A 66,206-nucleotide genomic window follows, 5' to 3' on the forward strand; every position below is an offset into this window, starting at 1 on the left:
GTTTTTGTGCCTTTCTGCCCTGTTTCCCTCGTTTTTCGTGCCCTTCTGCCCTCTGTTTCCGTCGTTTTTTGTGGCCTTCTGTCTTCTGTTGCACACGTTTTCCCCTTGTTTTCTGTACCCTTCTGCCTTCTGTTTCCCTCTTTTTATGTGACCTTCTGCCCTGTTTCACTTGTTTTCCCCTTGTTGTTTGTGCCCTTCTGCCCTCTGTTTCCCTAGTTTTTTGTGCCTTCCTGCCCTCTGTTTCACTCGTTTCCCCTTGTTTTTTGTGCCCTTCTGCCCTATTTCCCTTGTTTTCTGTGGCCTGCTCTCTGTTTCACTCGTTTTCCCCTCGTTTTGTGCCCTTCTGCCCTCTGTTTCCCTCGTTTTTTGTGGCCATCTGCCCTGTTTCACTCGTGTTACACTTGTTTTTCGTGCCTTTCTGCCCTCTGTTTCGCTTGTATTTTGTGGCCTTCTGCTCTCTGTTTCACTCTTTTTCCCCTTGTTTTGTGCCCTTCTGCCCTCTGTTTCCCTCGTTTTTTGTTTGTGCCCTTCTGCACTCTGTTTCCATCGTTTTTCGTGCCCTTCTGCCCTCTGTTTCCTTCGTGTTCCGTGCCCTTCGGCCCTGTTTCCCTCGTTTTTGTGCCTTTCTGCCCTCTGTTCCACCCTTTTTCCCCTTGTTTTTGTGGCCTTCTGCCCTGTTTCACTCGTTTTCCCCTTGTTTTTTGTGCCCTTCTGCCCTGTTTCCCTTGTTTTCTGTGGCTGCTCTCTGTTTCACTCGTTTTCCCCTGGTTTTGTGCCCTTTTGCCCTCTGTTTGCCTCATTTTTTGTGGCCTTCTGCCCTCTGTTTCACTCGTTTTCCCCCTTGTTTTTTGTGCCCTTCTGCCCTCTGTTTCCCTCGTTTTTTTGTGGCCTTCTGCTCTCTGTTTCACTTGTTTTTGGCCTTCTGCTCTCCGTTTCACTCGTTTTCCCCTTGTTTTTTGTGCCCTTCAGCCCTCTGTTTCATCATTTTCCTCTTGTTTTTTGTGCCCTTCTGCCCTCTGGTTCCCTCGTTTTTTGTGCCTTTCTGCCCTCTGTTCTACTGGTTTCCCCCTTGTTTTTGTGCCCTTCTGCCCTCTGTTTCACTCGTTTTTCCCTTGTTTTTTGTGCCCTTCTGCCCTCTGTTTCCCTAGTTTTTTGTGCCTTTCTGCCCTCTGTTCCACCCATTGTCTCCTTGTTTTTGTGACCTTCTGCCCTCTGTTTCACTCGTTTTCCCCTTGTTTTTTGTGCCCTTCTGCCCTTTTCCCTTGTTTTCTGTGGCCTTCTGCTCTCTGTTTCACTCGTTTTCCCCTTGTTTTGTGCCCTTCTGCCCTCGGTTTTCCCTCGTTTTTCGTGCCCTTCTGCCTCTGTTTCCCTCGTTTTTTGTGGCCTTCTGCTCTCTGTTTCACTCGTTTTCCCCTTGTTTTTTGTGCCCTTCTGCCCTCTGTTTCCCTCGTTTTTTGTGCCCTTCTGCCCCGTTTCCCCCATTTTTCGTGCCCTTCTGCCCTCTTGTGTCCCTCGTTTTTTGTGCCCTTCTGCCCTCTGTTGCACTCGTGTTTCGTGCCCTTCTGCCCTGTTTCCCTCGTTTTTGTTCCTTTCTGCCCTCTGTTCCACCCATTTTCCCCTTGTTTTTGTGGCCTTCCGCCCTCTGTTTCACTCATTTTCCCCTTGTTCTTGTGCCCTTCTGCCCTGTTTCCCTTGTTTTCTGTGGCCTGCTCTCTGTTTCACTCGTTTTCCACTGGTTTTGTGCCCTTTTGCCCTCTGTTTCCCTCGTTTTTTGTGCCCTTCTGCCCCGTTTCCCCCGTTTTTCGTGCCCTTCTGCCCTCTTGTGTCCCTCGTTTTTTGTGGCCTTCTGCCCTCTGTTGCACTCGTTTTCCCCCTGCTTTCCGTGCCCTTCTGCCTTCTGTTTCCCTCTTTTTATGTGGCCTTCCGCCCTCTGTTTCACTCATTTTCCCCTTGTTTTTGTGCCCTTCTGCCCTGTTTCCCTTGTTTTCTGTGGCCTGCTCTCTGTTTCACTCGTTTTCCACTGGTTTTGTGCCCTTTTGCCCTCTGTTTCCCGCGTTTTTCGTGCCCTTCTGCCCTCGGTTTCCCTTGTTTTTTGTGCCCTTCTGCCCTCTGTTTCCCTCGTTTTTTGTGTCCTTCCGCTCTGTTTCACTTGTTTTTTTGGCCTTCTGCTCTGTTTCACTCATTTTCCCCTTGTTTTTTGTGCCCTTCTGCCCTCTGTTTCACTCGTTTTCCCTTTGTTTTTTGTGCCATTCTGCCCTCTGTTTCCCTCGTTATTTGTGCCTTTCTGCTTTCTGTTCCACCCGTTTTCCCCTTGTTTTTGTGCCCTTCTGCCCTCTGTTTCACTTGTTTTGCCCTTGTTTCTTGTGCCCTTCTGCCCTCTGTTTCCCTCGTTTTTTGTGCCTTTCTGCCCTCTGTTCCACCCGTTTTCCCCTTGTTTTTGTGCCCTTCTGCTCTCTGTTTCACTTGTTTTCCCCCTTGTTTTTTGTGCCCTTCTGCCCTCTAGTTCCCTCGTTTTTTGTGCCTTTCTGCCCTCTGTTCCACCTGTTTTCCCCTTGTTTTTGTGCCCTTCTGCCCTCTGTTTCTCTCGTTTTTTGTGCCCTTCTGCCCCGTTTCCCCCGTTTTTCGTGCCCTTCTGCCCTCTTGTGTCCCTCGTTTTTTGTGCCCTTCTGCCCTCTGTTGCACTCGTGTTTCGTGCCCTTCTGCCCTGTTTCCCTCGTTTTTGTTCCTTTCTGCCCTCTGTTCCACCCATTTTCCCCTTGTTTTTGTGGCCTTCCGCCCTCTGTTTCACTCGTTTTTCCCTTGTTTTTTGTGCCCTTCTGCCCTCTGTTTCCCTAGTTTTTTGTGCCTTTCTGCCCTCTGTTCCACCCATTTTCTCCTTGTTTTTGTGACCTTCTGCCCTCTGTTTCACTCGTTTTCCCCTTGTTTTTTGTGCCCTTCTGCCCTTTTCCCTGTTTTCTGTGGCCTTCTGCTCTCTGTTTCACTCGTTTTCCCCTTGTTTTGTGCCCTTCTGCCCTCGGTTTCCCTCGTTTTTCGTGCCCTTCTGCCTCTGTTTCCCTCGTTTTTTGTGGCCTTCTGCTCTCTGTTTCACTCGTTTTCCCCTTGTTTTTTGTGCCCTTCTGCCCTCTGTTTCCCTCGGTTTTTGTGCCCTTCTGCCCCGTTTCCCCCGTTTTTCGTGCCCTTCTGCCCTCTTGTGTCCCTCGTTTTTTGTGCCCTTCTGCCCTCTGTTGCACTCGTGTTTCGTGCCCTTCTGCCCTGTTTCCCTCGTTTTTGTTCCTTTCTGCCCTCTGTTCCACCCATTTTCCCCTTGTTTTTGTGGCCTTCCGCCCTCTGTTTCACTCATTTTCCCCTTGTTTTTGTGCCCTTCTGCCCTGTTTCCCTTGTTTTCTGTGGCCTGCTCTCTGTTTCACTCGTTTTCCACTGGTTTTGTGCCCTTTTGCCCTCTGTTTCCCTCGTTTTTTGTGCCCTTCTGCCCCGTTTCCCCCGTTTTTCGTGCCCTTCTGCCCTCTTGTGTCCCTCGTTTTTTGTGGCCTTCTGCCCTCTGTTGCACTCGTTTTCCCCCTGCTTTCTGTGCCCTTCTGCCTTCTGTTTCCCTCTTTTTATGTGGCCTTCCGCCCTCTGTTTCACTCATTTTCCCCTTGTTTTTGTGCCCTTCTGCCCTGTTTCCCTTGTTTTCTGTGGCCTGCTCTCTGTTTCACTCGTTTTCCACTGGTTTTGTGCCCTTTTGCCCTCTGTTTACCGCGTTTTTCGTGCCCTTCTGCCCTCGTTTTCCCTTGTTTTTTGTGCCCTTCTGCCCTCTGTTTCCCTCGTTTTTTGTGTCCTTCCGCTCTGTTTCACTTGTTTTTTTTGGCCTTCTGCTCTGTTTCACTCATTTTCCCCTTGTTTTTTGTGCCCTTCTGCCCTCTGTTTCACTCGTTTTCCCTTTGTTTTTTGTGCCCTTCTGCCCTGTTTCCCTTGTTTTCTGTGGCCTGCTCTCTGTTTCACTCGTTTTCCACTGGTTTTTTGCCCTTTTGCCCTCTGTTTGCCTCGTTTTTTGTGGCCTTCTGCCCTCTGTTTCACTCATTTTCCCTGTTTTTTGTGCCCTTCTGCCCTCTGTTTCCCTCGTTTTTTGTGCCCTTCTGCCCCGTTTCCCCCGTTTTTCGTGCCCTTCTGCCCTCTTGTGTCCCTCGTTTTTTGTGGCCTTCTGCCCTCTGTTGCACTCGTTTTCCCCCTGCTTTCCGTGCCCTTCTGCCTTCTGTTTCCCTCTTTTTATGTGGCCTTCTGCCCTATTTCACTCGTTTTCCACTTGTTTTTCGTGCCCTTTTGCCCTCTGTTTACCTCGTTTTTCGTGCCCTTCTGCCCTCGGTTTCCCTTGTTTTTTGTGCCCTTCTGCCCTCTGTTTCCCTCATTTTTTGTGTCCTTCCGCTCTGTTTCACTTGTTTTTTTGGCCTTCTGCTCTGTTTCACTCATTTTCCCCTTGTTTTTTGTGCCCTTCTGCCCTCTGTTTCACTCGTTTTGCCCTTGTTTTTTGTGCCCTTCTGCCCTCTGTTTCCCTCGTTTTTTGTGCCTTTCTGCTTTCTGTTCCACCCGTTTTCCCCTTGTTTTTTGTGCCCTTCTGCCCTCTGTTTCACTTGTTTTGCCCTTGTTTTTTGTGCCCTTCTGCCCTCTGTTTCCCTCGTTTTTTGTGCCTTTCTGCCCTCTGTTCCACCCGTTTTCCCCTTGTTTTTGTGCCCTTCTGCTCTCTGTTTCACTTGTTTTCCCCTTGTTTTTTGTGCCCTTCTGCCCTCTGTTTCCCTCGTTTTTTGTGCCTTTCTGCCCTCTGTTCCACCCGTTTTCCCCTTGTTTTTGTGCCCTTCTGCGCTCTGTTTCACTCGTTTACCCCTTGTTTTTCGTGCCCTTCTGCCCTGTTTCCCTTGTTTTCTGTGGCCTTCTGCTCTCTGTTTCACTCTTTTCCCCCTTGTTTTGTGCCCTTCTGCCCTGTTTCCCTCATTTTTCTTGCCCTTCTGCCTCTGTTTCCCTCATTTTTTGTGGCCTTCTGCCCTCTGTTTCACTCATTTCCCCCTTGGTTTTTGTGCCCTTCTGCCCTCTGTTCCCCTCGTTTTTTGTGGCCATCTGCCCTGTTTCACTCGTGTTCCACTTGTTTTTCGTGCCGTTCTGCCCTCTGTTTCCCTTGTATTTTGTGGCCTTCTGCTCTCTGTTTCACTCGTTTTCCCCTTGTTTTTTGTGTCCTTCTGCCCTCTGTTTCCCTCGTTTTTTGTGCCTTTCTGCCCTGTTTCCCTCGTTTTTCGTGCCCTTCTGCCCTCTGTTTCCGTCGTTTTTTGTGGCCTTCTGTCTTCTGTTGCACACGTTTTCCCCTTGTTTTCTGTACCCTTCTGCCTTCTGTTTCCCTCTTTTTATGTGACCTTCTGCCCTGTTTCACTCGTTTTCCACTTGTTTTTCGTGCCCTTCTGCCCTCTGTTTCCCTCGTTTTTCGTGCCCTTCTGCCCTGTTTTCCTTGTTTTTGTGGCCTTCTGCTCTCTGTTTCACTCGTTTTCCCCTTGTTTTTTGTGCCCTTCTGCCCTCTGTTTCCCTCGTTTTTTGTGGCCATCTGCCCTGTTTCACTCGTGTTCCACTTGTTTTTCGTGCCTTTCTGCCCTCTGTTTCCCTTGTATTTTGTGGCCTTCTGCTCTCTGTTTCACTCGTTTTCCCCTTGTTTTGTGCCCTTCTGCCCTCTGTTTCCCTCGTTTTTTGTTTGTGCCCTTCTGCACTCTGTTTCCATCGTTTTTCGTGCCCTTCTGCCCTCTGTTTCCTTCGTGTTTCGTGCCCTTCTGCCCTGTTTCCCTCGTTTTTGTGCCTTTCTGCCCTCTGTTCCACCCGTTTTCCCCTTGTTTTTGTGGCCTTCTGCCCTGTTTCACTCGTTTTCCCCTTGTTTTTTGTGCCCTTCTGCCCTGTTTCCCTTGTTTTCTGTGGCCTGCTCTCTGTTTCACTCGTTTTCCCCTGGTTTTGTGCCCTTTTGCCCTCTGTTTGCCTCATTTTTTGTGGCCTTCTGCCCTCTGTTTCACTCGTTTTCCCCTTGTTTTTTGTGCCCTTCTGCCCTCTGTTTCCCTGTTTTTTGTGGCCTTCTGCTCTCTGCTTCACTTGTTTTTTTGGCCTTCTGCTCTCTGTTTCACTCGTTTTCCCCTTGTTTTTTGTGCCCTTCAGCCCTCTGTTTCACTCATTTTCCTCTTGTTTTTTGTGCCCTTCTGCCCTCTGGTTCCCTCGTTTTTTGTGCCTTTCTGCCCTCTGTTCCACTGGTTTCCCCTTGTTTTTGGGCCCTTCTGCCCTCTGTTTCACTCGTTTTTCCCTTGTTTTTTGTGCCCTTCTGCCCTCTGTTTCCCTAGTTTTTTGTGCCTTTCTGCCCTCTGTTCCACCCATTTTCTCCTTGTTTTTGTGACCTTCTGCCCTCTGTTTCACTCGTTTTCCCCTTGTTTTTTGTGCCCTTCTGCCCTTTTTCCCTTGTTTTCTGTGGCCTTCTGCTCTCTGTTTCACTCGTTTTCCCCTTGTTTTGTGCCCTTCTGCCCTCGGTTTCTCTAGTTTTTCGTGCCCTTCTGCCTCTGTTTCCCTCGTTTTTTGTAGCCTTCTGCCCTCTGTTTCACTCGTTTTCCCCTTGTTTTTTGTGCCCTTCTGCCCTCTGTTTCCCTCGTTTTTTGTGCCCTTCTGCCCCGTTTCCCCCGTTTTTCATGCCCTTCTGCCCTCTTGTGTCCCTCATTTTTTGTGGCCTTCTGTCCTCTGTTGCACTCGTTTTCCCCTTGTTTTCCGTGCCCTTCTGCCTTCTGTTTCCCTCTTTTTATGTGGCCTTCTGCCCTGTTTCACTGGTTTTCCACTTGTTTTTTGTGCCCTTCTGCCCTGTTTCCCTCGTTTTTCGTGCCCTTCTGCCCTCTGTTTCCCTTGTTTTTTGTGCCCTTCTGCCCTCTGTTTCCCTCGTTTTTTGTGCCTTTCTGCCCTCTGTTCCACCCGTTTTCGCCTTGTTTTTGTGCCCTTCTGCCCTGTTTCACTTGTTTTCACCTTGTTTTTTGTGCCCTTCTGCCCTCTGTTTCCCTCATTTTTTGTGCCTTTCTGCCCTCTGTTCTACCCGTTTTCCCCTTGTTTTTGTGCCCTATTGCCCTCTGTTTCACTCGTTTACCCCTTGTTTTTTGTGCCCTTCTGCCCTGTTTCCCTTGTTTTCTGTGGCCTTCTGCTCTCTGTTTCACTCTTTCCCCCCTTGTTTTGTGCCCTTCTGCCCTGTTTCCCTCATTTTTCTTGCCCTTCTGCCTCTGTTTCCCTCATTTTTTGTGGTCTTCTGCCCTCGGTTTCACTCGTTTTCCCCTTGTTTTTTGTGCCCTTCTGCCCTGTTTCCCTTGTTTTCTGTGGCCTGCTCTCTGTTTCACTCATTTCCCCCTTGGTTTGTGCCCTTTTGACCTCTGTTTGCCTCGTTTTTTGTGGCCTTCTGCCTTCTGTTTCACTCGTTTACCCTTGTTTTTTGTGCCCTTCTGCCCTCTGTTTCCCTCGTTTTTTGTGGCCTTCTGCTCTCTATTTCACTTGTTTTTTTTGGCCTTCTGCTCTCTGTTTCACTTGTTTTTCCCTTGTTTTTTGTGCCCTTCTGCCCTCTGTTTCACTCGTTTTCCCCTTGTTTTTTGTGCCTTTCTGCCCTCTGTTTCCCTCGTTTTTTGTGCCTTTCTGCCCTCTGTTCCACCCATTTCCCCCTTGTTTTTGTGCCCTTCTGCCCTCTGTTTCACTCGTTTTCCCCTTGTTTGTTTGTGCCCTTCTGCCCTAGTTTTTTGTGCCTTTCTGCCCTCTGTTCCACCCATTTTCCCCTTGTTTTTGTGATCTTCTGCCCTCTGTTTCACTCGTTTTCCCCTTGTTTTGTGCCCTTCTGCCCTCTGTTTCCCTCGTTTTTCGTGCCCTTCTGCCTCTGTTTCCCTCGTTTTTTGTGGCCTTCTGCCCTCTGTTTCACTCGTTTTCCCCTTGTTTTTTGTGTCCTTCTGCTCTGTTTCCCTCATTTTTTGTGCCCTTCTGCCCCGTTTCCCTTGTTTTTCGTGCCCTTCTGCCCTGGTTTCCCTCGTTTTTTGTGGCCTTCTGTCCTCTGTTGCACTCGTTTTCCCCTTGTTTTCCGTGCCCTTCTGCCTTCTGTTTCCCTCTTTTTATGTGGCCTTCTGCCCTGTTTCACTCGTTCACCCCTTGTTTTACGTGCCCTTATGCCCTGTTTTCCTTGTTTTCTGTGGCCTTCTGCTCTGTGTTTCACTCTTTTGCCCCTTGTTTTGTGCCCTTCCGCCCTGTTTCCCTCATTTTTCTTGCCCTTCTGCCTCTGTTTCCCTCATTTTTTATGGCCTTCTGCCCTCTGTTTCACTCGTTTTTTGTGCATTTCTGCACTGTTTCCCTTGTTTTTTGTGGCCTTCTGTCTTCTGTTGCACACGTTTCCCCCTTGTTTTCTGTGCCCTTCTGCCTTCTGTTTCCCTCTTTTTATGTGACCTTTTGCCCTCTTTCACTCGTTTTCCACTTCTTTTTCGTGCCCTTCTGCCCTCTGTTTCCCTCGTTTTTCGTGCCCTTCTGCCCTGTTTTCCTTGTTTTTTGTGGCCTTCTGCTCTCTGTTTCACTCGTGTCCCCCTTGTTTTTTGTGCCCTTCTGCCCTCTGTTTCCCTCATTTTTTGTGGCCATATGCCCTGTTCCACTCGTTTTCCCCTTGTCTTTCGTGCCTTTCTGCCCTCTGTTTCCCTTGTATTTTGTGGCCTTCTGCTCTCTGTTTCACTCGTTTTCCCCTTGTTTTGTGCCCTTCTGCCCTCTGTTTCCCTCGTTTATTGTTTGTGCCCTTCTGCACTCTGTTTCCATCGTTTTTCGTGCCCTTCTGCCCTCTGTTTCCCTCGTGTTTCGTGCCCTTCTGCCCTGTTTCCCTCGTTTTTTGTGCCTTTCTGCCCTCTGTTCCACCCGTTTCCCCCTTGTTTTTGTAGCTTTCTGCCCTCTGTTTCACTCATTTTCCCCTTGTTTTTTGTGCCCTTCTGCCCTGTTTCCCTTGTTTTCTGTGGCCTGCTCTCTGTTTTACTCGTTTTCCCCTTGTTTTGTGCCCTTCTGCCCTCTGTTTGCCTCGTTTTTTGAGGCCTGCTGCACTCTGTTTCACTCGTTTTCCCCTTGTTTTTTGTGCCCTTCTGCCCACTGTTTCCCTTGTTTTTTGTGGCCTTCTGCCCTCTGTTTCACTCGTTTTCCCCTTGTTTTTTGTGCCCTTCTGCCTACTGTTTCCCTTGTTTTTTGTGGCCTTCTGCTCTCTGTTTCACTTGTTTTTTTTGGCCTTCTGCTCTCTGTTTCACTTGTTTTCCCCTTGTTTTTTGTCGCCTTCTGCCCTGTTTCCCTTGTTTTCTGTGTTCTGCTCTCTGTTTCACTAGTTTTCCCCTTGTTTTGGGCCCTTCTGCCCTCTGTTTGCCTCGTTTTATGTGGCCTTCTGCCCTCTGTTTCACTTGTTTTCCCCTTGTTTTTTGTGCCCTTCTGCCCACTGTTTCCCTTGTTTTTTGTGGCCTTCTGCTCTCTGTTTCACTTGTTTTTTTTGGCCTTCTGCTCTCTGTTTCACTTGTTTTCCCCTTGTTTTTTGTGCCCTTCTGCCCTCTGTTTCACTTGTTTTCCCCTTGTTTTTTGTGCCCTTCTGCCCTGTTTTCCTCATTTTGTGTGCCTTTCTGCCCTCTGTTCCACACGTTTTCCCCTTGTTTTTGTGCCCTTCTGCCCTCTGTTTCCCTCGTATATTGTGCCTTTCTGCCCTCTGTTCCACCCGTTTTCCCCTTGTTTTTGTGCCCTTCTGCCCTCTGTTTCACTCGTTTACCCCTTGTTTTTCGTGCCCTTCTGCCCTGTTTCCCTTGTTTTCTGTGGCTTTCTGCTCTCTGTTTCACTCTTTCCCCCTTGTTTTGTGCCCTTCTGCCCTGTTTTCCTCATTTTTCTTGCCCTTCCGCCTCTGTTTCCCTAATTTTTTGTGGCCTTCTGCCCTCTGTTTCACTCGTTTTCCCATTGGTTTTTGTGCCCTTCTGCCCTCTGTTTCCCTCGTTTTTTGTGCCCTTCTGCCCTCTGTTTCCGTCGTTTTTTGTGGCCTTCTGTCTTCTGTTGCACACGTTTCCCCCTTGTTTTCTGTTCCCTTCTGCCTTCTGTTTCCCTCTTTTTATGTGACCTTCTGCCCTGTTTCTGTCGTTTTTTGTGGCCTTCTGTCTTCTGTTGCACACGTTTTCCCCTTGTTTTTTGTGCCTTTCTGCCCTCTGTTTCCCTCGTTTTTTGTGGCCATCTGCCCTGTTTCACTCGTGTTCCACTTGTTTTTCGTGCCTTTCTGCCCTCTGTTTCCCTTGTATTTTGTGGCCTTCTGCTCTCTGTTTCACTCGTTTTCCCCTTGTTTTGTGCCCTTCTGCCCTCTGTTTCCCTCGCTTTTTGTTTGTGCCCTTCTGCACTCTGTTTCCATCGTTTTTTGTGCCCTTCTGCCCTCTGTTTCCCTCGTGTTTCGTGCCCTTCTGCCCTGTTTCCCTCGTTTTTGTTCCTTTCTGCCCTCTGTTCCACCCATTTTCCCCTTGTTTTTGTGGCCTTCCGCCCTCTGTTTCACTCATTTTCCCCTTGTTTTTTGTGCCCTTCTGCCCTGTTTCCCTTGTTTTCTGTGGCCTGCTCTCTGTTTCACTCGTTTTCCACTGGTTTTGTGCCCTTTTGCCCTCTGTTTGCCTCGTTTTTTGTGGCCTTCTGCCCTCTGTTTCACTCGTTTTCCCTCGTTTTTTGTGCCCTTCTGCCCAGTTTCCCCCGTTTTTCGTGCCCTTCTGCCCTCTTGTGTCCCTCGTTTTTTGTGGCCTTCTGCCCTCTGTTGCACTCGTTTTCCCCCTGCTTTCCGTGCCCTTCTGCCTTCTGTTTCCCTCTTTTTATGTGGCCTTCTGCCCTATTTCACTCGTTTTCCACTTGTTTTTCGTGCCCTTTTGCCCTCTGTTTACCTCGTTTTTCGTGCCCTTCTGCCCTCGGTTTCCCTTGTTTTTTGTGCCCTTCTGCCCTGTTTCCCTCGTTTTTTGTGTCCTTCCGCTCTGTTTCACTTGTTTTTTTTGGCCTTCTGCTCTATTTCACTCATTTTCCCCTTGTTTTTTGTGCCCTTCTGCCCTCTGTTTCACTCGTTTTCCCCTTGTTTTTTGTGCCCTTCTGCCCTCTGTTTCCCTGGTTTTTTGTGCCTTTCTGCTTTCTGTTCTACCCGTTTTCCCCTTGTTTTTGTGCCCTTCTGCCCTCTGTTTCACTTGTTTTGCCCTTGTTTCTTGTGCCCTTCTGCCCTCTGTTTCCCTCGTTTTTTGTGCCTTTCTGCCCTCTGTTCCACCCGTTTTCCCCTTGTTTTTGTGCCCTTCTGCTCTCTGTTTCACTTGTTTTCCCCTTGTTTTTTGTGCCCTTGTGCCCTCTAGTTCCCTCGTTTTTTGTGCCTTTCTGCCCTCTGTTCCACCTGTTTTCCCCTTGTTTTTGTGCCCTTCTGCCCTCTGTTTCACTCGTTTACCCCTTGTTTTTTGTGCCCTTCTGCCCTGTTTTCCTTGTTTTCTGTGGCCTTCTGCTCTCTGTTTCACTCTTTTCCCCCTTGTTTTGTGCCCTTCTGCCCTGATTCCCTAATTTTTCTTGCCCTTCTGCCTCTGTTTCCCTCATTTTTTGTGGCCTTCTGCCCTCTGTTTCACTCGTTTTCCCCTTGTTTTTTGTGCCCTTCTGCCCTCTGTTCCCCTCGTTTTTTGTGGCCATCTGCCCTGTTTCACTCGTGTTCCACTTGTTTTTCGTGCCTTTCTGCCCTCTGTTTCCCTTGTATTTTGTGGCCTTCTGCTCTCTGTTTCACTCGTTTTCCCCTTGTTTTTTGTGTCCTTCTGCCCTCTGTTTCATCCTTTTTTTGTGCCTTTCTGCCCTGTTTCCCTCGTTTTTGGTGCCCTTCTGCCCTCTGTTTCCGTCGTTTTTTGTGGCCTTCTGTCTTCTGTTGCACACGTTTTCCCCTTGTTTTCTGTACCCTTCTGCCTTCTGTTTCCCTCTTTTTATGTGACCTTCTGCCCTGTTTCACTCGTTTTCCATTTGTTTTTCGTGCCCTTCTGCCCTCTGTTTCCCATGTTTTTCGTGCCCTTCTGCCCTGTTTTCCTTGTTTTTTGTGGCCTTCTGCTCTCTGTTTCACTCGTTTTCCCCTTGTTTTTTGTGCCCTTCTGCCCTCTGTTTCCCTCGTTTTTTGTGGCCATCTGCCCTGTTTCACTCGTGTTCCACTTGTTTTTCGTGCCTTTCTGCCCTCTGTTTCCCTTGTATTTTGTGGCCTTCTGCTCTCTGTTTCACTCGTTTCCCCTTGTTTTGTGCCCTTCTGCCCTCTGTTTCCCTCGTTTTTTGTTTGTGCCCTTCTGCACTCTGTTTCCATCGTTTTTCGTGCCCTTCTGCCCTCTGTTTCCTTCGTGTTTCGTGCCCTTCTGCCCTGTTTTCCTCGTTTTTGTGCCTTTCTGCCCTCTGTTCCACCCGTTTTCCCCTTGTTTTTGTGGCCTTCTGCCCTGTTTCACTCGTTTTCCCCTTGTTTTTTGTGCCCTTCTGCCCTGTTTCCCTTGTTTTCTGTGGCCTGCTCTCTGTTTCACTCGTTTTCCCCTGGTTTTGTGCCCCTGGTTTGCCTCATTTTTTGTGGCCTTCTGCCCTCTGTTTCACTCGTTTTCCCCTTGTTTTCGTGCCCTTCTGCCCTCTTTTTCCCTGTTTTTTTGTGGCCTTCTGCTCTCTGTTTCACTTGTTTTTTTGGCCTTCTGCTCTCTGTTTCACTCGTTTTCCCCTTGTTTTTTGTGCCCTTCAGCCCTCTGTTTCACTCATTTTCCTCTTGTTTTTTGTGCCCTTCTGCCCTCTGGTTCCCTCGTTTTTTGTGCCTTTCTGCCCTCTGTTCCACTGGTTTCCCCTTGTTTTTGTGCCCTTCTGCCCTCTGTTTCACTCGTTTTTCCCTTGTTTTTTGTGCCCTTCTGCCCTCTGTTTCCCTAGTTTTTTGTGCCTTTCTGCCCTCTGTTCCACCCATTTTCTCCTTGTTTTTGTGACCTTCTGCCCTCTGTTTCACTCGTTTTCCCCTTGTTTTTCGTGCCCTTCTGCCCTTTTTCCCTTGTTTTCTGTGGCCTTCTGCTCTCTGTTTCACTCGTTTTCCCCTTGTTTTGTGCCCTTCTGCCCTCGGTTTCCCTCGTTTTTCGTGCCCTTCTGCCTCTGTTTCCCTCGTTTTTTGTGGCCTTCTGCCCTCTGTTTCACTCGTTTTCCCCTTGTTTTTTGTGCCCTTCTGCCCTCTGTTTCCCTCCTTTTTTGTGCCCTTCTGCCCCGTTTCCCCCGTTTTTCGTGCCCTTCTGCCCTCTTGTGTCCCTCATTTTTTGTGGCCTTCTGTCCTCTGTTGCACTCGTTTTCCCCTTGTTTTCCGTGCCCTTCTGCCTTCTGTTTCCCTCTTTTTATGTGGCCTTCTGCCCTGTTTCACTCGTTTTCCCCTTGTTTTTTGTGCCCTTCTGCCCTCTCTTTCACTCGTTTTCCCCTTGTTTTTGTGCCCTTCTGCCCTCTGTTTCCCTTGTTTTTTGTGCCTTTCTGCTTTCTGTTCCACCCGTTTTCCCCTTGTTTTTGTGCCCTTCTGCCCTCTGTTTCACTTGTTTTGCCCTTGTTTTTTGTGCCCTTCTGCCCTCTGTTTCCCTCGTTTTTTGTGCCTTTCTGCCCTCTGTTCCACCCGTTTTCCCCTTGTTTTTGTGCCCTTCTGCTCTCTGTTTCACTTGTTTTCCCCTTGTTTTTGTGCCCTTCTGCCCTCTGTTTCACTTGTTTTGCGCTTGTTTTTTGTGCCCTTCTGCCCTCTGTTTCCCTCGTTTTTTGTGCCTTTCTGCCCTCTGTTCCACCCGTTTTCCCCTTGTTTTTGTGCCCTTCTGCCCTCTGTTTCACTCGTTTACCCCTTGTTTTTTGTGCCCTTCTGCCCTGTTTCCCTTGTTTTCTGTGGCCTTCTGCTCTCTGTTTCACTCTTTTCCCCCTTGATTTGTGCCCTTCTGCCCTGTTTCCCTCATTTTTCTTGCCCTTCTGCCTCTGTTTCCCTAATTTTTTGTGGCCTTCTGCCCTCTGTTTCACTCGTTTTCCCCATGTTTTTTGTGCCCTTCTGCCCTCTGTTCCCCTCGTTTTTTGTGGCCATCTGCCCTGTTTCACTCGTGTTCCACTTGTTTTTCGTGCCTTTCTGCCCTCTGTTTCCCTTGTATTTTGTGGCCTTCTGCTCTCGGTTTCACTCGTTTTCCCCTTGTTTTTTGTGTCCTTCTGCCCTGTTTCCCTCGTTTTTTGTGCCTTTCTGCCCTGTTTCCCTCGTTTTTGGTGCCCTTCTGCCCTCTGTTTCCGTCGTTTTTTGTGGCCTTCTGTCTTCTGTTTCCCTCTTTTTATGTGACCTTCTGCCCTGTTTCACTCGTTTTCCACTTCTTTTTCGTGCCCTTCTGCCCTCTGTTTCCCTCGTTTTTCGTGCCCTTCTGCCCTGTTTTCCTTGTTTTTTGTGGCCTTCTGCTCTCTGTTTCACTCATTTTCCCCTTGTTTTTTGTGCCCTTCTGCCCTCTGTTTCCCTCGTTTTTTGTGGCCATCTGCCCTGTTTCACTCGTGTTCCACTTGTTTTTCGTGCCTTTCTGCCCTCTGTTTCCCTTGTATTTTGTGGCCTTCTGCTCTCTGTTTCACTCGTTTTCCCCTTGTTTTGTGCCCTTCTGCCCTCTGTTTCCCTCGTTTTTTGTTTGTGCCCTTCTGCACTCTGTTTCCATCGTTTTTCGTGCCCTTCTGCCCTCTGTTTCCTTCGTGTTTCGTGCCCTTTTGCCCTGTTTCCCTCGTTTTTGTGCCTTTCTGCCCTCTGTTCCACCCGTTTTCCCCTTGTTTTTGTGGCCTTCTGCCCTGTTTCACTCGTTTTCCCCTTGTTTTTTGTGCCCTTCTGCCCTGTTTCCCTTGTTTTCTGTGGCCTGCTCTCTGTTTCACTCGTTTTCCCTTGGTTTTGTGCCCTTTTGCCCTCTGTTTGCCTCATTTTTTGTGGCCTTCTGCCCTCTGTTTCACTCGTTTTCCCCTTGTTTTTTGTGCCCTTCTGCCCTCTGTTTCCCTGTTTTTTTGTGGCCTTCTGCTCTCTGTTTCACTTGTTTTTTTGGCCTTCTGCTCTCTGTTTCACTCGTTTTCCCCTTGTTTTTTGTGCCCTTCAGCCCTCTGTTTCACTCATTTTCCTCTTGTTTTTTGTGCCCTTCTGCCCTCTGGTTCCCTCGTTTTTTGTGCCTTTCTGCCCTCTGTTCCACTGGTTTCCCCTTGTTTTTGTGCCCTTCTGCTCTCTGTTTCACTCGTTTTTCCCTTGTTTTTTGTGCCCTTCTGCCCTCTGTTTCCCTAGTTTTTTGTGCCTTTCTTCCCTCTGTTCCACCCATTCCCTCCTTGTTTTTGTGACCTTCTGCTCTCTGTTTCACTCGTTTTCCCCTTGTTTTTTGTGCCCTTCTACCCTTTTTCCCTTGTTTTCTGTGGCCTTCTGCTCTCTGTTTCACTCGTTTTCCCCTTGTTTTTTGTGCCCTTCTGCCCTTTTTCCCTTGTTTTCTGTGGCCTTCTGCCCTCTGTTTCACTCGTTTTCCCCTTGTTTTTTGTGCCCTTCTGCCCTCTGTTTCCCCCGTTTTTTGTGCCCTTCTGCCCCGTTTCCCCCATTTTTCGTGCCCTTCTGCCCTCTTGTGTCCCTCATTTTTTGTGGCCTTCTGTCCTCTGTTGCACTCGTTTTCCCCTTGTTTTCCGTGCCCTTCTGCCTTCTGTTTCCCTCTTTTTATGTGGCCTTCTGCCCTGTTTCACTCGTTTTCCCCTTGTTTTTTGTGGCCTTCTGCCCTCTGTTTCACTCGTTTTCCCCTTGTTTTTTGTGCCCTTCTGCCCTCTGTTTCCCTCGTTTTTTGTGCCTTTCTGCTTTCTGTTCCACCCGTTTTCCCCTTGTTTTTGTGCCCTTCTGCCCTCTGTTTCACTTGTTTTGCCCTTGTTTTTTGTGCCCTTCTGCCCTCTGTTTCCCTCGTTTTTTGTGCCTTTCTGCCCTCTGTTCCACCCGTTTTCCCCTTGTTTTTGTGCCCTTCTGCTCTCTGTTTCACTTGTTTTCCCCGTGTTTTTTGTGCCCTTCTGCCCTCTGTTTCCCTTGTTTTTTGTGCCTTTCTGCCCTCTGTTCCACCCGTTTTCCCCTTGTTTTTGTGCCCTTCTGCGCTCTGTTTCACTCGTTTACCCCTTGTTTTTCGTGCCCTTCTGCCCTGTTTCCCTTGTTTTCTGTGGCCTTCTGCTCTCTGTTTCACTCTTTTCCCCCTTGTTTTGTGCCCTTCTGCCCTGTTTCCCTCATTTTTCTTGCCCTTCTGCCTCTCTTTCCCTCATTTTTTGTGGCCTTCTGCCCTCTGTTTCACTCGTTTTCCCCTTGTTTTTTGTGCCCTTCTGCCCTCTGTTCCCCTCGTTTTTTGTGGCCATCTGCCCTGTTTCACTCGTGTTCCACTTGTTTTTCGTGCCTTTCTGCCCTCTGTTTCCCTTGTATTTTGTGGCCTTCTGCTCTCTGTTTCACTCGTTTTCCCCTTGTTTTTTGTGTCCTTCTGCCCTCTGTTTCCCTCGGTTTTTGTGCCTTTCTGCCCTGTTTCCCTCGTTTTTCGTGCCCTTCTGCCCTCTGTTTCCGTCGTTTTTTGTGGCCTTCTGTCTTCTGTTGCACACGTTTTCCCCTTGTTTTCTGTACCCTTCTGCCTTCTGTTTCCCTCTTTTTATGTGACCTTCTGCCCTGTTTCACTTGTTTTCCCCTTGTTGTTTGTGCCCTTCTGCCCTCTGTTTCCCTAGTTTTTTGTGCCTTCCTGCCCTCTGTTTCACTCGTTTCCCCTTGTTTTTTGTGCCCTTCTGCCCTATTTCCCTTGTTTTCTGTGGCCTGCTCTCTGTTTCACTCGTTTTCCCCTCGTTTTGTGCCCTTCTGCCCTCTGTTTCCCTCGTTTTTTGTGGCCATCTGCCCTGTTTCACTCGTGTTACACTTGTTTTTCGTGCCTTTCTGCCCTCTGTTTCGCTTGTATTTTGTGGCCTTCTGCTCTCTGTTTCACTCTTTTTCCCCTTGTTTTGTGCCCTTCTGCCCTCTGTTTCCCTCGTTTTTTGTTTGTGCCCTTCTGCACTCTGTTTCCATCGTTTTTCGTGCCCTTCTGCCCTCTGTTTCCTTCGTGTTCCGTGCCCTTCGGCCCTGTTTCCCTCGTTTTTGTGCCTTTCTGCCCTCTGTTCCACCCTTTTTCCCCTTGTTTTTGTGGCCTTCTGCCCTGTTTCACTCGTTTTCCCCTTGTTTTTTGTGCCCTTCTGCCCTGTTTCCCTTGTTTTCTGTGGCCTGCTCTCTGTTTCACTCGTTTTCCCCTGGTTTTGTGCCCTTTTGCCCTCTGTTTGCCTCATTTTTTGTGGCCTTCTGCCCTCTGTTTCACTCGTTTTCCCCTTGTTTTTTGTGCCCTTCTGCCCTCTGTTTCCCTCGTTTTTTGTGGCCTTCTGCTCTCTGTTTCACTTGTTTTTTGGCCTTCTGCTCTCCGTTTCACTCGTTTTCCCCTTGTTTTTTGTGCCCTTCAGCCCTCTGTTTCATCATTTTCCTCTTGTTTTTTGTGCCCTTCTGCCCTCTGGTTCCCTCGTTTTTTGTGCCTTTCTGCCCTCTGTTCTACTGGTTTCCCCCTTGTTTTTGTGCCCTTCTGCCCTCTGTTTCACTCGTTTTTCCCTTGTTTTTTGTGCCCTTCTGCCCTCTGTTTCCCTAGTTTTTTGTGCCTTTCTGCCCTCTGTTCCACCCATTGTCTCCTTGTTTTTGTGACCTTCTGCCCTCTGTTTCACTCGTTTTCCCCTTGTTTTTTGTGCCCTTCTGCCCTTTTCCCTTGTTTTCTGTGGCCTTCTGCTCTCTGTTTCACTCGTTTTCCCCTTGTTTTGTGCCCTTCTGCCCTCGGTTTCCCTCGTTTTTCGTGCCCTTCTGCCTCTGTTTCCCTCGTTTTTTGTGGCCTTCTGCTCTCTGTTTCACTCGTTTTCCCCTTGTTTTTTGTGCCCTTCTGCCCTCTGTTTCCCTCGTTTTTTGTGCCCTTCTGCCCCGTTTCCCCCATTTTTCGTGCCCTTCTGCCCTCTTGTGTCCCTCGTTTTTTGTGCCCTTCTGCCCTCTGTTGCACTCGTGTTTCGTGCCCTTCTGCCCTGTTCCCCTCGTTTTTGTTCCTTTCTGCCCTCTGTTCCACCCATTTTCCCCTTGTTTTTGTGGCCTTCCGCCCTCTGTTTCACTCATTTTCCCCTTGTTCTTGTGCCCTTCTGCCCTGTTTCCCTTGTTTTCTGTGGCCTGCTCTCTGTTTCACTCGTTTTCCACTGGTTTTGTGCCCTTTTGCCCTCTGTTTCCCTCGTTTTTTGTGCCCTTCTGCCCCGTTTCCCCCGTTTTTCGTGCCCTTCTGCCCTCTTGTGTCCCTCGTTTTTTGTGGCCTTCTGCCCTCTGTTGCACTCGTTTTCCCCCTGCTTTCCGTGCCCTTCTGCCTTCTGTTTCCCTCTTTTTATGTGGCCTTCCGCCCTCTGTTTCACTCATTTTCCCCTTGTTTTTGTGCCCTTCTGCCCTGTTTCCCTTGTTTTCTGTGGCCTGCTCTCTGTTTCACTCGTTTTCCACTGGTTTTGTGCCCTTTTGCCCTCTGTTTCCCGCGTTTTTCGTGCCCTTCTGCCCTCGGTTTCCCTTGTTTTTTGTGCCCTTCTGCCCTCTGTTTCCCTCGTTTTTTGTGTCCTTCCGCTCTGTTTCACTTGTTTTTTTTGGCCTTCTGCTCTGTTTCACTCATTTTCCCCTTGTTTTTTGTGCCCTTCTGCCCTCTGTTTCACTCGTTTTCCCTTTGTTTTTTGTGCCATTCTGCCCTCTGTTTCCCTCGTTATTTGTGCCTTTCTGCTTTCTGTTCCACCCGTTTTCCCCTTGTTTTTGTGCCCTTCTGCCCTCTGTTTCACTTGTTTTGCCCTTGTTTCTTGTGCCCTTCTGCCCTCTGTTTCCCTCGTTTTTTGTGCCTTTCTGCCCTCTGTTCCACCCGTTTTCCCCTTGTTTTTGTGCCCTTCTGCTCTCTGTTTCACTTGTTTTCCCCTTGTTTTTTGTGCCCTTCTGCCCTCTAGTTCCCTCGTTTTTTGTGCCTTTCTGCCCTCTGTTCCACCTGTTTTCCCCTTGTTTTTGTGCCCTTCTGCCCTCTGTTTCTCTCGTTTTTTGTGCCCTTCTGCCCCGTTTCCCCCGTTTTTCGTGCCCTTCTGCCCTCTTGTGTCCCTCGTTTTTTGTGCCCTTCTGCCCTCTGTTGCACTCGTGTTTCGTGCCCTTCTGCCCTGTTTCCCTCGTTTTTGTTCCTTTCTGCCCTCTGTTCCACCCATTTTCCCCTTGTTTTTGTGGCCTTCCGCCCTCTGTTTCACTCGTTTTTCCCTTGTTTTTTGTGCCCTTCTGCCCTCTGTTTCCCTAGTTTTTTGTGCCTTTCTGCCCTCTGTTCCACCCATTTTCTCCTTGTTTTTGTGACCTTCTGCCCTCTGTTTCACTCGTTTTCCCCTTGTTTTTTGTGCCCTTCTGCCCTTTTCCCTTGTTTTCTGTGGCCTTCTGCTCTCTGTTTCACTCGTTTTCCCCTTGTTTTGTGCCCTTCTGCCCTCGGTTTCCCTCGTTTTTCGTGCCCTTCTGCCTCTGTTTCCCTCGTTTTTTGTGGCCTTCTGCTCTCTGTTTCACTCGTTTTCCCCTTGTTTTTTGTGCCCTTCTGCCCTCTGTTTCCCTCGGTTTTTGTGCCCTTCTGCCCCGTTTCCCCCGTTTTTCGTGCCCTTCTGCCCTCTTGTGTCCCTCGTTTTTTGTGCCCTTCTGCCCTCTGTTGCACTCGTGTTTCGTGCCCTTCTGCCCTGTTTCCCTCGTTTTTGTTCCTTTCTGCCCTCTGTTCCACCCATTTTCCCCTTGTTTTTGTGGCCTTCCGCCCTCTGTTTCACTCATTTTCCCCTTGTTTTTGTGCCCTTCTGCCCTGTTTCCCTTGTTTTCTGTGGCCTGCTCTCTGTTTCACTCGTTTTCCACTGGTTTTGTGCCCTTTTGCCCTCTGTTTCCCTCGTTTTTTGTGCCCTTCTGCCCCGTTTCCCCCGTTTTTCGTGCCCTTCTGCCCTCTTGTGTCCCTCGTTTTTTGTGGCCTTCTGCCCTCTGTTGCACTCGTTTTCCCCCTGCTTTCTGTGCCCTTCTGCCTTCTGTTTCCCTCTTTTTATGTGGCCTTCCGCCCTCTGTTTCACTCATTTTCCCCTTGTTTTTGTGCCCTTCTGCCCTGTTTCCCTTGTTTTCTGTGGCCTGCTCTCTGTTTCACTCGTTTTCCACTGGTTTTGTGCCCTTTTGCCCTCTGTTTACCGCGTTTTTCGTGCCCTTCTGCCCTCGGTTTCCCTTGTTTTTTGTGCCCTTCTGCCCTCTGTTTCCCTCGTTTTTTGTGTCCTTCCGCTCTGTTTCACTTGTTTTTTTTGGCCTTCTGCTCTGTTTCACTCATTTTCCCCTTGTTTTTTGTGCCCTTCTGCCCTCTGTTTCACTCGTTTTCCCTTTGTTTTTTGTGCCCTTCTGCCCTGTTTCCCTTGTTTTCTGTGGCCTGCTCTCTGTTTCACTCGTTTTCCACTGGTTTTTTGCCCTTTTGCCCTCTGTTTGCCTCGTTTTTTGTGGCCTTCTGCCCTCTGTTTCACTCATTTTCCCTGTTTTTTGTGCCCTTCTGCCCTCTGTTTCCCTCGTTTTTTGTGCCCTTCTGCCCCGTTTCCCCCGTTTTTCGTGCCCTTCTGCCCTCTTGTGTCCCTCGTTTTTTGTGGCCTTCTGCCCTCTGTTGCACTCGTTTTCCCCCTGCTTTCCGTGCCCTTCTGCCTTCTGTTTCCCTCTTTTTATGTGGCCTTCTGCCCTATTTCACTCGTTTTCCACTTGTTTTTCGTGCCCTTTTGCCCTCTGTTTACCTCGTTTTTCGTGCCCTTCTGCCCTCGGTTTCCCTTGTTTTTTGTGCCCTTCTGCCCTCTGTTTCCCTCATTTTTTGTGTCCTTCCGCTCTGTTTCACTTGTTTTTTTGGCCTTCTGCTCTGTTTCACTCATTTTCCCCTTGTTTTTTGTGCCCTTCTGCCCTCTGTTTCACTCGTTTTGCCCTTGTTTTTTGTGCCCTTCTGCCCTCTGTTTCCCTCGTTTTTTGTGCCTTTCTGCTTTCTGTTCCACCCGTTTTCCCCTTGTTTTTGTGCCCTTCTGCCCTCTGTTTCACTTGTTTTGCCCTTGTTTTTTGTGCCCTTCTGCCCTCTGTTTCCCTCGTTTTTTGTGCCTTTCTGCCCTCTGTTCCACCCGTTTTCCCCTTGTTTTTGTGCCCTTCTGCTCTCTGTTTCACTTGTTTTCCCCTTGTTTTTTGTGCCCTTCTGCCCTCTGTTTCCCTCGTTTTTTGTGCCTTTCTGCCCTCTGTTCCACCCGTTTTCCCCTTGTTTTTGTGCCCTTCTGCGCTCTGTTTCACTCGTTTACCCCTTGTTTTTCGTGCCCTTCTGCCCTGTTTCCCTTGTTTTCTGTGGCCTTCTGCTCTCTGTTTCACTCTTTTCCCCCTTGTTTTGTGCCCTTCTGCCCTGTTTCCCTCATTTTTCTTGCCCTTCTGCCTCTGTTTCCCTCATTTTTTGTGGCCTTCTGCCCTCTGTTTCACTCATTTCCCCCTTGGTTTTTGTGCCCTTCTGCCCTCTGTTCCCCTCGTTTTTTGTGGCCATCTGCCCTGTTTCACTCGTGTTCCACTTGTTTTTCGTGCCGTTCTGCCCTCTGTTTCCCTTGTATTTTGTGGCCTTCTGCTCTCTGTTTCACTCGTTTTCCCCTTGTTTTTTGTGTCCTTCTGCCCTCTGTTTCCCTCGTTTTTTGTGCCTTTCTGCCCTGTTTCCCTCGTTTTTCGTGCCCTTCTGCCCTCTGTTTCCGTCGTTTTTTGTGGCCTTCTGTCTTCTGTTGCACACGTTTTCCCCTTGTTTTCTGTACCCTTCTGCCTTCTGTTTCCCTCTTTTTATGTGACCTTCTGCCCTGTTTCACTCGTTTTCCACTTGTTTTTCGTGCCCTTCTGCCCTCTGTTTCCCTCGTTTTTCGTGCCCTTCTGCCCTGTTTTCCTTGTTTTTGTGGCCTTCTGCTCTCTGTTTCACTCGTTTTCCCCTTGTTTTTTGTGCCCTTCTGCCCTCTGTTTCCCTCGTTTTTTGTGGCCATCTGCCCTGTTTCACTCGTGTTCCACTTGTTTTTCGTGCCTTTCTGCCCTCTGTTTCCCTTGTATTTTGTGGCCTTCTGCTCTCTGTTTCACTCGTTTTCCCCTTGTTTTGTGCCCTTCTGCCCTCTGTTTCCCTCGTTTTTTGTTTGTGCCCTTCTGCACTCTGTTTCCATCGTTTTTCGTGCCCTTCTGCCCTCTGTTTCCTTCGTGTTTCGTGCCCTTCTGCCCTGTTTCCCTCGTTTTTGTGCCTTTCTGCCCTCTGTTCCACCCGTTTTCCCCTTGTTTTTGTGGCCTTCTGCCCTGTTTCACTCGTTTTCCCCTTGTTTTTTGTGCCCTTCTGCCCTGTTTCCCTTGTTTTCTGTGGCCTGCTCTCTGTTTCACTCGTTTTCCCCTGGTTTTGTGCCCTTTTGCCCTCTGTTTGCCTCATTTTTTGTGGCCTTCTGCCCTCTGTTTCACTCGTTTTCCCCTTGTTTTTTGTGCCCTTCTGCCCTCTGTTTCCCTGTTTTTTTGTGGCCTTCTGCTCTCTGCTTCACTTGTTTTTTTGGCCTTCTGCTCTCTGTTTCACTCGTTTTCCCCTTGTTTTTTGTGCCCTTCAGCCCTCTGTTTCACTCATTTTCCTCTTGTTTTTTGTGCCCTTCTGCCCTCTGGTTCCCTCGTTTTTTGTGCCTTTCTGCCCTCTGTTCCACTGGTTTCCCCTTGTTTTTGGGCCCTTCTGCCCTCTGTTTCACTCGTTTTTCCCTTGTTTTTTGTGCCCTTCTGCCCTCTGTTTCCCTAGTTTTTTGTGCCTTTCTGCCCTCTGTTCCACCCATTTTCTCCTTGTTTTTGTGACCTTCTGCCCTCTGTTTCACTCGTTTTCCCCTTGTTTTTTGTGCCCTTCTGCCCTTTTTCCCTTGTTTTCTGTGGCCTTCTGCTCTCTGTTTCACTCGTTTTCCCCTTGTTTTGTGCCCTTCTGCCCTCGGTTTCTCTAGTTTTTCGTGCCCTTCTGCCTCTGTTTCCCTCGTTTTTTGTAGCCTTCTGCCCTCTGTTTCACTCGTTTTCCCCTTGTTTTTTGTGCCCTTCTGCCCTCTGTTTCCCTCGTTTTTTGTGCCCTTCTGCCCCGTTTCCCCCGTTTTTCATGCCCTTCTGCCCTCTTGTGTCCCTCATTTTTTGTGGCCTTCTGTCCTCTGTTGCACTCGTTTTCCCCTTGTTTTCCGTGCCCTTCTGCCTTCTGTTTCCCTCTTTTTATGTGGCCTTCTGCCCTGTTTCACTGGTTTTCCACTTGTTTTTTGTGCCCTTCTGCCCTGTTTCCCTCGTTTTTCGTGCCCTTCTGCCCTCTGTTTCCCTTGTTTTTTGTGCCCTTCTGCCCTCTGTTTCCCTCGTTTTTTGTGCCTTTCTGCCCTCTGTTCCACCCGTTTTCGCCTTGTTTTTGTGCCCTTCTGCCCTGTTTCACTTGTTTTCACCTTGTTTTTTGTGCCCTTCTGCCCTCTGTTTCCCTCATTTTTTGTGCCTTTCTGCCCTCTGTTCTACCCGTTTTCCCCTTGTTTTTGTGCCCTATTGCCCTCTGTTTCACTCGTTTACCCCTTGTTTTTTGTGCCCTTCTGCCCTGTTTCCCTTGTTTTCTGTGGCCTTCTGCTCTCTGTTTCACTCTTTCCCCCCTTGTTTTGTGCCCTTCTGCCCTGTTTCCCTCATTTTTCTTGCCCTTCTGCCTCTGTTTCCCTCATTTTTTGTGGTCTTCTGCCCTCGGTTTCACTCGTTTTCCCCTTGTTTTTTGTGCCCTTCTGCCCTGTTTCCCTTGTTTTCTGTGGCCTGCTCTCTGTTTCACTCATTTCCCCCTTGGTTTGTGCCCTTTTGACCTCTGTTTGCCTCGTTTTTTGTGGCCTTCTGCCTTCTGTTTCACTCGTTTACCCCTTGTTTTTTGTGCCCTTCTGCCCTCTGTTTCCCTCGTTTTTTGTGGCCTTCTGCTCTCTATTTCACTTGTTTTTTTTGGCCTTCTGCTCTCTGTTTCACTTGTTTTTCCCTTGTTTTTTGTGCCCTTCTGCCCTCTGTTTCACTCGTTTTCCCCTTGTTTTTTGTGCCTTTCTGCCCTCTGTTTCCCTCGTTTTTTGTGCCTTTCTGCCCTCTGTTCCACCCATTTCCCCCTTGTTTTTGTGCCCTTCTGCCCTCTGTTTCACTCGTTTTCCCCTTGTTTGTTTGTGCCCTTCTGCCCTAGTTTTTTGTGCCTTTCTGCCCTCTGTTCCACCCATTTTCCCCTTGTTTTTGTGATCTTCTGCCCTCTGTTTCACTCGTTTTCCCCTTGTTTTGTGCCCTTCTGCCCTCTGTTTCCCTCGTTTTTCGTGCCCTTCTGCCTCTGTTTCCCTCGTTTTTTGTGGCCTTCTGCCCTCTGTTTCACTCGTTTTCCCCTTGTTTTTTGTGTCCTTCTGCTCTGTTTCCCTCATTTTTTGTGCCCTTCTGCCCCGTTTCCCTTGTTTTTCGTGCCCTTCTGCCCTGGTTTCCCTCGTTTTTTGTGGCCTTCTGTCCTCTGTTGCACTCGTTTTCCCCTTGTTTTCCGTGCCCTTCTGCCTTCTGTTTCCCTCTTTTTATGTGGCCTTCTGCCCTGTTTCACTCGTTCACCCCTTGTTTTACGTGCCCTTATGCCCTGTTTTCCTTGTTTTCTGTGGCCTTCTGCTCTGTGTTTCACTCTTTTGCCCCTTGTTTTGTGCCCTTCCGCCCTGTTTCCCTCATTTTTCTTGCCCTTCTGCCTCTGTTTCCCTCATTTTTTATGGCCTTCTGCCCTCTGTTTCACTCGTTTTTTGTGCATTTCTGCACTGTTTCCCTTGTTTTTTGTGGCCTTCTGTCTTCTGTTGCACACGTTTCCCCCTTGTTTTCTGTGCCCTTCTGCCTTCTGTTTCCCTCTTTTTATGTGACCTTTTGCCCTCTTTCACTCGTTTTCCACTTCTTTTTCGTGCCCTTCTGCCCTCTGTTTCCCTCGTTTTTCGTGCCCTTCTGCCCTGTTTTCCTTGTTTTTTGTGGCCTTCTGCTCTCTGTTTCACTCGTGTCCCCCTTGTTTTTTGTGCCCTTCTGCCCTCTGTTTCCCTCATTTTTTGTGGCCATATGCCCTGTTCCACTCGTTTTCCCCTTGTCTTTCGTGCCTTTCTGCCCTCTGTTTCCCTTGTATTTTGTGGCCTTCTGCTCTCTGTTTCACTCGTTTTCCCCTTGTTTTGTGCCCTTCTGCCCTCTGTTTCCCTCGTTTATTGTTTGTGCCCTTCTGCACTCTGTTTCCATCGTTTTTCGTGCCCTTCTGCCCTCTGTTTCCCTCGTGTTTCGTGCCCTTCTGCCCTGTTTCCCTCGTTTTTTGTGCCTTTCTGCCCTCTGTTCCACCCGTTTCCCCCTTGTTTTTGTAGCTTTCTGCCCTCTGTTTCACTCATTTTCCCCTTGTTTTTTGTGCCCTTCTGCCCTGTTTCCCTTGTTTTCTGTGGCCTGCTCTCTGTTTTACTCGTTTTCCCCTTGTTTTGTGCCCTTCTGCCCTCTGTTTGCCTCGTTTTTTGAGGCCTGCTGCACTCTGTTTCACTCGTTTTCCCCTTGTTTTTTGTGCCCTTCTGCCCACTGTTTCCCTTGTTTTTTGTGGCCTTCTGCCCTCTGTTTCACTCGTTTTCCCCTTGTTTTTTGTGCCCTTCTGCCTACTGTTTCCCTTGTTTTTTGTGGCCTTCTGCTCTCTGTTTCACTTGTTTTTTTTGGCCTTCTGCTCTCTGTTTCACTTGTTTTCCCCTTGTTTTTTGTCGCCTTCTGCCCTGTTTCCCTTGTTTTCTGTGTTCTGCTCTCTGTTTCACTAGTTTTCCCCTTGTTTTGGGCCCTTCTGCCCTCTGTTTGCCTCGTTTTATGTGGCCTTCTGCCCTCTGTTTCACTTGTTTTCCCCTTGTTTTTTGTGCCCTTCTGCCCACTGTTTCCCTTGTTTTTTGTGGCCTTCTGCTCTCTGTTTCACTTGTTTTTTTTGGCCTTCTGCTCTCTGTTTCACTTGTTTTCCCCTTGTTTTTTGTGCCCTTCTGCCCTCTGTTTCACTTGTTTTCCCCTTGTTTTTTGTGCCCTTCTGCCCTGTTTTCCTCATTTTGTGTGCCTTTCTGCCCTCTGTTCCACACGTTTTCCCCTTGTTTTTGTGCCCTTCTGCCCTCTGTTTCCCTCGTATATTGTGCCTTTCTGCCCTCTGTTCCACCCGTTTTCCCCTTGTTTTTGTGCCCTTCTGCCCTCTGTTTCACTCGTTTACCCCTTGTTTTTCGTGCCCTTCTGCCCTGTTTCCCTTGTTTTCTGTGGCTTTCTGCTCTCTGTTTCACTCTTTCCCCCTTGTTTTGTGCCCTTCTGCCCTGTTTTCCTCATTTTTCTTGCCCTTCCGCCTCTGTTTCCCTAATTTTTTGTGGCCTTCTGCCCTCTGTTTCACTCGTTTTCCCATTGGTTTTTGTGCCCTTCTGCCCTCTGTTTCCCTCGTTTTTTGTGCCCTTCTGCCCTCTGTTTCCGTCGTTTTTTGTGGCCTTCTGTCTTCTGTTGCACACGTTTCCCCCTTGTTTTCTGTTCCCTTCTGCCTTCTGTTTCCCTCTTTTTATGTGACCTTCTGCCCTGTTTCTGTCGTTTTTTGTGGCCTTCTGTCTTCTGTTGCACACGTTTTCCCCTTGTTTTTTGTGCCTTTCTGCCCTCTGTTTCCCTCGTTTTTTGTGGCCATCTGCCCTGTTTCACTCGTGTTCCACTTGTTTTTCGTGCCTTTCTGCCCTCTGTTTCCCTTGTATTTTGTGGCCTTCTGCTCTCTGTTTCACTCGTTTTCCCCTTGTTTTGTGCCCTTCTGCCCTCTGTTTCCCTCGCTTTTTGTTTGTGCCCTTCTGCACTCTGTTTCCATCGTTTTTTGTGCCCTTCTGCCCTCTGTTTCCCTCGTGTTTCGTGCCCTTCTGCCCTGTTTCCCTCGTTTTTGTTCCTTTCTGCCCTCTGTTCCACCCATTTTCCCCTTGTTTTTGTGGCCTTCCGCCCTCTGTTTCACTCATTTTCCCCTTGTTTTTTGTGCCCTTCTGCCCTGTTTCCCTTGTTTTCTGTGGCCTGCTCTCTGTTTCACTCGTTTTCCACTGGTTTTGTGCCCTTTTGCCCTCTGTTTGCCTCGTTTTTTGTGGCCTTCTGCCCTCTGTTTCACTCGTTTTCCCTCGTTTTTTGTGCCCTTCTGCCCAGTTTCCCCCGTTTTTCGTGCCCTTCTGCCCTCTTGTGTCCCTCGTTTTTTGTGGCCTTCTGCCCTCTGTTGCACTCGTTTTCCCCCTGCTTTCCGTGCCCTTCTGCCTTCTGTTTCCCTCTTTTTATGTGGCCTTCTGCCCTATTTCACTCGTTTTCCACTTGTTTTTCGTGCCCTTTTGCCCTCTGTTTACCTCGTTTTTCGTGCCCTTCTGCCCTCGGTTTCCCTTGTTTTTTGTGCCCTTCTGCCCTGTTTCCCTCGTTTTTTGTGTCCTTCCGCTCTGTTTCACTTGTTTTTTTTGGCCTTCTGCTCTATTTCACTCATTTTCCCCTTGTTTTTTGTGCCCTTCTGCCCTCTGTTTCACTCGTTTTCCCCTTGTTTTTTGTGCCCTTCTGCCCTCTGTTTCCCTGGTTTTTTGTGCCTTTCTGCTTTCTGTTCTACCCGTTTTCCCCTTGTTTTTGTGCCCTTCTGCCCTCTGTTTCACTTGTTTTGCCCTTGTTTCTTGTGCCCTTCTGCCCTCTGTTTCCCTCGTTTTTTGTGCCTTTCTGCCCTCTGTTCCACCCGTTTTCCCCTTGTTTTTGTGCCCTTCTGCTCTCTGTTTCACTTGTTTTCCCCTTGTTTTTTGTGCCCTTGTGCCCTCTAGTTCCCTCGTTTTTTGTGCCTTTCTGCCCTCTGTTCCACCTGTTTTCCCCTTGTTTTTGTGCCCTTCTGCCCTCTGTTTCACTCGTTTACCCCTTGTTTTTTGTGCCCTTCTGCCCTGTTTTCCTTGTTTTCTGTGGCCTTCTGCTCTCTGTTTCACTCTTTTCCCCCTTGTTTTGTGCCCTTCTGCCCTGATTCCCTAATTTTTCTTGCCCTTCTGCCTCTGTTTCCCTCATTTTTTGTGGCCTTCTGCCCTCTGTTTCACTCGTTTTCCCCTTGTTTTTTGTGCCCTTCTGCCCTCTGTTCCCCTCGTTTTTTGTGGCCATCTGCCCTGTTTCACTCGTGTTCCACTTGTTTTTCGTGCCTTTCTGCCCTCTGTTTCCCTTGTATTTTGTGGCCTTCTGCTCTCTGTTTCACTCGTTTTCCCCTTGTTTTTTGTGTCCTTCTGCCCTCTGTTTCATCCTTTTTTTGTGCCTTTCTGCCCTGTTTCCCTCGTTTTTGGTGCCCTTCTGCCCTCTGTTTCCGTCGTTTTTTGTGGCCTTCTGTCTTCTGTTGCACACGTTTTCCCCTTGTTTTCTGTACCCTTCTGCCTTCTGTTTCCCTCTTTTTATGTGACCTTCTGCCCTGTTTCACTCGTTTTCCATTTGTTTTTCGTGCCCTTCTGCCCTCTGTTTCCCATGTTTTTCGTGCCCTTCTGCCCTGTTTTCCTTGTTTTTTGTGGCCTTCTGCTCTCTGTTTCACTCGTTTTCCCCTTGTTTTTTGTGCCCTTCTGCCCTCTGTTTCCCTCGTTTTTTGTGGCCATCTGCCCTGTTTCACTCGTGTTCCACTTGTTTTTCGTGCCTTTCTGCCCTCTGTTTCCCTTGTATTTTGTGGCCTTCTGCTCTCTGTTTCACTCGTTTCCCCTTGTTTTGTGCCCTTCTGCCCTCTGTTTCCCTCGTTTTTTGTTTGTGCCCTTCTGCACTCTGTTTCCATCGTTTTTCGTGCCCTTCTGCCCTCTGTTTCCTTCGTGTTTCGTGCCCTTCTGCCCTGTTTTCCTCGTTTTTGTGCCTTTCTGCCCTCTGTTCCACCCGTTTTCCCCTTGTTTTTGTGGCCTTCTGCCCTGTTTCACTCGTTTTCCCCTTGTTTTTTGTGCCCTTCTGCCCTGTTTCCCTTGTTTTCTGTGGCCTGCTCTCTGTTTCACTCGTTTTCCCCTGGTTTTGTGCCCCTGGTTTGCCTCATTTTTTGTGGCCTTCTGCCCTCTGTTTCACTCGTTTTCCCCTTGTTTTCGTGCCCTTCTGCCCTCTTTTTCCCTGTTTTTTTGTGGCCTTCTGCTCTCTGTTTCACTTGTTTTTTTGGCCTTCTGCTCTCTGTTTCACTCGTTTTCCCCTTGTTTTTTGTGCCCTTCAGCCCTCTGTTTCACTCATTTTCCTCTTGTTTTTTGTGCCCTTCTGCCCTCTGGTTCCCTCGTTTTTTGTGCCTTTCTGCCCTCTGTTCCACTGGTTTCCCCTTGTTTTTGTGCCCTTCTGCCCTCTGTTTCACTCGTTTTTCCCTTGTTTTTTGTGCCCTTCTGCCCTCTGTTTCCCTAGTTTTTTGTGCCTTTCTGCCCTCTGTTCCACCCATTTTCTCCTTGTTTTTGTGACCTTCTGCCCTCTGTTTCACTCGTTTTCCCCTTGTTTTTCGTGCCCTTCTGCCCTTTTTCCCTTGTTTTCTGTGGCCTTCTGCTCTCTGTTTCACTCGTTTTCCCCTTGTTTTGTGCCCTTCTGCCCTCGGTTTCCCTCGTTTTTCGTGCCCTTCTGCCTCTGTTTCCCTCGTTTTTTGTGGCCTTCTGCCCTCTGTTTCACTCGTTTTCCCCTTGTTTTTTGTGCCCTTCTGCCCTCTGTTTCCCTCCTTTTTTGTGCCCTTCTGCCCCGTTTCCCCCGTTTTTCGTGCCCTTCTGCCCTCTTGTGTCCCTCATTTTTTGTGGCCTTCTGTCCTCTGTTGCACTCGTTTTCCCCTTGTTTTCCGTGCCCTTCTGCCTTCTGTTTCCCTCTTTTTATGTGGCCTTCTGCCCTGTTTCACTCGTTTTCCCCTTGTTTTTTGTGCCCTTCTGCCCTCTCTTTCACTCGTTTTCCCCTTGTTTTTGTGCCCTTCTGCCCTCTGTTTCCCTTGTTTTTTGTGCCTTTCTGCTTTCTGTTCCACCCGTTTTCCCCTTGTTTTTGTGCCCTTCTGCCCTCTGTTTCACTTGTTTTGCCCTTGTTTTTTGTGCCCTTCTGCCCTCTGTTTCCCTCGTTTTTTGTGCCTTTCTGCCCTCTGTTCCACCCGTTTTCCCCTTGTTTTTGTGCCCTTCTGCTCTCTGTTTCACTTGTTTTCCCCTTGTTTTTGTGCCCTTCTGCCCTCTGTTTCCCTCGTTTTTTGTGCCTTTCTGCCCTCTGTTCCACCCGTTTTCCCCTTGTTTTTGTGCCCTTCTGCGCTCTGTTTCACTCGTTTACCCCTTGTTTTTCGTGCCCTTCTGCCCTGTTTCCCTTGTTTTATGTGGCCTTCTGCTCTCTGTTTCACTCTTTTCCCCCTTGTTTTGTGCCCTTCTGCCCTGTTTCCCTCATTTTTCTTGCCCTTCTGCCTCTGTTTCCTCATTTTTTGTGGCCTTCTGCCCTCTGTTTCACTCGTTTTCCCCTTGTTTTTTGTGCCCTTCTGCCCTCTGTTCCCCTCGTTTTTTGTGGCCATCTGCCCTGTTTCACTCGTGTTCCACTTGTTTTTCGTGCCTTTCTGCCCTCTGTTTCCCTTGTATTTTGTGGCCTTCTGCTCTCTGTTTCACTCGTTTTCCCCTTGTTTTTTGTGTCCTTCTGCCCTCTGTTTCCCTCGTTTTTTGTGCCTTTCTGCCCTGTTTCCCTCGTTTTTCGTGCCCTTCTGCCCTCTGTTTCCGTCGTTTTTTGTGGCCTTCTGTCTTCTGTTGCACACGTCTTCCCCTTGTTTTCTGTACCCTTCTGCCTTCTGTTTCCCTCTTTTTATGTGACCTTCTGCCCTGTTTCACTCGTTTTCCACTTGTTTTTCGTGCCCTTCTGCCCTCTGTTTCCCTCGTTTTTCGTGCCCTTCTGCCCTGTTTTCCTTGTTTTTTGTGGCCTTCTGCTCTCTGTTTCACTCGTTTTCCCCTTGTTTTTTGTGCCCTTCTGCCCTCTGTTTCCCTTGTTGTTTGTGGCCATCTGCCCTGTTTCACTCGTGTTCCACTTGTTTTTCGTGCCTTTCTGCCCTCTGTTTCCCTTGTATTTTGTGGCCTTCTGCTCTCTGTTTCACTCGTTTTCCCCTTGTTTTGTGCCCTTCTGCCCTCTGTTTCCCTCGTTTTTTGTTTGTGCCCTTCTGCCCTCTGGTTCCCTCGTTTTTTGTGCCTTTCTGCCCTCTGTTCCACTGGTTTCCCCTTGTTTTTGTGCCCTTCTGCCCTCTGTTTCACTCGTTTTTCCCTTGTTTTTTGTGCCCTTTTGCCCTCTGTTTCCCTAGTTTTTTGTGCCTTTCTGCCCTCTGTTCCACCCATTTTCTCCTTGTTTTTGTGACCTTCTGCCCTCTGTTTCACTCGTTTTCCCCTTGTTTTGTGCCCTTCTGCCCTCGGTTTCCCTCGTTTTTCGTGCCCTTCTGCCTCTGTTTCCCTCGTTTTTTGTAGCCTTCTGCCCTCTGTTTCACTCGTTTTCCCCTTGTTTTTTGTGCCCTTCTGCCCTCTGTTTCCCCCGTTTTTCGTGCCCTTCTGCCCTCTTGTGTCCCTCATTTTTTGTGGCCTTCTGTCCTCTGTTGCACTCGTTTTCCCCTTGTTTTCCGTGCCCTTCTGCCTTCTGTTTCCCTCTTTTTATGTGGCCTTCTACCCTGTTTCACTCGTTTTCCACTTGTTTTTTGTGCCCTTCTGCCCTCTGTTTCCCTCGTTTTTCGTGCCCTTCTGCCCTCTGTTTCCCTTGTTTTTTGTGCCCTTCTGCCCTCTGTTTCCCTCGTTTTTTTGTTCGTTTCCGCTCTCTGTTTCACTTGTTTTTTTGGCCTTCTGCTCTCTGTTTCACTCATTTTCCCCTTGTTTTTTGTGCCCTTCTGCCTTCTGTTTCACTCGTTTTCCCCTTGTTGTTTGTGCCCTTCTGCCCTCTGTTTCCCTAGTTTTTTGTGCCTTCCTGCCCTCTGTTTCACTCGTTTTCCCCTTGTTTTTTGTGCCCTTCTGCCCTATTTCCCTTGTTTTCTGTGGCCTGCTCTCTGTTTCACTCGTTTTCCCCTCGTTTTGTGCCCTTCTGCCCTCTGTTTCCCTCGTTTTTTGTGGCCATCTGCCCTGTTTCACTCGTGTTCCACTTGTTTTTCGTGCCTTTCTGCCCTCTGTTTCCCTTGTATTTTGTGGCCTTCTGCTCTCTGTTTCACTTGTTTTCCCCTTGTTTTGTGCCCTTCTGCCCTCTGTTTCCCTCGTTTTTTGTTTGTGCCCTTCTGCACTCTGTTTCCATCGTTTTTCGTGCCCTTCTGCCCTCTGTTTCCTTCGTGTTTCGTGCCCTTCGGCCCTGTTTCCCTCGTTTTTGTGCCTTTCTGCCCTCTGTTCCACCCTTTTTCCCCTTGTTTTTGTGGCCTTCTGCCCTGTTTCACTCGTTTTCCCCTTGTTTTTTGTGCCCTTCTGCCCTGTTTCCCTTGTTTTCTGTGGCCTGCTCTCTGTTTCACTCGTTTTCCCCTGGTTTTGTGCCCTTTTGCCCTCTGTTTGCCTCATTTTTTGTGGCCTTCTGCCCTCTGTTTCACTCGTTTTCCCCTTGTTTTTTGTGCCCTTCTGCCCTCTGTTTCCCTCATTTTTTGTGGCCTTCTGCTCTCTGTTTCACTTGTTTTTTGGCCTTCTGCTCTCCGTTTCACTCGTTTTCCCCTTGTTTTTTGTGCCCTTCAGCCCTCGGTTTCACTCATTTTCCTCTTGTTTTTTGTGCCCTTCTGCCCTCTGGTTCCCTCGTTTTTTGTGCCTTTCTGCCCTCTGTTCCACTGGTTTCCCCCTTGTTTTTGTGCCCTTCTGCCCTCTGTTTCACTCGTTTTTCCCTTGTTTTTTGTGCCCTTCTGCCCTCTGTTTCCCTAGTTTTTTGTGCCTTTCTGCCCTCTGTTCCACCCATTTTCTCCTTGTTTTTGTGACCTTCTGCCCTCTGTTTCACTCATTTTCCCCTTGTTTTTTGTGCCCTTCTGCCCCTTTTTCCCTTGTTTTCTGTGGCCTTCTGCTCTCTGTTTCACTCGTTTTCCCCTTGTTTTGTGCCCTTCTGCCCTCGGTTTCCCTCGTTTTTCGTGCCCTTCTGCCTCTGTTTCCCTCGTTTTTTGTGGCCTTCTGCCCTCTGTTTCACTCGTTTTCCCCTTGTTTTTTGTGCCCTTCTGCCCTCTGTTTCCCTCGTTTTTTGTGCCCTTCTGCCCCGTTTCCCCCGTTTTTCGTGCCCTTCTGCCCTCGTGTCCCTCGTTTTTTGTGCCCTTCTGCCCTCTGTTGCACTTGTGTTTCGTGCCCTTCTGCCCTGTTTCCCTCGTTTTTGTTCCTTTCTGCCCTCTGTTCCACCCATTTTCCCCTTGTTTTTGTGGCCTTCCGCCCTCTGTTTCACTCATTTTCCCCTTGTTTTTTGTGCCCTTCTGCCCTGTTTCCCTTGTTTTCTGTGGCCTGCTCTGTTTCACTCGTTTTCCACTGGTTTTTTGCCCTTTTCCCCTCTGTTTGCCTCGTTTTTTGTGGCCTTCTGCCCTCTGTTTCACTCGTTTTCCCTGTTTTTTGTGCCCTTCTGCCCTCTGTATCCCTCGTTTTTTGTGCCCTTCTGCCCCGTTTCCCCCGTTTTTCGTGCCCTTCTGCCCTCTTGTGTCCCTCATTTTTTGTGGCCTTCTGCCCGCTGTTGCACTCGTTTTCCCCCTGCTTTCCGTGCCCTTCTGCCTTCTGTTTCCCTCTTTTTATGTGGCCTTCTGCCCTATTTCACTCGTTTTCCACTTGTTTTTCGTGCCCTTTTGCCCTCTGTTTACCTCGTTTTTCGTGCCCTTCTGCCCTCAGTTTCCCTTCTTTTTTGTGCCCTTCTGCCCTCTGTTTCCCTCGTTTTTTGTGTCCTTCCGCTCTGTTTCACTTGTTTTTTTGGCCTTCTGCTCTGTTTCACTCATTTTCCCCTTGTTGTTTGTGCCCTTCTGCCCTCTGTTTCACTCGTTTTCCCCTTGTTTTTTGTGCCCGTCTGCCCTCTGTTTCCCTTGTTTTTTGTGCCTTTCTGCTTTCTGTTCCACCCGTTTTCCCCTTGTTTTTGTGCCCTTCTGCCCTCTGTTTCACTTGTTTTGCCCTTGTTTTTGTGCCCTTCTGCCCTCTGTTTCCCTCGTTTTTTGTGCCTTTCTGCCCTCTGTTCCACCCGTTTTCCCCTTGTTTTTGTGCCCTTCTGCTCTCTGTTTCACTTGTTTTCCCCTTGTTTTTTGTGCCCTTCTGCCCTCTGTTTCCCTCGTTTTTTGTGCCTTTCTGCCCTCTGTTCCACCCGTTTTCCCCTTGTTTTTGTGGAAAGGGGCGACCACTCGGTCCCCCCGAACGTATGGCGGAGTGCCTCGATCCCCCCGGGAAGCCATTTTGTGGCGGGAGGCGCGTCTCGGCTGGTATGCCCGAAGCGGCGTAGCCGGGGCGCGCTTGTTCCCGCCCTAGAGTGGGCTGGCCTAGACACCGACGTAGCCAGCCCCGCCTCCGGGACGGGCAGGGGCGGGTTTACGCCCGCCCTGAAGACGGATAAAAGGAGACGCAAGGCCTGAAGACGTCCTCTTGTTCTTGTGCTCCGAAGCTGCACCTCCTCGCTACACGTGAGCTCGGGACAGAACGAAGAGCCAATTTTGAGCGTTTTGATCTTTTTCTTTGTCTTCTAGATACTTCGTCGGAGAGATGCCCAGGAAAGGCGAAAAAAGAATGACGACGGAGCAGATGGTTCGGGCACTCTTTAAAGATATGTCCGACATAAAGAAACGGTTGGCGGAGCGAGATGGGGAGGAGGGTTCGGGCCCTTCGCCGGCTGGAGGGAGACCTAAGAGGCCGAGAAAGGTTCCAGCCGGTGGGGACGTCCCGGTTCCCTCTGCCCCTCTCGAGGCGCCGACCCCAGTACCGATAGAGGGGAATCCAATCCCGGGGGTCGTCACCCCGACATCCAAGGAAGACATGCCCCCCGAGCTGGCAGCACAGCTAGCAGCATGGTTGGGGGATAGTGGTGATGGCGCCACGGCTGCCGAGGCACAGGCGCTGATAAAAGGGCTTCGTGAGAAGAAAGAGGCAGCTAGAGTGGCGGGGATAGACAAGCCGCAAACGGCAGAAGCCGCGTCCGGGTCAGGTAAGCGGCCATTGCCGATTGCAAGGGACGAGTCAGCACCCTCTCGTAGAGAGAGATTGGGACAACATGTGCCTTTAGCTATAAAAGAAAAGATCTGGGCGGGAGAGTACGTGAATATTTTTTCCCTGCTTGTTGATCATTATGATGTGGAGCATGTGAAAAGTCAAAAGGACTTAATGCATCCGAGTGTGTGGCGCGCAAAGATGGCCGCCTTTAAGGTAAATGAGAACATTGGCAACTGGGGCAATGCATGGGGTATTTTCACATCGATTTTGGGGGAACGTAGGCCCGAGTTGCTCCCTGAGTTTCCCGTTTACCAATCACGAATTATGGGTTACTCGACAACGTATCAAGGTAACCATTGGTTTTGTTATGACAATCTGTTCAGGAAGGAAAAGGAACATAACAAGAGTTTGAGTTGGGATTGTTACGATTCGTTAACTTGGGACAAAATGAAAGAATCAGGAATGTTAAGAATGCCATTGGTCGGGAGCAATGTTGTTGATTACTCCCGCCAAAATGTGGGGACGCCCTTTCGACCGAGTACGAGCACCGACGACCAGTCGAGGCCCGCAGGCAATACAGGGAAAAAGGGTTTCTGTTTTAATTTCAACAAGGGGAAATGTACCAGGCCTCCGGGATCGTGTAAGTTCAAACATGAGTGTAGTACGTGTGGGTCGTCCCATCCTGAGTCATCGTGCAGAGCCAGAACGGGTGAGAATGGGGGTAAGGGGGGCGCCAAACAGGTCTAAGCTAGGCCGAGGGGCGCCTTTACCAACCCCGATTGATACCTTGGCAATGATTCCCTGGCTCAGCGAATACCCGGATCGTACTTCTGCCGGGGTGCTACGGAACGGTTTCACACATGGTTTCCGCATCCCGGTAGGGGACTTTCAGGGTGTAGGGACGTGCAAAAATCAACTTTCCGTTTTACAACATACATCGGTAGTGCAAGAGAAAATTCAGAAAGAGGTTAGCCGGGGACGGGTCGCCGGCCCGTTTAGTGAACCCCCGGTACCAGGTTTCGTTTGTTCTCCGTTAGGGGTGGTCCCCAAGAAGGACCCGGGTGAGTTCCGTTTGATCCATAATCTGTCTGCTCCACAAGGTCTTTCGGTGAACGACGCAATTGATCCAGAAGTTTGTTCGGTGCGATACGCATCTTTTGATGAGGCGGTAGCCATATTGAATCGCCTGGGGCACGGGACGTTGATGGCGAAATCTGATATCGAGTCAGCGTTCCGGTTGCTCCCGGTACACCCAGACGATCAGCGTCTTTTGGGATTCGGGTTCCAGGGGTCATTTTACATGGATAGGTGTATGCCAATGGGTTGCTCTATATCATGTGCTTACTTTGAGCAATTCAGTACTTTCCTGCAATGGGTGTTCACTAAGACAACGGGTTTCCGAAATATAATGCATTACCTTGACGACTTTCTGTTCCTTGGCCCCGCCGGTAGTCCCGAATGTGCCCAGGCTTTAGACGAATTCTGTGTGTTAATGGGTCATCTCGGCGTGCCGTTGGCACCGGGTAAAACTATGGGTCCCACGACTTGCCTCGAGTTTCTGGGGATTGAGTTGGACTCAAGGGAGGGGTGCTTCCGTTTACCAGCTAGCAAGGTGTCGAAATTCAGGGCAGCCCTCCAAGTATGTTTAACTGCATCCAAGGTTACACTGCATCAGTTGCAACAGTTAGTGGGAAAATTGAACTTTGCCTTGAGAGTGATACCAATGGCTCGCCCCTTTTCCCGCTCGATTGCCCAAGCAATGGTTGGCCTGAAGGAGGGTCATCATCGCACAAGGTTATCGACTGAGATCCGCCAGGACATGCGGATTTGGTTAGCATTCTTGGCGGACTTCAATGGTCGAGTCGTCTGGAACAAGCCAGCCATGTCCTCCGATGAGCTTGGGCTATGGACAGATTCAGCAGGAAGCGTAGGTTTTGGCGCCATCTTCGGCACAAAATGGTCGGCACAGAAGTGGCCCCTATGGTGGCACGAGAAGGGGCTGACAAGTAACATCGCTTTCCTCGAATTATTTCCCATTCTGGTGGCCCTTAGAACCTGGCCAGAAGGGTTCAGAGATCATTCTGTTGTGTTCTGGTCCGACAATATGACCGTGGTAGAATGCATCAATAGTCAGGCAGCCCGTTGTAAATTGATTTTGAGGCTGCTCAAAGAAATCGTCTTACTGTGTATGCAACTGAACGTGGTATTCAGAGCAAAACATGTCCCTGGGGTGATGAATCAGGCCGCTGATGCACTGTCTCGTTTTCACATGCAGGCTTTCTCGGGTTTCCTTCCTTCAGCGGACCCGGAGCCGGCACCCTTCCCCGAAGCTCTCTGGTCTCTCGGTGCCCCGAACTTCGTCACCTCGTGGGAGAGAGTCTAGCACCCAGGACAAGGAAGGCATATGAAGGGGCGTTCCAGGCCTATTTAGCCTTTTTGGGGGCAGAGAGAGGGGGACTTTGGGGGCAGGAGGAGTTGGTAGTACTTTTCCTGATGTCTTTACGTAGGGCTGGGAAATCGGTGGCTACGGCCCAAAGGCATCGTGCCGCCATTTCCTTTGTTGCCAGGGCCCATGGCATCCTGGACCCAACAGCGTCTTTTACGGTACAGAAAGCGCTGCGTGGGTGGCAACGTCTAGAGGGTCGCAGAGTAGACGTGAGACGACCGATAGGTCTAGACAGGTTGTCCCAGTTGCTGGCCACACTCCCTAGCACATGCTCGTCCCCGTTCGAGACCTGTTTGTTCCGGACTGCATTTATGCTGGCATTTCACGGGGCTATGAGAGTTAGTGAGCTAGTTGCAAGGAACAAACGGGATGTGACGGGGGGCTTGTGCAGGGAGCAGGTTCAGATCAGGGGTGATGCGATGATTGTCTCCTTTCTCAGGTCCAAGACTGACCAAGATGGGAGGGGGGACTGCACGATCATTCGCAGGATCCCCGAGTCATCCATGTGTCCGGTTCAGTGCTTAGAAGATTACCTAGCACGAAGGGTGGCATCATGGGGGGGGACATTGTTGAGGCATGTAGACGCCACCCCGCTGACGAGGTTTCAGTTTCAGCGGGTGCTTGCAATGGCCATTGCCGCAGCGGGCTTGGACCCGGGTGAATTTGGGACCCATTCCTTTCGTATAGGGGCTGCCACAGAAGCTACAGCCAGGGGTCTTAATGTAGAACAAGTGAAACGTGTGGGGCGTTGGTCCTCCAATTGTTATAAGAGGTATGTGCGATTGCACATGTTGTGAAGCTGTAATCATGTACTCACGCTTCTTGTCTTTTGTTTGTTTTCAGTTGCGCAAGCCTACGCGGCAGGGCGGACTGTGCAGTTGACCCAACACCAGGCCAGCGGTCACACGTCACCGGCTGAGAGAAAGGAGGTGTGGGTCGTAGGCCACTCATACGTGAGACGGGCCGCAGACGTATTCAAAGCAGGTGATATGATTCACGTACCTGGGGAATACGGGTACAGAGTGTCCTTCTACGGAAGGGGCGGTCTCTGTATTGACCAGTTTCAGGCATTCTTTGAGGGTTTGTTAGGGCGGATGAGGTCACCGCCGTCCATAGTCATAGTACATTTGGGGGACAATGACTTAGTTACCACCGGTAGACGACTTCTCCTGGAGGCTATGCTTTCCACGGTAAGTTGGTTAGCAAGGAGAGTTCCGGGGTGTATAATTGCGTGGTCTCATATGATCCCACGAAAAGTGTGGCGGGGGGCTATCTCGATCCCTGCTTTGAATCATTCCGTTAAAAAATTAAATAACAAAGTGAGTAGGTTGTTCCGTTCCAGGACATTGCATTCGATCTCGCATAGTTGCATTAATGATGACAGTATGTATTTGGGGGATGGTGTGCATTTGTCCAGGGCGGGCAATGAGTTACTCATAGGTGACTTCCTAGCTTGGTTAAAATCGTTAAAACATGACCTTTAGGTAGGAGTTTGGTGGGGGGTCCGGATAGCCGGTCAACTATCCGGACCTGTGGCGGTAAGGTCATGATCGGTGAGCACTAATTGGTAGATCCCTATGAGTGGGCGTCACCCAACACGGATGGGAGCGCTCGGGGGAGGTGGCCATTGGCCCCTCAATGGGGAGGCGGCCCCGTCTAAGGGCGGGTCGCCGGAAGTTAAGGAAAGGCGGTCAAGGCCCCTTCCTGTGTAGGAGGGGTTACAGCCCCCTCCTGAGGAATTTCCCGAGGCCAGGGTCATCTGCGACGGCAGATGCGGTAAGTTGTGTGGGGTGGGGGGAGGTCCACGATACCTTCTAGATACCACACACAAGTATTCGAACGACCTTTAAATGGCGTCGAGTCTTAAGTGCCCCCGACAAGTCAAGGGAAATTGTTAGTTGTTGCACTTGAGGTAAGCCTCTGTGCTGTCGCCCTTCCCAAGTGGGAGGGGTAAGTCTGGTTAGGGATCTTGACACCGGTTATGACCTTGCCGTTGGCCCTTAAACGTTAGGATGTACAATTTCAGTGTTTATAGAGAATGTTTTTGTAGGATGCTAGTTCGGCTAGGAGAACCTCTGTATTAGAGAATATGTTAAGATTAGCCAAACATCGCCATGTGATAATGAAATTGTACATAATATGAAACGTTTAATGTTTAATTTTTTGTTTTAATAAATACGGCCGCGGGAGGGTCACTCCCTCCCACATCCAAAAACTTAAAGAACTGTTTCCGGTTTCCCTCCTTTTGGGATTGTGTTGAGAGGGGGTGGCGGGTATCTCAGCCATATGGAAAGGGGCGACCACTCGGTCCCCCCGAACGTATGGCGGAGTGCCTCGATCCCCCCGGGAAGCCATTTTGTGGCGGGAGGCGCGTCTCGGCTGGTATGCCCGAAGCGGCGTAGCCGGGGCGCGCTTGTTCCCGCCCTAGAGTGGGCTGGCCTAGACACCGACGTAGCCAGCCCCGCCTCCGGGACGGGCAGGGGCGGGTTTACGCCCGCCCTGAAGACGGATAAAAGGAGACGCAAGGCCTGAAGACGTCCTCTTGTTCTTGTGCTCCGAAGCTGCACCTCCTCGCTACACGTGAGCTCGGGACAGAACGAAGAGCCAATTTTGACCCACCCACCAGCCCCTGAGGACAGCAAGTTGTTGTGCAATAAAGTGAATTTTTTAAGTATGTTCTTTCTTTTTCGTTTACAGGTTGTGAAAGTATCAGTTTTGTTGTTTATCATAATAAAGTATGGTGAATATCGATTAGGTTGCTACGATTAAAAGGACTTGATGTAGTGTTGCTTTTGAGCATGCTCTTTCGGTCGTAACGACCAATGTTTTCATAAGTTCGAATTGTCGTATTTATTTTTTGGTAGGCGGTAAGGTCATGATCGGTGAGCACTAATTGGTAGATCCCTATGAGTGGGCGTCACCCAACACGGATGGGAGCGCTCGGGGGAGGTGGCCATTGGCCCCTCAATGGGGAGGCGGCCCCGTCTAAGGGCGGGTCGCCGGAAGTTAAGGAAAGGCGGTCAAGGCCCCTTCCTGTGTAGGAGGGGTTACAGCCCCCTCCTGAGGAATTTCCCGGGGCCAGGGTCATCTGCGACGGCAGATGCGGTAAGTTGTGTGGGGTGGGGGGAGGTCCACGATACCTTCTAGATACCACACACAAGTATTCGAACGACCTTTAAATGGCGTCGAGTCTTAAGTGCCCCCGACAAGTCAAGGGAAATTGTTAGTTGTTGCACTTGAGGTAAGCCTCTGTGCTGTCGCCCTTCCCAAGTGGGAGGGGTAAGTCTGGTTAGGGATCTTGACACCGGTTATGACCTTGCCGTTGGCCCTTAAACGTTAGGATGTACAATTTCAGTGTTTATAGAGAATGTTTTTGTAGGATGCTAGTTCGGCTAGGAGAACCTCTGTATTAGAGAATATGTTAAGATTAGCCAAACATCGCCATGTGATAATGAAATTGTACATAATATGAAACGTTTAATGTTTAATTTTTTGTTTTAATAAATACGGCCGCGGGAGGGTCACTCCCTCCCACATCCAAAAACTTAAAGAACTGTTTCCGGTTTCCCTCCTTTTGGGATTGTGTTGAGAGGGGGTGGCGGGTATCTCAGCCATATGCCCTTCTGCGCTCTGTTTCACTCGTTTACCCCTTGTTTTTCGTGCCCTTCTGCCCTGTTTCCCTTGTTTTCTGTGGCCTTCTGCTCTCTGTTTCACTCTTTCCCCCTTGTTTTGTGCCCTTCTGCCCTGTTTCCCTCATTTTTCTTGCCCTTCTGCCTCTGTTTCCCTCATTTTTTGTGGCCTTCTGCCCTCTGTTTCACTCGTTTTCCCCTTGTTTTTTGTGCCCTTCTGCCCTCTGTTCCCCTCGTTTTTTGTGGCCATCTGCCCTGTTTCACTCGTGTTCCACTTGTTTTTCGTGCCTTTCTGCCCTCTGTTTCCCTGGTATTTTGTGGCCTTCTGCTCTCTGTTTCACTCGTTTCCCCTTGTTTTTTGTGTCCTTCTGCCCTCTGTTTCCCTCGTTTTTTGTGCCTTTCTGCCCTGTTTCCCTCGTTTTTCGTGCCCTTCTGCCCTCTGTTTCCGTCGTTTTTTGTGGCCTTCTGTCTTCTGTTGCACACGTTTTCCCCTTGTTTTCTGTACCCTTCTGCCTTCTGTTTCCCTCTTTTTATGTGACCTTCTGCCCTGTTTCACTCGTTTTCCACTTGTTTTTCGTGCCCTTCAGCCCTCTGTTTCACTTGTTTTCCCCTTGTTGTTTGTGCCCTTCTGCCCTCTGTTTCCCTAGTTTTTTGTGCCTTCCTGCCCTCTGTTTCACTCGTTTCCCCTTGTTTTTTGTGCCCTTCTGCCCTATTTCCCTTGTTTTCTGTGGCCTGCTCTCTGTTTCACTCGTTTTCCCCTCGTTTTGTGCCCTTCTGCCCTCTGTTTCCCTCGTTTTTTGTGGCCATCTGCCCTGTTTCACTCGTGTTACACTTGTTTTTCGTGCCTTTCTGCCCTCTGTTTCGCTTGTATTTTGTGGCCTTCTGCTCTCTGTTTCACTCTTTTTCCCCTTGTTTTGTGCCCTTCTGCCCTCTGTTTCACTTGTTTTCCCCTTGTTTTTTGTGCCCTTCTGCCCTCTGTTTCCCTCGTTTTTTGTGGCCTTCTGCTCTCTGTTTCACTTGTTTTTTGGCCTTCTGCTCTCCGTTTCACTCGTTTTCCCCTTGTTTTTTGTGCCCTTCAGCCCTCTGTTTCATCATTTTCCTCTTGTTTTTTGTGCCCTTCTGCCCTCTGGTTCCCTCGTTTTTTGTGCCTTTCTGCCCTCTGTTCTACTGGTTTCCCCCTTGTTTTTGTGCCCTTCTGCCCTCTGTTTCACTCGTTTTTCCCTTGTTTTTTGTGCCCTTCTGCCCTCTGTTTCCCTAGTTTTTTGTGCCTTTCTGCCCTCTGTTCCACCCATTGTCTCCTTGTTTTTGTGACCTTCTGCCCTCTGTTTCACTCGTTTTCCCCTTGTTTTTTTGTGCCCTTCTGCCCTTTTCCCTTGTTTTCTGTGGCCTTCTGCTCTCTGTTTCACTCGTTTTCCCCTTGTTTTGTGCCCTTCTGCCCTCGGTTTCCCTCGTTTTTCGTGCCCTTCTGCCTCTGTTTCCCTCGTTTTTTGTGGCCTTCTGCTCTCTGTTTCACTCGTTTCCCCTTGTTTTTTGTGCCCTTCTGCCCTCTGTTTCCATCGTTTTTTGTGCCCTTCTGCCCCGTTTCCCCCGTTTTTCGTGCCCTTCTGCCCTCTTGTGTCCCTCGTTTTTTGTGCCCTTCTGCCCTCTGTTGCACTCGTGTTTCGTGCCCTTCTGCCCTGTTTCCCTCGTTTTTGTTCCTTTCTGCCCTCTGTTCCACCCATTTTCCCCTTGTTTTTGTGGCCTTCCGCCCTCTGTTTCACTCGTTTTCCCCTTGTTTTTTGTGCCCTTCTGCCCTCTGTTTCCTTAGTTTTTTGTGCCTTTCTGCCCTCTGTTCCACCCATTTTCTCCTTGTTTTTGTGACCTTCTGCCCTCTGTTTCACTCGTTTTCCCCTTGTTTTTTGTGCCCTTCTGCCCTTTTCCCTTGTTTTCTGTGGCCTTCTGCTCTCTGTTTCACTCGTTTTCCCCTTGTTTTGTGCCCTTCTGCCCTCGGTTTCCCTCGTTTTTCGTGCCCTTCTGCCTCTGTTTCCCTCGTTTTTTGTGGCCTTCTGCTCTCTGTTTCACTAGTTTTCCCCTTGTTTTTTGTGCCCTTCTGCCCTCTGTTTCCCTCGTTTTTTGTGCCCTTCTGCCCCGTTTCCCCCGTTTTTCGTGCCCTTCTGCCCTCTTGTGTCCCTCGTTTTTTGTGCCCTTCTGCCCTCTGTTGCACTCGTGTTTTTCGTGCCCTTCTGCCCTGTTTCCCTCGTTTTTGTTCCTTTCTGCCCTCTGTTCCACCCATTTTCCCCTTGTTTTTGTGCCCTTCTGCCCTGTTTCCCTTGTTTTCTGTGGCCTGCTCTCTGTTTCACTCGTTTTCCCCTGGTTTTGTGCCCTTTTGCCCTCTGTTTGCCTCATTTTTTGTGGCCTTCTGCCCTCTGTTTCACTTGTTTTCCCCTTGTTTTTTGTGCCCTTCTGCCCTCTGTTTCCCTCGTTTTTTGTGGCCTTCTGCTCTCTGTTTCACTTGTTTTTTGGCCTTCTGCTCTCCGTTTCACTCGTTTTCCCCTTGTTTTTTGTGCCCTTCAGCCCTCTGTTTCATCATTTTCCTCTTGTTTTTTGTGCCCTTCTGCCCTCTGGTTCCCTCGTTTTTTGTGCCTTTCTGCCCTCTGTTCTACTGGTTTCCCCCTTGTTTTTGTGCCCTTCTGCCCTCTGTTTCACTCGTTTTTCCCTTGTTTTTTGTGCCCTTCTGCCCTCTGTTTCCCTAGTTTTTTGTGCCTTTCTGCCCTCTGTTCCACCCATTGTCTCCTTGTTTTTGTGACCTTCTGCCCTCTGTTTCACTCGTTTTCCCCTTGTTTTTTTGTGCCCTTCTGCCCTTTTCCCTTGTTTTCTGTGGCCTTCTGCTCTCTGTTTCACTCGTTTTCCCCTTGTTTTGTGCCCTTCTGCCCTCGGTTTCCCTCGTTTTTCGTGCCCTTCTGCCTCTGTTTCCCTCGTTTTTTGTGGCCTTCTGCTCTCTGTTTCACTCGTTTCCCCTTGTTTTTTGTGCCCTTCTGCCCTCTGTTTCCATCGTTTTTTGTGCCCTTCTGCCCCGTTTCCCCCGTTTTTCGTGCCCTTCTGCCCTCTTGTGTCCCTCGTTTTTTGTGCCCTTCTGCCCTCTGTTGCACTCGTGTTTCGTGCCCTTCTGCCCTGTTTCCCTCGTTTTTGTTCCTTTCTGCCCTCTGTTCCACCCATTTTCCCCTTGTTTTTGTGGCCTTCCGCCCTCTGTTTCACTCGTTTTCCCCTTGTTTTTTGTGCCCTTCTGCCCTCTGTTTCCTTAGTTTTTTGTGCCTTTCTGCCCTCTGTTCCACCCATTTTCTCCTTGTTTTTGTGACCTTCTGCCCTCTGTTTCACTCGTTTTCCCCTTGTTTTTTGTGCCCTTCTGCCCTTTTCCCTTGTTTTCTGTGGCCTTCTGCTCTCTGTTTCACTCGTTTTCCCCTTGTTTTGTGCCCTTCTGCCCTCGGTTTCCCTCGTTTTTCGTGCCCTTCTGCCTCTGTTTCCCTCGTTTTTTGTGGCCTTCTGCTCTCTGTTTCACTAGTTTTCCCCTTGTTTTTTGTGCCCTTCTGCCCTCTGTTTCCCTCGTTTTTTGTGCCCTTCTGCCCCGTTTCCCCCGTTTTTCGTGCCCTTCTGCCCTCTTGTGTCCCTCGTTTTTTGTGCCCTTCTGCCCTCTGTTGCACTCGTGTTTTTCGTGCCCTTCTGCCCTGTTTCCCTCGTTTTTGTTCCTTTCTGCCCTCTGTTCCACCCATTTTCCCCTTGTTTTTGTGGCCTTCCGCCCTCTGTTTCACTCATTTTCCCCTTGTTTTTGTGCCCTTCTGCCCTGTTTCCCTTGTTTTCTGTGGCCTGCTCTCTGTTTCACTCGTTTTCCACTGGTTTTGTGCCCTTTTGCCCTCTGTTTCCCTCGTTTTTTGTGCCCTTCTGCCCCGTTTCCCCCGTTTTTCGTGCCCTTCTGCCCTCTTGTGTCCCTCGTTTTTTGTGGCCTTCTGCCCTCTGTTGCACTCGTTTTCCCCCTGCTTTCTGTGCCCTTCTGCCTTCTGTTTCCCTCTTTTTATGTGGCCTTCCGCCCTCTGTTTCACTCATTTTCCCCTTGTTTTTGTGCCCTTCTGCCCTGTTTCCCTTGTTTTCTGTGGCCTGCTCTCTGTTTCACTCGTTTTTCACTGGTTTTGTGCCCTTTTGCCCTCTGTTTACCGCGTTTTTCGTGCCCTTCTGCCCTCGGTTTCCCTTGTTTTTTGTGCCCTTCTGCCCTCTGTTTCCCTCGTTTTTTGTGTCCTTCCGCTCTGTTTCACTTGTTTTTTGTGCCCTTCTGCCCTCTGTTTCACTCATTTTCCCCTTGTTTTTTGTGCCCTTCTGCCCTCTGTTTCACTCGTTTTCCCTTTGTTTTTTGTGCCCTTCTGCCCTGTTTCCCTTGTTTTCTGTGGCCTGCTCTCTGTTTCACTCGTTTTCCACTGGTTTTTTGCCCTTTTGCCCTCTGTTTGCCTCGTTTTTTGTGGCCTTCTGCCCTATGTTTCACTCATTTTCCCTGTTTTTTGTGCCCTTCTGCCCTCTGTTTCCCTCGTTTTTTGTGCCCTTCTGCCCCGTTTCCCCCGTTTTTCGTGCCCTTCTGCCCTCTTGTGTCCCTCGTTTTTTGTGGCCTTCTGCCCTCTGTTGCACTCGTTTTCCCCCTGCTTTCCGTGCCCTTCTGCCTTCTGTTTCCCTCTTTTTATGTGGCCTTCTGCCCTATTTCACTCGTTTTCCACTTGTTTTTCGTGCCCTTTTGCCCTCTGTTTACCTCGTTTTTCGTGCCCTTCTGCCCTCGGTTTCCCTTGTTTTTTGTGCCCTTCTGCCCTCTGTTTCCCTCATTTTTTGTGTCCTTCCGCTCTGTTTCACTTGTTTTTTTGGCCTTCTGCTCTGTTTCACTCATTTTCCCCTTGTTTTTTGTGCCCTTCTGCCCTCTGTTTCACTCGTTTTGCCCTTGTTTTTTGTGCCCTTCTGCCCTCTGTTTCCCTCGTTTTTGTGCCTTTCTGCTTTCTGTTCCACCCGTTTTCCCCTTGTTTTTGTGCCCTTCTGCCCTCTGTTTCACTTGTTTTGCCCTTGTTTTTTGTGCCCTTCTGCCCTCTGTTTCCCTCGTTTTTTGTGCCTTTCTGCCCTCTGTTCCACCCGTTTTCCCCTTGTTTTTGTGCCCTTCTGCTCTCTGTTTCACTTGTTTTCCCTTGTTTTTTGTGCCCTTCTGCCCTCTGTTTCCCTCGTTTTTTGTGCCTTTCTGCCCTCTGTTCCACCCGTTTTCCCCCTTGTTTTTGTGCCCTTCTGCGCTCTGTTTCACTCGTTTACCCCTTGTTTTTCGTGCCCTTCTGCCCTGTTTCCCTTGTTTTCTGTGGCCTTCTGCTCTCTGTTTCACTCTTTTCCCCCTTGTTTTGTGCCCTTCTGCCTGTTTCCCTCATTTTTCTTGCCCTTCTGCCTCTGTTTCCCTCATTTTTTGTGGCCTTCTGCCCTCTGTTTCACTCATTTCCCCCTTGGTTTTTGTGCCCTTCTGCCCTCTGTTCCCCTCGTTTTTTGTGGCCATCTGCCCTGTTTCACTCGTGTTCCACTTGTTTTTCGTGCCGTTCTGCCCTCTGTTTCCCTTGTATTTTGTGGCCTTCTGCTCTCTGTTTCACTCGTTTTCCCCTTGTTTTTTGTGTCCTTCTGCCCTCTGTTTCCCTCGTTTTTTGTGCCTTTCTGCCCTGTTTCCCTCGTTTTTCGTGCCCTTCTGCCCTCTGTTTCCGTCGTTTTTTGTGGCCTTCTGTCTTCTGTTGCACACGTTTTCCCCTTGTTTTCTGTACCCTTCTGCCTTCTGTTTCCCTCTTTTTATGTGACCTTCTGCCCTGTTTCACTCGTTTTCCACTTGTTTTTCGTGCCCTTCTGCCCTCTGTTTCCCTCGTTTTTCGTGCCCTTCTGCCCTGTTTTCCTTGTTTTTGTGGCCTTCTGCTCTCTGTTTCACTCGTTTTCCCCTTGTTTTTTGTGCCCTTCTGCCCTCTGTTTCCCTTGTTTTTTGTGGCCATCTGCCCTGTTTCACTCGTGTTCCACTTGTTTTTCGTGCCTTTCTGCCCTCTGTTTCCCTTGTATTTTGTGGCCTTCTGCTCTCTGTTTCACTCGTTTTCCCCTTGTTTTGTGCCCTTCTGCCCTCTGTTTCCCTCGTTTTTTGTTTGTGCCCTTCTGCACTCTGTTTCCATCGTTTTTCGTGCCCTTCTGCCCTCTGTTTCCTTCGTGTTTCGTGCCCTTCTGCCCTGTTTCCCTTGTTTTTGTGCCTTTCTGCCCTCTGTTCCACCCGTTTTCCCCTTGTTTTTGTGGCCTTCTGCCCTGTTTCACTCGTTTTCCCCTTGTTTTTTGTGCCCTTCTGCCCTGTTTCCCTTGTTTTCTGTGGCCTGCTCTCTGTTTCACTCGTTTTCCCCTGGTTTTGTGCCCTTTTGCCCTCTGTTTGCCTCATTTTTTGTGGCCTTCTGCCCTCTGTTTCACTCGTTTTCCCCTTGTTTTTTGTGCCCTTCTGCCCTCTGTTTCCCTGTTTTTTTGTGGCCTTCTGCTCTCTGCTTCACTTGTTTTTTTGGCCTTCTGCTCTCTGTTTCACTCGTTTTCCCCTTGTTTTTTGTGCCCTTCAGCCCTCTGGTTCCCTCGTTTTTTGTGCCTTTCTGCCCTCTGTTCCACTGGTTTCCCCTTGTTTTTGTGCCCTTCTGCCCTCTGTTTCACTCGTTTTTCCCTTGTTTTTTGTGCCCTTCTGCCCTCTGTTTCCCTAGATTTTTGTGCCTTTCTGCCCTCTGTTCCACCCATTTTCTCCTTGTTTTTGTGACCTTCTGCCCTCTGTTTCACTCGTTTTCCCCTTGTTTTGTGTGCCCTTCTGCCCTTTTTCCCTTGTTTTCTGTGGCCTTCTGCTCTCTGTTTCACTCGTTTTCCCCTTGTTTTGTGCCCTTCTGCCCTCGGTTTCTCTAGTTTTTCGTGCCCTTCTGCCTCTGTTTCCCTCGTTTTTTGTAGCCTTCTGCCCTCTGTTTCACTCGTTTTCCCCTTGTTTTTTGTGCCCTTCTGCCCTCTGTTTCCCTCGTTTTTTGTGCCCTTCTGCCCCGTTTCCCCCGTTTTTCATGCCCTTCTGCCCTCTTGTGTCCCTCATTTTTTGTGGCCTTCTGTCCTCTGTTGCACTCGTTTTCCCCTTGTTTTCCGTGCCCTTCTGCCTTCTGTTTCCCTCTTTTTATGTGGCCTTCTGCCCTGTTTCACTGGTTTTCCACTTGTTTTTTGTGCCCTTCTGCCCTGTTTCCCTCGTTTTTCGTGCCCTTCTGCCCTCTGTTTCCCTCGTTTTTTGTGCCTTTCTGCCCTCTGTTCCACCCGTTTTCGCCTTGTTTTTGTGCCCTTCTGCCCTGTTTCACTTGTTTTCACCTTGTTTTTTGTGCCCTTCTGCCCTCTGTTTCCCTCGTTTTTTGTGCCTTTCTGCCCTCTGTTCTACCCGTTTTCCCCTTGTTTTTGTGCCCTATTGCCCTCTGTTTCACTCGTTTACCCCTTGTTTTTTGTGCCCTTCTGCCCTGTTTCCCTTGTTTTCTGTGGCCTTCTGCTCTCTGTTTCACTCTTTCCCCCCTTGTTTTGTGCCCTTCTGCCCTGTTTCCCTCATTTTTCTTGCCCTTCTGCCTCTGTTTCCCTCATTTTTGTGGTCTTCTGCCCTCGGTTTCACTCGTTTTCCCCTTGTTTTTTGTGCCCTTCTGCCCTGTTTCCCTTGTTTTCTGTGGCCTGCTCTCTGTTTCACTCGTTTCCCCCTTGTTTTGTGCCCTTTTGACCTCTGTTTGCCTCGTTTTTTGTGGCCTTCTGCCTTCTGTTTCACTCGTTTACCCCTTGTTTTTTGTGCCCTTCTGCCCTCTGTTTCCCTCGTTTTTTGTGGCCTTCTGCTCTCTATTTCACTTGTTTTTTTTGGCCTTCTGCTCTCTGTTTCACTTGTTTTTCCCTTGTTTTTTGTGCCCTTCTGCCCTCTGTTTCACTCGTTTTCCCCTTGTTTTTTGTGCCTTTCTGCCCTCTGTTTCCCTCGTTTTTTGTGCCTTTCTGCCCTCTGTTCCACCCATTTCCCCCTTGTTTTTGTGCCCTTCTGCCCTGTTTCACTCGTTTTCCCCTTGTTTGTTTGTGCCCTTCTGCCCTAGTTTTTTGTGCCTTTCTGCCCTCTGTTCCACCCGTTTTCCCCTTGTTTTTGTGATCTTCTGCCCTCTGTTTCACTCGTTTTCCCCTTGTTTTGTGCCCTTCTGCCCTCTGTTTCCCTCGTTTTTTGTGCCCTTCTGCCTCTGTTTCCCTCGTTTTTTGTGGCCTTCTGCCCTCTGTTTCACTCGTTTTCCCCTTGTTTTTTGTGTCCTTCTGCTCTGTTTCCCTCATTTTTTGTGCCCTTCTGCCCCGTTTCCCTTGTTTTTCGTGCCCTTCTGCCCTGGTTTCCCTCGTTTTTTGTGGCCTTCTGTCCTCTGTTGCACTCGTTTTCCCCTTGTTTTCCGTGCCCTTCTGCCTTCTGTTTCCCTCTTTTTATGTGGCCTTCTGCCCTGTTTCACTCGTTCACCCCTTGTTTTTCGTGCCCTTATGCCCTGTTTTCCTTGTTTTCTGTGGCCTTCTGCTCTGTGTTTCACTCTTTTGCCCCTTGTTTTGTGCCCTTCCGCCCTGTTTCCCTCATTTTTCTTGCCCTTCTGCCTCTGTTTCCCTCATTTTTTATGGCCTTCTGCCCTCTGTTTCACTCGTTTTTTGTGCATTTCTGCACTGTTTCCCTTGTTTTTTGTGGCCTTCTGTCTTCTGTTGCACACGTTTCCCCCTTTTTTTCTGTGCCCTTCTGCCTTCTGTTTCCCTCTTTTTATGTGACCTTTTGCCCTCTTTCACTCGTTTTCCACTTCTTTTTCGTGCCCTTCTGCCCTCTGTTTCCCTCGTTTTTCGTGCCCTTCTGCCCTGTTTTCCTTGTTTTTTGTGGCCTTCTGCTCTCTGTTTCACTCGTGTCCCCCTTGTTTTTTGTGCCCTTCTGCCCTCTGTTTCCCTCATTTTTTGTGGCCATATGCCCTGTTCCACTCGTTTTCCCCTTGTCTTTCGTGCCTTTCTGCCATCTGTTTCCCTTGTATTTTGTGGCCTTCTGCTCTCTGTTTCACTCGTTTTCCCCTTGTTTTGTGCCCTTCTGCCCTCTGTTTCCCTCGTTTATTGTTTGTGCCCTTCTGCACTCTGTTTCCATCGTTTTTCGTGCCCTTCTGCCCTCTGTTTCCCTCGTGTTTCGTGCCCTTCTGCCCTGTTTCCCTTGTTTTTTGTGCCTTTCTGCCCTCTGTTCCACCCGTTTCCCCCTTGTTTTTGTGGCTTTCTGCCCTCTGTTTCACTCATTTTCCCCTTGTTTTTTGTGCCCTTCTGCCCTGTTTCCCTTGTTTTCTGTGGCCTGCTCTCTGTTTTACTCGTTTTCCCCTTGTTTTGTGCCCTTCTGCCCTCTGTTTGCCTCGTTTTTTGAGGCCTTCTGCACTCTGTTTCACTCGTTTTCCCCTTGTTTTTTGTGCCCTTCTGCCTACTGTTTCCCTTGTTTTTTGTGGCCTTCTGCTCTCTGTTTCACTTGTTTTTTTTGGCCTTCTGCTCTCTGTTTCACTTGTTTTCCCCTTGTTTTTTGTCGCCTTCTGCCCTGTTTCCCTTGTTTTCTGTGTTCTGCTCTCTGTTTCACTAGTTTTCCCCTTGTTTTGGGCCCTTCTGCCCTCTGTTTGCCTCGTTTTTTGTGGCCTTCTGCCCTCTGTTTCACTTGTTTTCCCCTTGTTTTTTGTGCCCTTCTGCCCACTGTTTCCCTTGTTTTTTGTGGCCTTCTGCTCTCTGTTTCACTGGTTTTTTTTGGCCTTCTGCTCTCTGTTTCACTTGTTTTCCCCTTGTTTTTTGTGCCCTTCTGCCCTCTGTTTCACTTGTTTTCCCCTTGTTTTTTGTGCCCTTCTGCCCTGTTTTCCTCATTTTGTGTGCCTTTCTGCCCTCTGTTCCACACGTTTTCCCCTTGTTTTTGTGCCCTTCTGCCCTCTGTTTCCCTCGTATATTGTGCCTTTCTGCCCTCTGTTCCACACGTTTTCCCCTTGTTTTTCGTGCCCTTCTGCCCTGTTTCCCTTGTTTTCTGTGGCTTTCTGCTCTCTGTTTCACTCTTTCCCCCTTGTTTTGTGCCCTTCTGCCCTGTTTTCCTCATTTTTCTTGCCCTTCTGCCTCTGTTTCCCTAATTTTTTGTGGCCTTCTGCCCTCTGTTTCACTCGTTTTCCCATTGGTTTTTGTGCCCTTCTGCCCTCTGTTTCCCTCGTTTTTTGCGCCCTTCTGCCCTCTGTTTCCGTCGTTTTTTGTGGCCTTCTGTCTTCTGTTGCACACGTTTCCCCCTTGTTTTCTGTTCCCTTCTGCCTTCTGTTTCCCTCTTTTTATGTGACCTTCTGCCCTGTTTCTGTGGTTTTTTTTGCCTTCTGTCTTCTGTTGCACACGTTTTCCCCTTGTTTTTTGTGCCTTTCTGCCCTCTGTTTCCCTCGTTTTTTGTGGCCATCTGCCCTGTTTCACTCGTGTTCCACTTGTTTTTCGTGCCTTTCTGCCCTCTGTTTCCCTTGTATTTTGTGGCCTTCTGCTCTCTGTTTCACTCGTTTTCCCCTTGTTTTGTGCCCTTCTGCCCTCTGTTTCCCTCACTTTTTGTTTGTGCCCTTCTGCACTCTGTTTCCATCGTTTTTTGTGCCCTTCTGCCCTCTGTTTCCCTCGTGTTTCGTGCCCTTCTGCCCTGTTTCCCTTGTTTTTGTTCCTTTCTGCCCTCTGTTCCACCCATTTTCCCCTTGTTTTTGTGGCCTTCCGCCCTCTGTTTCACTCATTTTCCCCTTGTTTTTTGTGCCCTTCTGCCCTGTTTCCCTTGTTTTCTGTGGCCTGCTCTCTGTTTCACTCGTTTTCCACTGGTTTTGTGCCCTTTTGCCCTCTGTTTGCCTCGTTTTTTGTGGCCTTCTGCCCTCTGTTTCACTCGTTTTCCCTCGTTTTTTGTGCCCTTCTGCCCAGTTTCCCCCGTTTTTCGTGCCCTTCTGCCCTCTTGTGTCCCTCGTTTTTTGTGGCCTTCTGCCCTCTGTTGCACTCGTTTTCCCCCTGCTTTCCGTGCCCTTCTGCCTTCTGTTTCCCTCTTTTTATGTGGCCTTATGCCCTATTTCACTCGTTTTCCACTTGTTTTTCGTGCCCTTTTGCCCTCTGTTTACCTCGTTTTTCGTGCCCTTCTGCCCTCGGTTTCCCTTGTTTTTTGTGCCCTTCTGCCCTGTTTCCCTCGTTTTTTGTGTCCTTCCGCTCTGTTTCACTTGTTTTTTTTGGCCTTCTGCTCTGTTTCACTCATTTTCCCCTTGTTTTTTGTGCCCTTCTGCCCTCTGTTTCACTCGTTTTCCCCTTGTTTTTTGTGCCCTTCTGCCCTCTGTTTCCTCGTTTTTTGTGCCTTTCTGCTTTCTGTTCTACCCGTTTTCCCCTTGTTTTTGTGCCCTTCTGCCCTCTGTTTCACTTGTTTTGCCCTTGTTTTTTGTGCCCTTCTGCCCTCTGTTTCCCTTGTTTTTTGTGCCTTTCTGCCCTCTGTTCCACCCGTTTTCCCCTTGTTTTTGTGCCCTTCTGCTCTCTGTTTCACTTGTTTTCCCCTTATTTTTTGTGCCCTTCTGCCCTCTAGTTCCCTCGTTTTTTGTGCCTTTCTGCCCTCTGTTCCACCTGTTTTCCCCTTGTTTTTGTGCCCTTCTGCCCTCTGTTTCACTCGTTTACCCCTTGTTTTTTGTGCCCTTCTGCCCTGTTTTCCTTGTTTTCTGTGGCCTTCTGCCCTCTGTTTCCGTCGTTTTTTGTGGCCTTCTGTCTTCTGTTGCACACGTTTTCCCCTTGTTTTCTGTACCCTTCTGCCTTCTGTTTCCCTCTTTTTATGTGACCTTCTGCCCTGTTTCACTCGTTTTCCATTTGTTTTTCGTGCCCTTCTGCCCTCTGTTTCCCTCGTTTTTTGTGCCCTTCTGCCCTGTTTTCCTTGTTTTTTGTGGCCTTCTGCTCTCTGTTTCACTCGTTTTCCCCTTGTTTTTTGTGCCCTTCTGCCCTCTGTTTCCCTCGTTTTTTGTGGCCATCTGCCCTGTTTCACTCGTGTTCCACTTGTTTTTCGTGCCTTTCTGCCCTCTGTTTCCCTTGTATTTTGTGGCCTTCTGCTCTCTGTTTCACTCGTTTCCCCTTGTTTTGTGCCCTTCTGCCCTCTGTTTCCCTCGTTTTTTGTTTGTGCCCTTCTGCACTCTGTTTCCATCGTTTTTCGTGCCCTTCTGCCCTCTGTTTCCTTCGTGTTTCGTGCCCTTCTGCCCTGTTTTCCTCGTTTTTGTGCCTTTCTGCCCTCTGTTCCACCCGTTTTCCCCTTGTTTTTGTGGCCTTCTGCCCTGTTTCACTCGTTTTCCCCTTGTTTTTTGTGCCCTTCTGCCCTGTTTCCCTTGTTTTCTGTGGCCTGCTCTCTGTTTCACTCGTTTTCCCCTGGTTTTGTGCCCCTGGTTTGCCTCATTTTTTGTGGCCTTCTGCCCTCTGTTTCACTCGTTTTCCCCTTGTTTTTTGTGCCCTTCTGCCCTCTTTTTCCCTGTTTTTTTGTGGCCTTCTGCTCTCTGTTTCACTTGTTTTTTTGGCCTTCTGCTCTCTGTTTCACTCGTTTTCCCCTTGTTTTTTGTGCCTTCAGCCCTCTGTTTCACTCATTTTCCTCTTGTTTTTTGTGCCCTTCTGCCCTCTGGTTCCCTCGTTTTTTGTGCCTTTCTGCCCTCTGTTCCACTGGTTTCCCCTTGTTTTTGTGCCCTTCTGCCCTCTGTTTCACTCGTTTTTCCCTTGTTTTTTGTGCCCTTCTGCCCTCTGTTTCCCAAGTTTTTTGTGCCTTTCTGCCCTCTGTTCCATCCATTTTCTCCTTGTTTTTGTGACCTTCTGCCCTCTGTTTCACTCGTTTTCCCCTTGTTTTTCGTGCCCTTCTGCCCTTTTTCCCTTGTTTTCTGTGGCCTTCTGCTCTCTGTTTCACTCGTTTTCCCCTTGTTTTGTGCCCTTCTGCCCTCGGTTTCCCTCGTTTTTCGTGCCCTTCTGCCTCTGTTTCCCTCGTTTTTTGTGGCCTTCTGCCCTCTGTTTCACTCGTTTTCCCCTTGTTTTTTGTGCCCTTCTGCCCTCTGTTTCCCTCCTTTTTTGTGCCCTTCTGCCCCGTTTCCCCCGTTTTTCGTGCCCTTCTGCCCTCTTGTGTCCCTCATTTTTTGTGGCCTTCTGTCCTCTGTTGCACTCGTTTTCCCCTTGTTTTCCGTGCCCTTCTGCCTTCTGTTTCACTCTTTTTATGTGGCCTTCTGCCCTGTTTCACTCGTTTTCCCCTTGTTTTTTGTGCCCTTCTGCCCTCTCTTTCACTCGTTTTCCCCTTGTTTTTGTGCCCTTCTGCCCTCTGTTTCCCTTGTTTTTTGTGCCTTTCTGCTTTCTGTTCCACCCGTTTTCCCCTTGTTTTTGTGCCCTTCTGCCCTCTGTTTCACTTGTTTTGCCCTTGTTTTTTGTGCCCTTCTGCCCTCTGTTTCCCTCGTTTTTTGTGCCTTTCTGCCCTCTGTTCCACCCGTTTTCCCCTTGTTTTTGTGCCCTTCTGCTCTCTGTTTCACTTGTTTTCCCCTTGTTTTTTGTGCCCTTCTGCCCTCTGTTTCCCTCGTTTTTTGTGCCTTTCTGCCCTCTGTTCCACCCGTTTTCCCCTTGTTTTTGTGCCCTTCTGCGCTCTGTTTCACTCGTTTACCCCTTGTTTTTCGTGCCCTTCTGCCCTGTTTCCCTTGTTTTCTGTGGCCTTCTGCTCTCTGTTTCACTCTTTTCCCCCTTGTTTTGTGCCCTTCTGCCCTGTTTCCCTCATTTTTCTTGCCCTTCTGCCTCTGTTTCCCTCATTTTTTGTGGCCTTCTGCCCTCTGTTCCCCTCGTTTTTTGTGGCCATCTGCCCTGTTTCACTCGTGTTCCACTTGTTTTTTGTGCCTTTCTGCCCTCTGTTTCCCTTGTATTTTGTGGCCTTCTGCTCTCTGTTTCACTCGTTTTCCCCTTGTTTTTTGTGTCCTTCTGCCCTCTGTTTCCCTCGTTTTTTGTGCCTTTCTGCCCTGTTTCCCTCGTTTTTTGTGCCCTTCTGCCCTCTGTTTCCGTCGTTTTTTGTGGCCTTCTGTCTTCTGTTGCACACGTTTTCCCCTTGTTTTCTGTACCCTTCTGCCTTCTGTTTCCCTCTTTTTATGTGACCTTCTGCCCTGTTTCACTCGTTTTCCCCTTGTTTTTTGTGCCCTTCTGCCCTCTGTTTCCCTTGTTTTTTGTGGCCATCTGCCCTGTTTCACTCGTGTTCCACTTGTTTTTCGTGCCTTTCTGCCCTCTGTTTCCCTTGTATTTTGTGGCCTTCTGCTCTCTGTTTCACTCGTTTTCCCCTTGTTTTGTGCCCTTCTGCCCTCTGTTTCCCTCGTTTTTTGTTTGTGCCCTTCTGCCCTCTGGTTCCCTCGTTTTTTGTGCCTTTCTGCCCTCTGTTCCACTGGTTTCCCCTTGTTTTTGTGCCCTTCTGCCCTCTGTTTCACTCGTTTTTCCCTTGTTTTTTGTGCCCTTTTGCCCTCTGTTTCCCTAGTTTTTTGTGCCTTTCTGCCCTCTGTTCCACCCATTTTCTCCTTGTTTTTGTGACCTTCTGCCCTCTGTTTCACTCGTTTTCCCCTTGTTTTTTATGCCCTTCTGCCCTTTTCCCTTGTTTTCTGTGGCCTTCTGCTCTCTGTTTCACTCATTTTCCCCTTGTTTTGTGCCCTTCTGCCCTCGGTTTCCCTCGTTTTTCGTGCCCTTCTGCCTCTGTTTCCCTCATTTTTTGTGGCCTTTTGCCCTCTGTTTCACTCGTTTTCCCCTTGTTTTTTGTGCCCTTCTGCCCTCTGTTTCCCTCCTTTTTTGTGCCCTTCTGCCCCATTTCCCCCGTTTTTCGTGCCCTTCTGCCCTCTTGTGTCCCTCATTTTTTGTGGCCTTCTGTCCTCTGTTGCACTCGTTTTCCCCTTGTTTTCCGTGCCCTTCTGCCTTCTGTTTCACTCTTTTTATGTGGCCTTCTGCCCTGTTTCACTCGTTTTCCCCTTGTTTTTTGTGCCCTTCTGCCCTCTCTTTCACTCGTTTTCCCCTTGTTTTTGTGCCCTTCTGCCCTCTGTTTCCCTTGTTTTTTGTGCCTTTCTGCTTTCTGTTCCACCCGTTTTCCCCTTGTTTTTGTGCCCTTCTGCCCTCTGTTTCACTTGTTTTGCCCTTGTTTTTTGTGCCCTTCTGCCCTCTGTTTCCCTCGTTTTTTGTGCCTTTCTGCCCTCTGTTCCACCCATTTTCCCCTTGTTTTTGTGCCCTTCTGCTCTCTGTTTCACTTGTTTTCCCCTTGTTTTTTGTGCCCTTCTGCCCTCTGTTTCCCTCGTTTTTTGTGCCTTTCTGCCCTCTGTTCCACCCGTTTTCCCCTTGTTTTTGTGCCCTTCTGCGCTCTGTTTCACTCGTTTACCCCTTGTTTTTCGTGCCCTTCTGCCCTGTTTCCCTTGTTTTCTGTGGCCTTCTGCTCTCTGTTTCACTCTTTTCCCCCTTGTTTTGTGCCCTTCTGCCCTGTTTCCCTCATTTTTCTTGCACTTCTGCCTCTGTTTCCCTCATTTTTTGTGGCCTTCTGCCCTCTGTTTCACTCGTTTTCCCCTTGTTTTTTGTGCCCTTCTGCCCTCTGTTCCCCTCGTTTTTTGTGGCCATCTGCCCTGTTTCACTCGTGTTCCACTTGTTTTTCGTGCCTTTCTGCCCTCTGTTTCCCTTGTATTTTGTGGCCTTCTGCTCTCTGTTTCACTCGTTTTCCCCTTGTTTTTTGTGTCCTTCTGCCCTCTGTTTCCCTCGTTTTTTGTGCCTTTCTGCCCTGTTTCCCTCGTTTTTCGTGCCCTTCTGCCCTCTGTTTCCGTCGTTTTTTGTGGCCTTCTGTCTTCTGTTGCACACGTTTTCCCCTTGTTTTCTGTACCCTTCTGCCTTCTGTTTCCCTCTTTTTATGTGACCTTCTGCCCTGTTTCACTCGTTTTCCACTTGTTTTTCGTGCCCTTCTGCCCTCTGTTTCCCTCGTTTTTCGTGCCCTTCTGCCCTGTTTTCCTTGTTTTTTGTGGCCTTCTGCTCTCTGTTTCACTCGTTTTCCCCTTGTTTTTTGTGCCCTTCTGCCCTCTGTTTCCCTTGTTTTTTGTGGCCATCTGCCCTGTTTCACTCGTGTTCCACTTGTTTTTCGTGCCTTTCTGCCCTCTGTTTCCCTTGTATTTTGTGGCCTTCTGCTCTCTGTTTCACTCGTTTTCCCCTTGTTTTGTGCCCTTCTGCCCTCTGTTTCCCTCGTTTTTTGTTTGTGCCCTTCTGCCCTCTGGTTCCCTCGTTTTTTGTGCCTTTCTGCCCTCTGTTCCACTGGTTTCCCCTTGTTTTTGTGCCCTTCTGCCCTCTGTTTCACTCGTTTTTCCCTTGTTTTTTGTGCCCTTTTGCCCTCTGTTTCCCTAGTTTTTTGTGCCTTTCTGCCCTCTGTTCCACCCATTTTCTCCTTGTTTTTGTGACCTTCTGCCCTTTTCCCTTGTTTTCTGTGGCCTTCTGCTCTCTGTTTCACTCGTTTTCCCCTTGTTTTTTGTGCCCTTCTGCCCTTTTCCCTTGTTTTCTGTGGCCTTCTGCTCTCTGTTTCACTCGTTTTCCCCATGTTTTGTGCCCTTCTGCCCTCGGTTTCCCTCGTTTTTCGTGCCCTTCTGCCTCTGTTTCCCTCGTTTTTTGTAGCCTTCTGCCCTCTGTTTCACTCGTTTTCCCCTTGTTTTTTGTGCCCTTCTGCCCTCTGTTTCCCTCGTTTTTTGTGCCCTTCTGCCCCGTTTCCCCCGTTTTTCGTGCCCTTCTGCCCTCTTGTGTCCCTCATTTTTTGTGGCCTTCTGTCCTCTGTTGCACTCATTTTCCCCTTGTTTTCCGTGCCCTTCTGCCTTCTGTTTCCCTCTTTTTATGTGGCCTTCTACCCTGTTTCACTCGTTTTCCACTTGTTTTTTGTGCCCTTCTGCCCTCTGTTTCCCTCGTTTTTCGTGCCCTTCTGCCCTCTGTTTCCCTTGTTTTTTGTGCCCTTCTGCCCTCTGTTTCCCTCGTTTTTTTGTTCGTTTCCACTCTCTGTTTCACTTGTTTTTTTGGCCTTCTGCTCTCTGTTTCACTCATTTTCCCCTTGTTTTTTGTGCCCTTCTGCCTTCTGTTTCACTCGTTTTCCCCTTGTTGTTTGTGCCCTTCTGCCCTCTGTTTCCCTAGTTTTTTGTGCCTTCCTGCCCTCTGTTTCACTCGTTTTCCCCTTGATTTTTGTGCCCTTCTGCCCTATTTCCCTTGTTTTCTGTGGCCTGCTCTCTGTTTCACTCGTTTTCCCCTCGTTTTGTGACCTTCTGCCCTCTGTTTCCCTCGTTTTTTGTGGCCATCTGCCCTGTTTCACTCGTGTTCCACTTGTTTTTCGTGCCTTTCTGCCCTCTGTTTCCCTTGTATTTTGTGGCCTTCTGCTCTCTGTTTCACTCGTTTTCCCCTTGTTTTGTGCCCTTCTGCCCTCTGTTTCCCTCGTTTTTTGTTTGTGCCCTTCTGCACTCTGTTTCCATCGTTTTTCGTGCCCTTCTGCCCTCTGTTTCCTTCGTGTTTCGTGCCCTTCGGCCCCGTTTCCCTCGTTTTTGTGCCTTTCTGCCCTCTGTTCCACCCTTTTTCCCCTTGTTTTTGTGGCCTTCTGCCATGTTTCACTCGTTTTCCCCTTGTTTTTTGTGCCCTTCTGCCCTGTTTCCCTTGTTTTCTGTGGCCTGCTCTCTGTTTCACTCGTTTTCCCCTGGTTTTGTGCCCTTTTGCCCTCTGTTTGCCTCATTTTTTGTGGCCTTCTGCCCTCTGTTTCACTCGTTTTCCCCTTGTTTTTTGTGCCCTTCTGCCCTCTGTTTCCCTCGTTTTTTGTGCCCTTCTGCCCCATTTCCCCCGTTTTTCGTGCCCTTCTGCCTTCTTGTGTCCCTCGTTTTTTGTGGCCTTCTGTCCTCTGTTGCACTCGTTTTCCCCTTGTTTTCCGTGCCCTTCTGCCTTCTGTTTCCCTCGTTTTTTGTGCCCTTCTGCCCCGTTTCCCCCGTTTTTCGTGCCCTTCTGCCCTCTTGTGTCCCTCGTTTTTTGTGCCCTTCTGCCCTCTGTTGCACTCGTGTTTCGTGCCCTTCTGCCCTGTTTCCCTCGTTTTTGTTCCTTTCTGCCCTCTGTTCCACCCATTTTCCCCTTGTTTTTGTGGCCTTCCGCCCTCTGTTTCACTCGTTTTCCCCTTGTTTTGTGCCCTTCTGCCCTCGGTTTCCCTCGTTTTTCGTGCCCTTCTGCCTCTGTTTCCCTCGTTTTTTGTGGCCTTCTGCCCTCTGTTTTTTGTGCCCTTCTGCCCCGTTTCCCCCGTTTTTCGTGCCCTTCTGCCCTCTTGTGTCCCTCGTTTTTTGTGCCCTTCTGCCCTCTGTTGCACTCGTGTTTCGTGCCCTTCTGCCCTGTTTCCCTCGTTTTTGTTCCTTTCTGCCCTCTGTTCCACCCATTTTCCCCTTGTTTTTGTGGCCTTCCGCCCTCTGTTTCACTCATTTTCCCCTTGTTTTTTGTGCCCTTCTGCCCTGTTTCCCTTGTTTTCTGTGGCCTGCTCTGTTTCACTCGTTTTCCACTGGTTTTTTGCCCTTTTCCCCTCTGTTTGCCTCGTTTTTTGTGGCCCTCTGCCCTCTGTTTCACTCGTTTTCCCTGTTTTTTGTGCCCTTCTGCCCTCTGTTTCCCTTGTTTTTTGTGCCCTTCTGCCCCGTTTCCCCCGTTTTTCGTGCCCTTCTGCCCTCTTGTGTCCCTCGTTTTTTGTGGCCTTCTGCCCTCTGTTGCACTCGTTTTCCCCCTGCTTTCCGTGCCCTTCTGCCTTCTGTTTCCCTCTTTTTATGTGGCCTTCTGCCCTATTTCACTCGTTTTCCACTTGTTTTTCGTGCCCTTTTGCCCTCTGTTTACCTCGTTTTTCGTGCCCTTCTGCCCTCAGTTTCCCTTCTTTTTTGTGCCCTTCTGCCCTCTGTTTCCCTCGTTTTTTGTGTCCTTCCGCTCTGTTTCACTTGTTTTTTTGGCCTTCTGCTCTGTTTCACTCATTTTCCCCTTGTTTTTTGTGCCCTTCTGCCCTCTGTTCCACTCGTTTTCCCCTTGTTTTTTGTGCCCGTCTGCCCTCTGTTTCCCTTGTTTTTTGTGCCTTTCTGCTTTCTGTTCCACCCGTTTTCCCCTTGTTTTTGTGCCCTTCTGCCCTCTGTTTCACTTGTTTTGCCCTTGTTTTTGTGCCCTTCTGCCCTCTGTTTCCCTCGTTTTTTGTGCCTTTCTGCCCTCTGTTCCACCCGTTTTCCCCTTGTTTTTGTGCCCTTCTGCTCTCTGTTTCACTTGTTTTCCCCTTGTTTTTTGTGCCCTTCTGCCCTCTGTTTCCCTCGTTTTTTGTGCCTTTCTGCCCTCTGTTCCACCCGTTTTCCCCTTGTTTTGTGCCCTTCTGCGCTCTGTTTCACTCGTTTACCCCTTGTTTTTCGTGCCCTTCTGCCCTGTTTCCCTTGTTTTCTGTGGCCTTCTGCTCTCTGTTTCACTCTTTCCCCCTTGTTTTGTGCCCTTCTGCCCTGTTTCCCTCATTTTTTCTTGCCCTTCTGCCTCTGTTTCCCTCATTTTTTGTGGCCTTCTGCCCTCTGTTTCACTCGTTTTCCCCTTGTTTTTTGTGCCCTTCTGCCCTCTGTTCCCCTCGTTTTTTGTGGCCATCTGCCCTGTTTCACTCGTGTTCCACTTGTTTTTCGTGCCTTTCTGCCCTCTGTTTCCCTGGTATTTTGTGGCCTTCTGCTCTCTGTTTCACTCGTTTCCCCTTGTTTTTTGTGTCCTTCTGCCCTCTGTTTCCCTCGTTTTTTGTGCCTTTCTGCCCTGTTTCCCTCGTTTTTCGTGCCCTTCTGCCCTCTGTTTCCGTCGTTTTTTGTGGCCTTCTGTCTTCTGTTGCACACGTTTTCCCCTTGTTTTCTGTACCCTTCTGCCTTCTGTTTCCCTCTTTTTATGTGACCTTCTGCCCTGTTTCACTCGTTTTCCACTTGTTTTTCGTGCCCTTCAGCCCTCTGTTTCACTTGTTTTCCCCTTGTTGTTTGTGCCCTTCTGCCCTCTGTTTCCCTAGTTTTTTGTGCCTTCCTGCCCTCTGTTTCACTCGTTTCCCCTTGTTTTTTGTGCCCTTCTGCCCTATTTCCCTTGTTTTCTGTGGCCTGCTCTCTGTTTCACTCGTTTTCCCCTCGTTTTGTGCCCTTCTGCCCTCTGTTTCCCTCGTTTTTTATGGCCATCTGCCCTGTTTCACTCGTGTTACACTTGTTTTTCGTGCCTTTCTGCCCTCTGTTTCGCTTGTATTTTGTGGCCTTCTGCTCTCTGTTTCACTCTTTTTCCCCTTGTTTTGTGCCCTTCTGCCCTCTGTTTCCCTCGTTTTTTGTTTGTGCCCTTCTGCACTCTGTTTCCATCGTTTTTCGTGCCCTTCTGCCCTCTGTTTCCTTCGTGTTCCGTGCCCTTCGGCCCTGTTTCCCTCGTTTTTGTGCCTTTCTGCCCTCTGTTCCACCCTTTTTCCCCTTGTTTTTGTGGCCTTCTGCCCTGTTTCACTCGTTTTCCCCTTGTTTTTTGTGCCCTTCTGCCCTGTTTCCCTTGTTTTCTGTGGCCTGCTCTCTGTTTCACTCGTTTTCCCCTGGTTTTGTGCCCTTTTGCCCTCTGTTTGCCTCATTTTTTGTGGCCTTCTGCCCTCTGTTTCACTCGTTTTCCCCTTGTTTTTTGTGCCCTTCTGCCCTCTGTTTCCCTCGTTTTTTGTGGCCTTCTGCTCTCTGTTTCACTTGTTTTTTGGCCTTCTGCTCTCCGTTTCACTCGTTTTCCCCTTGTTTTTTGTGCCCTTCAGCCCTCTGTTTCATCATTTTCCTCTTGTTTTTTGTGCCCTTCTGCCCTCTGGTTCCCTCGTTTTTTGTGCCTTTCTGCCCTCTGTTCTACTGGTTTCCCCCTTGTTTTTGTGCCCTTCTGCCCTCTGTTTCACTCGTTTTTCCCTTGTTTTTTGTGCCCTTCTGCCCTCTGTTTCCCTAGTTTTTTGTGCCTTTCTGCCCTCTGTTCCACCCATTGTCTCCTTGTTTTTGTGACCTTCTGCCCTCTGTTTCACTCGTTTTCCCCTTGTTTTTTGTGCCCTTCTGCCCTTTTCCCTTGTTTTCTGTGGCCTTCTGCTCTCTGTTTCACTCGTTTTCCCCTTGTTTTGTGCCCTTCTGCCCTCGGTTTCCCTCGTTTTTCGTGCCCTTCTGCCTCTGTTTCCCTCGTTTTTTGTGGCCTTCTGCTCTCTGTTTCACTCGTTTTCCCCTTGTTTTTTGTGCCCTTCTGCCCTCTGTTTCCCTCGTTTTTTGTGCCCTTCTGCCCCGTTTCCCCCGTTTTTCGTGCACTTCTGCCCTCTTGTGTCCCTCGTTTTTTGTGCCCTTCTGCCCTCTGTTGCACTCGTGTTTCGTGCCCTTCTGCCCTGTTTCCCTCGTTTTTGTTCCTTTCTGCCCTCTGTTCCACCCATTTTCCCCTTGTTTTTGTGGCCTTCCGCCCTCTGTTTCACTCGTTTTCCCCTTGTTTTTTGTGCCCTTCAGCCCTCTGTTTCATCATTTTCCTCTTGTTTTTTGTGCCCTTCTGCCCTCTGGTTCCCTCGTTTTTTGTGCCTTTCTGCCCTCTGTTCTACTGGTTTCCCACTTGTTTTTGTGCCCTTCTGCCCTCTGTTTCACTCGTTTTTCCCTTGTTTTTTGTGCCCTTCTGCCCTCTGTTTCCCTAGTTTTTTGTGACCTTCTGCCCTCTGTTTCACTCGTTTTCCCCTTGTTTTTTGTGCCCTTCTGCCCTTTTTCCCTTGTTTTCTGTGCCTTCTGCTCTCTGTTTCACTCGTTTTCCCCTTGTTTTTTGTGCCCTTCTGCCCTCTGTTCCCCTCGTTTTTTGTGGCCATCTGCCCTGTTTCACTCGTGTTCCACTTGTTTTTCGTGCCTTTCTGCCCTCTGTTTCCCTGGTATTTTGTGGCCTTCTGCTCTCTGTTTCACTCGTTTCCCCTTGTTTTTTGTGTCCTTCTGCCCTCTGTTTCCCTCGTTTTTTGTGCCTTTCTGCCCTGTTTCCCTCGTTTTTCGTGCCCTTCTGCCCTCTGTTTCCGTCGTTTTTTGTGGCCTTCTGTCTTCTGTTGCACACGTTTTCCCCTTGTTTTCTGTACCCTTCTGCCTTCTGTTTCCCTCTTTTTATGTGACCTTCTGCCCTGTTTCACTCGTTTTCCACTTGTTTTTCGTGCCCTTCAGCCCTCTGTTTCACTTGTTTTCCCCTTGTTGTTTGTGCCCTTCTGCCCTCTGTTTCCCTAGTTTTTTGTGCCTTCCTGCCCTCTGTTTCACTCGTTTCCCCTTGTTTTTTGTGCCCTTCTGCCCTATTTCCCTTGTTTTCTGTGGCCTGCTCTCTGTTTCACTCGTTTTCCCCTCGTTTTGTGCCCTTCTGCCCTCTGTTTCCCTCGTTTTTTATGGCCATCTGCCCTGTTTCACTCGTGTTACACTTGTTTTTCGTGCCTTTCTGCCCTCTGTTTCGCTTGTATTTTGTGGCCTTCTGCTCTCTGTTTCACTCTTTTTCCCCTTGTTTTGTGCCCTTCTGCCCTCTGTTTCCCTCGTTTTTTGTTTGTGCCCTTCTGCACTCTGTTTCCATCGTTTTTCGTGCCCTTCTGCCCTCTGTTTCCTTCGTGTTCCGTGCCCTTCGGCCCTGTTTCCCTCGTTTTTGTGCCTTTCTGCCCTCTGTTCCACCCTTTTTCCCCTTGTTTTTGTGGCCTTCTGCCCTGTTTCACTCGTTTTCCCCTTGTTTTTTGTGCCCTTCTGCCCTGTTTCCCTTGTTTTCTGTGGCCTGCTCTCTGTTTCACTCGTTTTCCCCTGGTTTTGTGCCCTTTTGCCCTCTGTTTGCCTCATTTTTTGTGGCCTTCTGCCCTCTGTTTCACTCGTTTTCCCCTTGTTTTTTGTGCCCTTCTGCCCTCTGTTTCCCTCGTTTTTTGTGGCCTTCTGCTCTCTGTTTCACTTGTTTTTTGGCCTTCTGCTCTCCGTTTCACTCGTTTTCCCCTTGTTTTTTGTGCCCTTCAGCCCTCTGTTTCATCATTTTCCTCTTGTTTTTTGTGCCCTTCTGCCCTCTGGTTCCCTCGTTTTTTGTGCCTTTCTGCCCTCTGTTCTACTGGTTTCCCCCTTGTTTTTGTGCCCTTCTGCCCTCTGTTTCACTCGTTTTTCCCTTGTTTTTTGTGCCCTTCTGCCCTCTGTTTCCCTAGTTTTTTGTGCCTTTCTGCCCTCTGTTCCACCCATTGTCTCCTTGTTTTTGTGACCTTCTGCCCTCTGTTTCACTCGTTTTCCCCTTGTTTTTTGTGCCCTTCTGCCCTTTTCCCTTGTTTTCTGTGGCCTTCTGCTCTCTGTTTCACTCGTTTTCCCCTTGTTTTGTGCCCTTCTGCCCTCGGTTTCCCTCGTTTTTCGTGCCCTTCTGCCTCTGTTTCCCTCGTTTTTTGTGGCCTTCTGCTCTCTGTTTCACTCGTTTTCCCCTTGTTTTTTGTGCCCTTCTGCCCTCTGTTTCCCTCGTTTTTTGTGCCCTTCTGCCCCGTTTCCCCCGTTTTTCGTGCACTTCTGCCCTCTTGTGTCCCTCGTTTTTTGTGCCCTTCTGCCCTCTGTTGCACTCGTGTTTCGTGCCCTTCTGCCCTGTTTCCCTCGTTTTTGTTCCTTTCTGCCCTCTGTTCCACCCATTTTCCCCTTGTTTTTGTGGCCTTCCGCCCTCTGTTTCACTCGTTTTCCCCTTGTTTTTTGTGCCCTTCAGCCCTCTGTTTCATCATTTTCCTCTTGTTTTTTGTGCCCTTCTGCCCTCTGGTTCCCTCGTTTTTTGTGCCTTTCTGCCCTCTGTTCTACTGGTTTCCCACTTGTTTTTGTGCCCTTCTGCCCTCTGTTTCACTCGTTTTTCCCTTGTTTTTTGTGCCCTTCTGCCCTCTGTTTCCCTAGTTTTTTGTGCCTTTCTGCCCTCTGTTCCACCCATTTTCTCCTTGTTTTTGTGACCTTCTGCCCTCTGTTTCACTCGTTTTCCCCTTGTTTTTTGTGCCCTTCTGCCCTTTTCCCTTGTTTTCTGTGGCCTTCTGCTCTCTGTTTCACTCGTTTTCCCCTTGTTTTGTGCCCTTCTGCCCTCGGTTTCCCTCGTTTTTCGTGCCCTTCTGCCTCTGTTTCCCTCGTTTTTTGTGGCCTTCTGCTCTCTGTTTCACTCGTTTTCCCCTTGTTTTTTGTGCCCTTCTGCCCTCTGTTTCCCTCGTTTTTTGTGCCCTTCTGCCCCGTTTCCCCCATTTTTCGTGCCCTTCTGCCCTCTTGTGTCCCTCGTTTTTTGTGCCCTTCTGCCCTCTGTTGCACTCGTGTTTCGTGCCCTTCTGCCCTGTTTCCCTCGTTTTTGTTCCTTTCTGCCCTCTGTTCCACCCATTTTCCCCTTGTTTTTGTGGCCTTCCGCCCTCTGTTTCACTCATTTTCCCCTTGTTTTTGTGCCCTTCTGCCCTGTTTCCCTTGTTTTCTGTGGCCTGCTCTCTGTTTCACTCGTTTTCCACTGGTTTTGTGCCCTTTTGCCCTCTGTTTCCCTCGTTTTTTGTGCCCTTCTGCCCCGTTTCCCCCGTTTTTCGTGCCCTTCTGCCCTCTTGTGTCCCTCGTTTTTTGTGGCCTTCTGCCCTCTGTTGCACTCGTTTTCCCCCTGCTTTCCGTGCCCTTCTGCCTTCTGTTTCCCTCTTTTTATGTGGCCTTCCGCCCTCTGTTTCACTCATTTTCCCCTTGTTTTTGTGCCCTTCTGCCCTGTTTCCCTTGTTTTCTGTGGCCTGCTCTCTGTTTCACTCGTTTTCCACTGGTTTTGTGCCCTTTTGCCCTCTGTTTACCGCGTTTTTCGTGCCCTTCTGCCCTCGGTTTCCCTTGTTTTTTGTGCCCTTCTGCCCTCTGTTTCCCTCGTTTTTTGTGTCCTTCCGCTCTGTTTCACTTGTTTTTTTTGGCCTTCTGCTCTGTTTCACTCATTTTCCCCTTGTTTTTTGTGCCCTTCTGCCCTCTGTTTCACTCGTTTTCCCTTTGTTTTTTGTGCCATTCTGCCCTCTGTTTCCC

The sequence above is a fragment of the Lissotriton vulgaris genome, chromosome 1_1, assembly GCF_964263255.1.
Source record: "Lissotriton vulgaris chromosome 1_1, aLisVul1.2, whole genome shotgun sequence".
Taxonomy (NCBI): domain Eukaryota; kingdom Metazoa; phylum Chordata; class Amphibia; order Caudata; family Salamandridae; genus Lissotriton; species Lissotriton vulgaris.